Genomic DNA, 72,089 nt, shown 5'->3' on the forward strand with positions numbered 1-72,089 from the left:
CTTTTGTAACATGCTTTGATCTTGAGTACAATGTTTTGCAACTGTTTAATTCTTTGATAATGATTCCACCTCAAGGGAATCGCTTCATGATCACCTGCAAAAGCAGAATGAAGGAAATCGCACTTGTCTCACCTGTAACCTGTGTTCCCAGGACAAAGCGAGAGGCCACAATCGAGCACTGATTTGCATCCTGAACTCAGTTAATACCTCAGCAGTACTGCTGGGACTTCGAGAAGGCAGAAAATTACCTCAAGACATTCTGCCTGTCGTAATCATTCTCTAAAAATACCCAGCTAGCCAATCAGATATGGCAAATGCTTGCTTTGTAAAATGTATTTTTACTTGAACCATGCATGTTTAAACAGAAGCCCTATTTTTATTTACTTCTTTGAAGATTACAGTGCAGATTGGTGTTCATTTTGTTTGATATTTCCCTCACAAATTAACTCTCAGTGGTCTTAACATGAATTTAAAACGAAAAGCAATAGTCTCAATGTGAGTACTGCTGAGTAAATAATATTTAATTGAAAAACATATATATTCACAAATATATGTTTTATATTTACTTTCATCTCAAACTAATTCATGTGACTTTTCTTGTTACTTTGCTTTTCAAAATAACTCAAACATGTTTAGCTTTTGTCTAAAAATTATTATCTTAAATATTACCCCATTCGAGTCTGTACCAAGGCAAGTGGCAGACTAATTATTTTTCCAATTTTTTTCCCTCTTTCACCTGCTAAGTGTTGAGTACAGTTTTATACCAGAAACCTGCCACCATTCATTGTCTTATCGAATGGAATCTTTGTCCTTTGTGAGAATTGTTTTTTTAAACATTGCACATTATTTCGGGTACTTTTGGAGTATAGATGCTGGGATCATTATCTTTGCTGAAACCATTGGGATTGCTTCATACTAAAGTGCTATACAGTGAAAGGGAGAAGCTCTGTAGTTCAACAAAGGTAGGTACAAAGGTTTGCATTAAATTGTGTTGCAGTATCAATTTCCCAAGCTACATTCGAGCTAAAGGAAAAAGCTGCATATTTTTTAAATGTTGGAAAAAGAACAGGATCTGCAATGCACTAACGAGAGTGTGCCATTCCAAATTCCATTGTGGTTTTCAAAAGACAACTGAATGAAGTGTGAAGAGAGATGTTTCACAGGTCTACTGGAGAAAGAAGATAGGGATGGGACTACCTCGTTTTCTCTGAACTTTTGCTGAATAATCTCCTCTTGTGATTTTACTTATGATTCCAGCCAAGTGTGGCTGTTGCATTTGATGCTGTTGCTTTGGGATCTGGTAACAAATCACCACTACTAAGGTAGGTAAGTAGAGTTGCTTTGATGCTTTAAGGTTAAAGGATCACACACACACACAGACACACAAACACCCACACACACTCACTCATACCCACAAACAGACACACACACATAGACACACAGACACAAACACACAGACACACACATACAGACACACACAGACACAAACACAGACACAAACACACACAGACACACACATACACACACACAGACACATACCCACACACAGACACACACGTACAGATGCACACACAGACACACACACCAGAATAACCATTGCTAAGTATATATTTTATGTCTCTGTGCTTCATAAGACAACTCAAGAAAATTAGGGTTCAGTTTCATGTTTTGCTGAAAATTGTGATAGCTAAAAGAAAGGTGTTTTTCTTTCAAGAGCATTGCTATGTCACAATAAGATTGAGAAGAACTTCAGCATATCATAGTCTTCTTCATGGATGTCAAATCCACTGCATTAAAGAACTTTCAGGAACATTAAAGAACATGGGATTCAGGAGAACATTGCTGTCTGGATACAGAATTGGCTGGCCAACAGTAGACAGCGAGTGGTAGTAGAAGGAAAATATTCTGCCTGGAAGTCTGTGGTGAGTGGTGTTCCACAGGGCTCTGTCCTTGGGCCTCTATTGTTTGTAATTTTTATTAATGACTTGGATGAGGGGATTGAAGGATGGGTCAGCAAGTTTGCAGATGACACAAAGGTTGGAGGTGTCATTGACAGTATAGAAGGCTGTTGTAGGCTGCAGCGGGACATTGCAGCGGGATGCAGAGATTGGCTGAGAGGTGGCAGATGGAGTTCAACCAGGATAAATGCGCGGTGATGCATTTTGGAAAGTCGAACTTGAAAGCTGAGTACAGGATTAAGGATAGGATTCTTGGCAGTGTGGAGGAACAGAGGGATCTTGGGGTGCAGGTACATAGATCCCTTAAAATGGCCATCCAAGTGGACAGGGTTGTTAAGAAAGCATATGGTGTTTTGGCTTTCATTAACAGGGGGATTGAGTTTAAGAGTCGTGAGATCTTGTTGCAGCTCTATAAAACTTTGGTTAGACCGCACTTGGAATACTGCGTCCAGTTCTGGTCGCCCTATTATAGGAAAGATGTGGATGCTTTGGAGAGGGTTCAGAGGAGGTTTACCAGGATGCTGCCTGGACTTGAGGGCTTACCTTATGAGGAGAGGTTGACTGAGCTTGGACCTTTTTCATTGGAGAAAAGGAGGAGGAGAGGGGACCTAATTGAGGTATACAAGATAATGAGAGGCATAGATAGAGTCGATAGCCAGAGACTATTTCCCAGGGCAGAAATGACTAACACGAGGGGTCATAGTTTTAAGCTGGTTGGAGGAAAGTATAGAGGGGATGTCAGAGGCGGGTTCTTTACACAGAGAGTTGTGAGAGCATGGAATGCGTTGCCAGCAGCAGTTGTGGAGGCAGGGTCACTGGGGACATTTAAGAGACTCCTGGACATGCATATGGTCACAGAAATTTAAGGGTGCATACATGAGGATCAGTGGTCGGCACAACATCGTGGGCTGAAGGGCCTGTTCTGTGCTGTACTGTTCTATGTTCTATGTTCTATTCCATGAGATAGCTGCCTCTGGACAGAAAATAAAAAGCTGCATCTCCTGGTTTCAGAAATGAGCATCAAAGTATCCACGAGCTGAGAGCCACGTGGATAGCATAGTTCGATCTCTCCGCAGCTGGAGAGTGAGGAGGCAGAGAGAGAGTCGGGCAATCAACGAGGACAAGGCAGATAGGACAAGAATCCCCTGAGTCCATCTCACTTTCTAATTGGTATTCAGTTCTGAATAATGGCGTCACTCATAAATCATAGGAAACTAAGAATAGCCTTGGACAGGCTTCTCGAGAGTGAAGTGTTTAATTAAGAGACAAAGTTGACTATAACTATAGAGGGTGATTTTCAGATGTTTAGAAGTTAAATGGGGACACTCTTCTTAGTTGAGAATACAAGTTGCCTCCTGAAACAGTATTTAGTCAGTGTTGTTTCTAATTTGTTTGTTACAGTAAAAGCCTTAACACTTGAAATCTTACTGTGTGATCCTTCTAGTCAGTCACTGGAAATTCAAATATCTTTTTAAAAAGTTATTGGTTTCAATGGGGATCATAACATCAGATACTGAACCAATGCATGCCCACAAGGCTGCAAGTTCTGAAGATCATTCCAGCTCTGGCTGGTAAGTGGCAAGTAAAATTTATGACACATGGCTGCCATCTAACAATTAGAAAGAATCTACCCATCTCCCCTTGACATTCCATGGCATTACTATCACTAAACCTCCCCAACCATTAACACATTTCCGATTTACTGTTGACCAGAAACTTAACTGGATTGTTGTCATTCAGAGTGTGTTGCTGGAAAAGCACAGCAGGTCAGGCAGCATCCGAGGAGCAGGAGAGTCGACGTTTTGGGCATAAGCCCTTCATCGGGAATCCTGATAACGTTGATTCTCCTGTTCCTTAGATGTTGTGTGACCTGCTGTGCTTTTCCAGCACCACACTCTCAACTCTGATCTCCAGCATCTGCAGTCCTCACTTTCTCCTACTTAACTGGATTGGGCACATAAACACTGTGGCTATAAGAGAAGATTAGAGGCCAGAAATTCTGGAGCAAACTACTCACCTCCTGATACTCCAAAGATTGTCCATCGTCCACAAGGCACAAGTTAGCAAGTACTTGGCTGGATGGGTGCAGCAAAAACATTTATGAAGCTTGACACCATCCACAGCAGTATTCGACTCAGCGCACATGCACCCATCCTAAACATTCGCTTTCTCCATAGCCAGCACACAGTGACAGCCATGTATACCATCTACAAGATGCATTGCAGAAACCTCCCAATGCAATGTCAGCAGCACCTCTAACAGATGAATTCTACCACTGAAAATGACATGGTCAGCAAAAGCATGGAAACACTGCCACTTGCAAATATACAATCACATGCAAGATCCCCTCACGTCGTATCCCCTCTTTTACGGCCAGTGAGTGAAAGCCTTGAACTTTCTCACTAAAACCACTATCTTGTACGCAATTCAGTAATGCAAGAGGATAGCGAGCTACCCCTTTCTCAAACTCATTTCCTGATGGCAATAAATATTAGCTTCGTCAGTAATGTTCACATCAAATGAATACATTTTAAAAATGACAGAAGTTGAGTGTACAGGTCTGATGAGCTGAAGGCACAGATACAAACTAAAGTAAGATAACATACCTGATGGGCAACTTTGTTACACAAGAGGGTGGCATGTATATGGAACAAGCTGCCAGAGGATGTGGTTGAGGCAAGTACATCTATCACATTTAAAACATTTGGTCAGGTACATGAATAGGAAAGGTTGAGAGGGTTAAAGGCCAAATGCAGGCAAATGAGACTAGTTCAATTTAGAAACATAGTCAGCATAGATGAGTTGGATGGAAGGGCCTGTTTCTGTGTTGTATGACTCTCTAGCTCTACTGAACCATGGCTTAAAGTATGGATTGAAAGGGCAGCTCAACACTTGTGTTCACAGGGTTTTCACATAAAAGGGAGTTGTAAAAGGAACAGAATCATTAAAAAAACAAGCAAACAGCTCTAAGGAGGTATGATATGCTAGAGACAATATGGAATGAAATTTTAAAGTTGATAAAAACCAGCAGTCACACTGCTGGCAGTGTACAATAGGCACTTGAGCAGCCAGAGAGAGATAGAAGAACAAATATGAAAGGCAGTGGCTAAGAAGTGTACACACATTGGGCAGCAATAGTAACAGTTTCAATTACCCTCGTATAGACTGGGTTGTATGGGACTGAGGGGAAATCAATAAAGGTGGCACAAGCATAGTTACCCAATCGATTCATATGCTGGAACCTATAGGGTTATGACCAAGATCTGGTAGGTGGACTTAAATTGGTCCACTCTATTTTGACTGGTACAGACACGATGGACCAAGTGGACTATTTCCAGGTTGTAAATTTTCCACGTTTCTAAAACAATCTTTTTGTGTTGGCTGAAATGTGATAGTTTACATATTGTCCCCTTAGGATAATAAAACTCTGTTGGCTCACAAAATCATTCTTTTCTCTGTTATTTCTCATTTTTACAACCGCCTTTAGCTACTTAACTCTGCTGATTTTGTTTTTGGCAGTGTTTGGTGTGAGACAACATTTCTGCACTGAAGCTTTTTTTTATCTCAGTCCAAATCATAATGGGTCAGTTTGTTCCACTGTGTATAAAGGGTGCGTATAATGTCATGTGATTAAAATTTCTATTAATGGGAAGGCAACAGAGACCAACGATTGGTCAATATTTGGCAAATTAAAGTGATGAACCCCACGATGTCCCCACAGCTTTTGTGTTGAAACCATTGGTCTTCTCACCAAAGTGAAGTTATTCCAGACTCAGAGAAAAATCAGGCTATTGTCTATTACCCCAACATTTTGAAGAATTCAAAGCGTCTCACACAACAGTCCTCCCAAAATGTATACTTCTTTTAATATTGGAAGGAAGTTTACATGTACATTAACTATCCTCCTGAACTCTCTGAGAAACAGAGTGTACAATTTAAGCCAAATTATAATCATTTTAAAATCTGAAATTGCTCGGAGACAAGGTGAAATAGTTTTAATGCATTGTGCCTTGATGTTGAAGGCACGGATATTCCAACAAAAAAGACAATGTACAATCCTTTCATGTTCTTTCAAAGAGAACTTTTTTTTTCTCGTCAAAAGGCATCCAGCTGGAAACATATTATTTTAAGATTCACAGCCCAGGATTGAACTATATAGATATAGTAACCATCTTTGATTCAGTGTCATGTCAGGCAAAAATTAACTCCTTCCCATCTCTAATCACTTCAGCAAAATATTCATTTCACTCACTATGTAGATATCAGTACAGAAATAGGACCTTTGAAAAATTGTACTTGTACAACTCCAGCATTAAAACCATGGTAGACCCCTAGTTATTCAAGAATGTCTGAACTGTAAATGATCGGATTGTCTGGTGTAGTCCTTCTCATAACTGACAAGTCTGAGAAGGAATTGACACAGACATCCATGAAACTGAGAGGTCATGTTGTCATTGTTGGTCATTGAGGGTGCTTGCATTGTATCATCTCTGGCCTTCCTCTGGGCATATCGGGGGTAGCAGCTTTGGTGTAGATAGTCACTGAAACATTCTGAAACAAATTTCTCCATGTGAGCTAGTTAGCTGCAGTGTTATTCCAAGAAAGTTGATCTGCAAAACAGACTTTTAGAAAGTATCTTTGTAAGATGGTTTTCTATCATTTGTACTCACCACTGTTATGCTCTTTGCCCTGAGACTGTTCCTGATAGGAGATCTTTTTGGGAATTCTGTCATCATCCTTTGTGGGAAACATGCCCTAGCCAGGGTGGTGCCAATGCTGTTGAGTTCAGTCTAATGGAGAAGCTCGCTGTCTGTGGTTTTGTCCTGCCACTGGATTCTCAGATAGGACTTTGTGTGATTTTAGTGGAAGCATTCAGGTGTGGCACCAATAACAAAGCCAGGAATCTGTATCAGTCAGCAAGGTGGTAAGGGTAATGGTCTGTTAGAGTTTGATTTTAGTCTTCAGCTCAATGCTGTGGTTCTTCCAGACATAATCAGGAATTGATCCAAGGCAGTATTTACTAACTGATTGTGTGAATGGATAAGGGAGCAGTAAACAACTGTGGAGGCATCAAAGTATGGACAGTTTTAGAATATTGAGGAATAAATCTCTGCAAGTTCAACTGCCGCACCATTATGCCTGTGCTCCATGGCAAGCATTTTCATTGGAGTGATCATGCCCACCATAATATAAGATGGAATTATTTTCATAGTTTAAATAGAAACATAGCAATTAGGACCAGAAGTACCTCATTCAGCTCTTCAAGCCTGCTCTATCATTCGATGTGACCATAGCAGATCATCCAACTAAGTATCCTGTTCCCACTTTTTCACAATACCTTTTGATCCCTTTAACTCGAAGAACAATATCTCACCCCTCCTTGAAAATATCAATGTCTTGGCCTGAACCACTTTCTGTGGCAGAGAGTTCCACAGGCTCATCACTCTCTGGGTGAAGAAATCTCTCCTCATCTCAGCTCAAAATGGCCTACCCTGTATCCTTAGACTGCCACCCCTGAATGGGCTCCCTGATCATCAGAATATCCTTCTTGCATTTACCCTGTTTAGTTCTGTTAGAATTTTATAGGTTTCTATAAGATTGTCTGTCATCCTTCGAAACTCCAATGAATACAATTATAACGAATCCAGTCGCTCTCTATACGTCAGTTCTGCCATCCCAGAAGTCAAACTGGTTAACCTCTGATGCACTCCCTCTGTAGCCAGACATTCTTCCTCAGATAAGAAGACCAAAATTACACTAAAACTACTCTGGGGGTGATGTCACAAAGATCCTTAGTAAACATAAAGCATGTGTTTAATACTTAACCATGGATTTTTAAAAAAATCTTTCAATAAATTTCCTTACTTGGCAGCTAGTCAGATGGACAAGAAGGCATTCTGAGAGTAGCTGCTAGGTAAATCTGCCAAACCGGGAGCCAGAATTCAAGTATCGTAGAATGTTGATAACTACTAGTGTGATGTGTTGGACAGCACTGGGGTCTCAGACGTTATGAAGAGAGTTGGAGATAGGAAGCGCCAAAATGGTAAGTGAGGGATCTAGCATCACAATCATCGAATCCCTACAGTGTGAAAGCAGGCCATTTGGCCCATCAATTCCAGATTGACCCCTAGCCATTCCCTATCCTGTTCCTGTAACTCTGCATTTCCCTAATCCACCTAGCTTGTGCATCTTTGGATTGTGGGAGGAAACCGGAACACCTGGAAGAAGCCACGTAGACATGGGGAGTATGTGCAAACTCTACACAGCCAGTAACCTGTAACTGGAATCAAACCTGGGTCCGTAGCACTGAGAGACAGCAGTTTAGATTACTTACAGTGTGGAAACAGGCCCTTCGGCCCAACAAGTGCACACCAACCCTCCGAAGAGCAACCCACCCAGACCCATTCCCCTACATTTACCCCTGCACCTAACACTACGGGCAATTTAGCATGGCCAATTCACCTAACCTGCGGGAGGAAACCCACGCAGACACGGGGAGAATGTGCAAACTCCACACAGACAGTTGCCTGAGGTGGAAATTGAACCCGGGTCTCTGGCGCTGTGAGGCAGCAGTGCAAACCACTGAGCCACAATGCTGCCATGTTGGCATGGTAACCATGGTGGGTGGTTGACCAATGTTGAGGTTTGGGTGGGAATGGGGTGGGGGGGTGATATGTGTGGCTGGCAGTGATCATTTGTTGAGGTTTTATCTTATGGTTATAATTGAGCCTGGGGGCTGGGGATGGGGGTGGTGGGGGGGGGGGGGGGGGCAGTGTAAGGCAGTTTTTCCTTCAGGCCTAGAAGCAATAAGATAAATCTGATGGTTTTGGCCCTCTCCCCTATCTTTTACCCGTCAAATTCTTGAGCTCCAGGAATCCTGGCTTCCATGATTACAAATTTAAATGTGATTAAAATGGAAACACAAAGCTCCCCTGAAAGCCTTACTGGCTGACCTTGTGAAATCATATTCGTACCATCCCTACTTTTGCGAAACATTTGTGAAACATTTTACTGTAATTTTAAAGCCTTGCTATTGCTATTGACGTTATGTTCCTTCTCAATTTACAATCTATATTCTTGAGTCTACTATTTTAACTTTTATTTTAAGTATATTGCCATTAGCCATTTTCCCCATATTTTCCAGTTTAAATAAATTTCATACCAGGTTTCCTGTGTTGCTTCTATCTGCCATTCTGGAGCCAACTCTACAACACTTCACATTAACATCGATGTTGGTTGGCTAGGGACCAGCTTAAATGCTGTCTTCAGTCCAACAAGACTAGACATTTTAATTTCACTGAACCAAACTATGAAGTGAACTGGTCAACTTATTAAGGAAAAGTCAAGCCAGAATTCAGAACTCTCAATTCAAGTTGTCAGAACGCCCAATAATAAACACCACAAACAGTGGAACTGAAAAGAATACTCCAGAGGTTCGTTTTTTCCTAAAAATAATAAACTAATAATGTTGGATGCAATCAATGGCTCTTTTGTCATGGTGCTGCAGGCTAAGCCATCTTCATTTTATTAAAAAATGAAAATATTTTGCAAGACACAGCACCACCCTTTAAGCATCTGTGTTTGCTACAAATGCGTGCACAATAATTAAATTAATTACCAAATATGACTGTAAAACTGGCACCAACATTATACATGCTTACATTTCATATTGCGCAAAATTGTCTTCTTTAAGTGGATCATGGCTTTTAAGAAAACAACACTCTCTAAAATAGCAGAGCATGTTGGAAATGTACAACCGGCCAGTCAGAAACTTTAACAGAGAGTTTAATGCCTTTTGTATGAACAATTCATTCAAACTGAAGGCATTTCATGATTTTTACATATGCTATTTCACTTACTCAAAAGTACAAATAAAAGCATGGTAAACTTCGAACTTATCAGATTTGATTAGCTGAATGCGTGCTGTACACAACAAAAGAAGTTAAATCGATGCAGCAAAGTAGTTCACCAGTGAATGTGAAATTCAGCTTGGCCATCCGTGGAGAAGAGCAAGAGTATGGACTTGTGTGTGGGATCTCCTAACCATCCTCAATAACTTTGGGAAAAATCTACTGAGGATCCTGGAGAAAGAGTGGAACATGTGATTTCTGTGGCTCGTCTGAAGTTATAGCAGAGAACCTTATTCAATTCAATGGATCTAAAGAGGTGTTGAAGCAGCTGGGCTAATATTAGTAAATGTATTATTCTGGGATATTTCAGGAACAATATCATGTCAATTTTATCTGTTATATTTATTATTGTCTAGGCCAAGATTGAAGACTCTTTAGTGTCATTGTCAATGCATCCTCTCGCCTCTCCTGGCTTCTGCAGTCTGCAGTTACCTGCAGGAACTTGATTAGCTTCCATCAGGAATTTTCTGATTGAAGATGCCTGGAGGAAAATAACATCGTTGCTACATTGGTAAAACCTCACTGAATCACACAAAAGGGAAACTCCAGTCAACTCTATTATTACAGCTGGCTCAGAAGAAATTAAGCTGCTGGAAAAAGAAAGTCGATTTTCTCCGAATCCACAAGTAATTTGATGCCCCCTACGCAGGAGGCAATTTTGAGAGCAAATAATCTTAGGTTTTCTTAGTTACCGGGTTAGATCAAACAATTTCCCACGCACAAAAGTGTTTGATAAATCTATTTCATCCCTTGAATTCTCCATGCTTGAAGGGGAGGTGGTGATGTAGTGGTAATGACACTGGACTAGTCATTCAGAGGTGTAAGCTAACGCACTCGGAATGCAGATTCCCATCTACCACAGCTAAAACTATTGTGAGCTATCATTAAAAACATGTCTGCATTGTTATGGAAATCTGATGTCTTTACTTTGCTTAGACAACATGTGACTGCGGACCCAAAGCAATGTGCATCACTGTTAAATTGCCTAACAAACAAGATTTAGGATATAGAATGAAGAATGCTCCAATGTGGGGGTGTTCTCTCAGTTAGTACCATATCTCATCTGCAGAGAGAGAATGCCTTGGGGGATATGGAGAGACTCCATGAGATTTGGAATCAGGAGTTGGGGGAAGAAATCTCGTCGGAAATGTAAGGGGATATATGGGGGAATGTAAAGAAGATTTCAATATGCCATAAGGCACGAGCGATATAATTGAAGATCCTCCACAGGGCCCATATGGTGCCAGAGAGGTTAGCAAAGTTCAAGAAAGGATCTTCCCTAAATATCCCAAACGTAAAAACAGTATTGGCATCCTTACACATTGCTTTTGGTCCTGTTACAAGATCCGTGGATACTGAGGGGCTATAATGAATGAGCTGGAGAGGATCCTGGATCCTGGGAATGGAAGTTAGGGGGGATTTTGGTGCTACCGAATCTTCCCTCTTTGGGTGAGCACGGGAAGAGGTTGTTTAAAATCCTGACGCACTATGTGAGGAAGAACATTCTAATGAATTCGATATCAGAAAAGCCTCCAGGTCTTGCAGGGTGGCACAAACTTGTGATGAAGCATGTCCCTCAAGATTACCTGTCAAGTATGGTGCACTATGGAATGAAGCAATTTTATAAGACATGGCAGCCCTTTCTAAATTATATAGGAATGGATCTGTCATTAGTACTGATTAGGGGCTTTCTATAGCCACGAGGGCCGTATATGGCAGTCAGGGGACCCCCGGGGAGGGAGGCCTAGTAAATACGGGTATAATCATTGTTGCTCCCGCAGACGGGAGCCTTGATGGAGATGTGGCAAGTGGAGTAAAGTAATATAGCACAATGTAGTATAACTTAATTTCAGTGGATTGTAATTTAATTTAGTGTTATATCATTTAACTTGAGTTTGTGCTATTTGGTTTAAGTTAAGGAAATTTAAGACGACTGTATCTTAAAGAATAGTAGGCAGTTTATTATCAACGTTATTATAATACAATATAATAGCATGATATTATTTCTACTTTGCTGTACTTACGTACTTTTATAACTTCATTTTGGTTTATTTTTGGTAAAAGAGTGAAAAAAATTTTCAATAAATATATACATTAAAAAAGATTGCCTAGCTAGCCTCTCAATTAGATCAACATCTTCATAAATGTACAAATGGAGTAAAAACTGACACACCACATCACAGCAATCTAGGCACTGTGCATTAGCGACAGCAAACCAAGCCCTGGCAACTGTGCAAATCCTCCTTACAAACCTTGCGGGCCATGGAGCAAAATTGGGAGTGATGTCTCATAGACCAGTCAAGCAGCAGCCTGACATAATTTTACCCAAGAATCATACAGACTATATTCCAGATGCCACCATCACAACTCCTGGGGCTGTCCTGTGCAACCAGGAGAACAGTGGTGGCTGTACAGTGATAGATAGTCAGGAAGGAGTTGCCCTGGGAGTCCTCGACTTTGGCTGCAACCCCTTGACGTTTCACAAAGTTTCAAGTAAAGGAACTTCCTGCTGGTTACCAACTACCGCTCCCCTCAGCTGATAAGTCTGTGTTAAAAACCACTTGGAAGATGTAATGAGTGTGGCAAGGGTTTATTCTTAATTTCCTTCCTGTAGGTATTGCTTCTAGATTAAAGGTCACCAAGCCACATCAAGTAATTTTTTTTCATAATTCAAGAAGATTATAATTGGTCCCTTTACAAATCATGCAAACTCTTACAAGTCATTCTCAAATTTTCTGAAAACCAATTAGAGACTCCACAAAGATCCGATAGAAATTTAAAAATTTCCTTACTGTGATGCTTGCAGGTCAAAGGTCAAAGCACTTTTACTCCCCCTTCCTCCATTTAAAGTAAAGCTTATTGTTACAACAATGCTTGAAATACAGCAAGCCTTTAATATCCCAAACACTTTAACAATGTGCACGACATGATATACATGTTACAATATTATGCATTGTATGTCCAAAACAAGCTTCATTAAAAATGTTTGTTATTTTGTAATGTCATAAAACCAAATTGATTCAGTTGACTTTTCAACATTGTCAACAACATATGTTACAGATAGATTGCAGATTTGGGCAGAGAAATGGCAAGTGGAGTTTAATCCAGACAAATGTGAGGTGATGCATTTTGGAAGATCAAATTCAAGCGTGAATTATACAATAAATGGCAGAAGTCAGGAGTGTGGTGCTGGGAAAGCACAGCAGGTCAGGCAGCATCCCAGGAGTAGGGAAATTGATGTTTCGGTCAAAAGCTATTCATCAGGAAAGGCTTTTGTCCGAAATGTCAATTTTCCTGCTCCTCGGATGCTGCCTAACCTGTTGTGCTTTATCAGCACCACACTCTCGAATCTAGTCTCCAGCATCTGCAGTCCTCACTTTTGCCTAATACAGGTAAATGGCGGAACCCTTGGTAGCATTGACATAGAGAGGGGACCTGGGCATACAGGCCCACAGATCCCTGAAAGTGACAACACAGGTGGATAAAGGTGGTCAAGAAGGCATACAGCACTCTTACCTTTCGTAGCTGCGGCATCGAATATAAAAGTTAGCAAGTCATGTTACAGCTGTACTATAGTTAGGCCACTATTGGAATAGTAGGTGCAATTCTGGTTGCCACACCAGCAGAAGGACGTGGATGCTTTGGAGAGGGTGCAGAGAAGGTTTACCAGGTTGTTGCCTGGTATGGAGGGTTTTAGTTATGAAGAGAGGTTGGATAACGATGGATGGTTTTTACTGGAAAGACAGAAGCTGAGGGGTGACCTGATACAAAATTATGAGAAGCATCGATAGGGTGGATAGTCAGAGGTTTTTTTTTCTCCCAGGAGTGCACAGGTTAAAAGGAAGAGGGGGCAAGTTTAGCGAGAAGTGCAGGGGCAATTTTCACCCAGAGGGTGGTGGGTGTCTGGAGTGCACTGCCGGTGGAGGGGGTGGAACCAGGCACATAAACAATGTTTAAGGCAGAACTTGATAGACACATGAATGGGAGGTGAAAAGATGGGGCGATACCGCACATGGGCAATAAGTAGCAAGTTTAAATAAAGAATAGGAATCGGCACAGGCTTGGTGGGCTGAAAAGCCTATTTCTGTGCTTTATTGTATTCTATTCTTTGGTTCACGGTTTCAAACCTTTCAAGGAATACCAGGGTTGTGGTGTATATAAACTAATACATTGGCTTTGCACTCTTAATGTTACTTTTTAATAAAGTTCTATTTTAGCATTTGTACATTCAGGACACTGAATTGGAATTTGTGATGGGCCCCAAAAGTTTTAGAATTTTTTTTGTCTACTTGATTTTGTCAAGCAGAACATTTCTGATTACTTGCAAACCTTCTGACCTTAAGTATATTACTGCCTGTGAATTGGAATCTATAGAAAAATTCTCTACCATGCAGCTTTTTGCCCTCTGGTTTCTGATCCTTGTTTTTTACTTAAAGCCGAGCATTGAAATGATCAATAAGTTTTTTTCACTTTTAAAACAATAATGCTGTCCACGGATCTGCCACACTTCTGAGTTTTTCCAGCACTTTTAGTTTTTATTTCTGAACCACTCCTCAATTTTTCGTAAGTGTGATCTCCATTTTCTTCAGGATCATATTTATCTTTAAGACCTTGACCATGATTTAATCCTTCAGTTTCTTTTGAAAGCTTAGTACTGCCTCCTTTTGTGCAAGCATTTCATTTTTCTATCAAGTAACATTCTGTTTAGGTTTTTTCGAGAATTTCTCCCAAACATCTTGATAATTTTCCTTCAGTTCCTTGTCGTGTTTCTTTCTTCCACAGCATCTGACTTTGTCTAATGCTTTTTTCTTTATTTTAAAGTTTTAATTTACACTATGATAAAGGTTCATGAAACATTATTGCTACTTAGAAATTTGAATTAATAACATCAAAGAATCATGCACAACTTTAAGTTTGATTTGATTTTCTATGTCGTATGATAACAAGGAGAGACATGGTTTTAGTTTCATTTAAGACTTGTTCTGAGTGGTGTCAACATGTCTAAATTTTAACTTTTAGGGAGGGTTTATAGCTTTGGAGTTGAGCTCGAGGTGAACAGTTCAGTACATTATGAAGAAAGACGAGAAGAAAAGTAAAAAAAATACTATTACAGTTTACCAAATGAGCAAGGAACAGGGAGACAGTTCAGATAAGGGGACCCTTCACTCATGTTTGAGTATCTGTAAAATTATTCTCTAGGTTAAAAAGCTTGAATCTTTATTTCTGACATCTAAACTAAGACCATTTTATGTAGCCCTTGTACAGTGTAAAATAGTTTTCAATCTCCTTTTGTGTGAAATAAACTTTGATGTTCTTTTATTAAAAGTACATTGATACCTTCTTTCGCATATGTTCAGTGACTGAAAACCACAAAAAGAAAATAGCAAAAGTAAAATTTATGGTCTATCAAGCCAGGTTTCACTTTGGGATCTGGCCTGACCACTAGTATCATTGACTAGAGTCATGGCAACACTCAAGAAGATATAGACTTCCTCACAACTCTGTTGTGTCAGCAACGAACTCCAATATCCCACTCTCTTTCAAAGCATATTTTCCATCTTTATTGTTAATAATTTCCAATGTGCTGCATTGCCACATTTTGCACATACATTTTCTTCAGACAGCTTTACATTGTTTCAAACTGCCATTAACATTTCTCTTGCAGCCTGAATTTTCAATGTCATTTCAAATTCACCAGTTGGGTTTTTGATTCTGCGGACATATCTTTCATTCGAACATCAAATTAGTTTCAGCCTCGCAAAAGTTTGTTGGATCATTTGTGTCATCCAGCTATTTCTGTATAGTTTCAGTTTCAACAGATTCAATGAATTTTCCCAAAATTACTGGAGATGGCAATAAATTTTCCCCAGCCAAGTTGTTTCCTAACAAGAAATCAAAAGTTTCAATAGGCAAAGTAAAAGTGATGTGAACAGTCACAGGACAAGCACTAAGACAAATTTTAAACATAACTTTATGTGAAGGAAATAACTTCTGTTAATTGCCTGAATCAAGACCTTCTTATACAGTGAACATTTTGAAGAGAGTTTATATCCCTGCCAAACTCTGTGCTGATTCCATACCTCTACAAAGAATAATTGATTTGCCTACTTTGCCAGATGAACATGGGGACACTTTACCTTCAGCGAGTAATCTCTACAGCTTTCTACCCCTTGATTCATCTTCATGATGACTGTGGGAAAACTTACAACTTTTATCAGTGTGACCATTATCACCTAGCTGAAATTCCCTTAATTGCATAAATATAGCAGGTTTGTTTATCAACTTCCCACATTCAACATTAACACCCCCTTTAATGTAACCAATGAAGCAAGTTGGCCCTCCTGAACTAAACCTGGGTTCCAAACCTTCACTTCAGCTGCTCTGAGGAATGCCTGGGTCTTTAACCATTGCCAACCTAATCTCTGCTCATTGTTATCTTTCCTCTTTGGACGTTTCTAAAGTGGAGCTTGTTAGAAATATTTTTTATTCTCTGCCATTATTGAGGTCTAACTCATTTCATGAACTTGGTGAGATCGTAATTGCAATCTACCATTATTTTTATCAATTCTTCCACCAACATCACCACCCAAGGTTATCAAAGTCCTGTTCCACCTTCATATGACATGACATATTGACAGCATGTTTTTAGATCTGATCCACCTGGAACTAATGGGTGCACAAGCAGCGTGGCAATGAGTGAAGTGTATAATCAAATGCGATGAGACAGGAAGCCCCTGAGTGAACCTCACCCTCCAGCTGGTACTTATTTTTCAATACCAGTGAGAATGATATTCCCTAGCAAATAATGTTTGTGCCAAGTCTACTGCATCGGGGTTGCACAGGAGGACAAGAAAATTGGAAAACAGTAGTAAAAGAGCATTCAACTGTTTGGGGAGTAGAACATAACTCCAGCATGGTATGTTGCCTCCCTGGTGCCAGGTTCACAGTCAAGAAAGGAGAGGGTAGGAAATGCAAGATAATGGTCTGTATTGAAATGGCTTAGGTTTAAAAAAAAAGGATGTGCCTCTGCAAGCAATAGTTAAGAATGGTGCCACATGCCAGTGAGTATAAAAATAGAAGTACAATACAGCCAATGAATGAATAGTTGGAAATAGTGCAGGGAACTTAGTTTCTGAGGGCTTTGAGGCCAGTTCAACAGAGGATGGGGCTGAAACAGAGCAGATGGGTTGACCCTCAACAATGATGTGGGGTTTTCCTGTTATGGGATATATTAAGCGATCCTTATCTTAGCCCTGGTAACATAAGAAACTAATAGTGACTAATGTGGTACTGAAGAATTCAACAGATATTTATTGCAGCTGGCTATTAAATATACTTCGCGCATTCATAGCAATGTACAACCTGGGCTAGTCTTAGACATTCCCATTGCAACTGAAGACCATGCTTTTAGTCATGTTTCATGCTGCAAGTAATTGCAAATAAAACAACCTTTGTATTCAATATACCTCAGGCCATGTGCAATGATATAGTGATGACCTAGTGAGAATGTCTTTTAAAGATGTACTGACAGGCCAGGTTGAATCTTACTCTTTATTTCCCTGAATCTGCCAGCTGCCTGCTCTGACTTACTTGTCAAGTTTTCCTGACATCAAGCTTGTTTGGTCAGATGGTAGGATTGCTAAGATAATGATGTGAGTTGGACCGTTAACAAGGTGCTTAACAAGCTATAGCCCATGTGAATTTACAAATTGCTGCAGCCTATTGAGAATCACACCACATCACTTGTGAAAAGCATAAAAAATGGTGTGGGTTGCCCTCACTGCCAAAATGGACTTCATCATGCCCAATGCTGTCATAAATCTTGTCATTGATCACATCATTCAGTTCCCTATGAGATCCCACCCAAGGCTGACACACTGACCAACAGATGTCACACAGCAAACAGTGCAGGTATACACATCTGGGATTAAATTCCAGGGCAGCAAAGCGGCTCGGTGGTTAGCACTGCTGCCTGGGATTGGGGTTCAATTCCAACCTTGGGAGATTGTCTGTCTGGGGTTTGTACATTCTCCCCATGTGTGCGTGGGTTTCCTCTAGGTGCTCTAGTTCCTTCCCACAATCCGAAAATGTGCGGGTTAGGTGAATTTGCCATGCTAAATTGCCCGTAGTGATCAGGGATGTGTAGGCTAGGTGCATTAGTCAAGAGTAGATGTAGGGGAATGGGTCTGGGTGGGTTACCCTTTGGAGGGTCAGTGTGGGCTTGTTTGGCCAGCGTTGCCTTCTTCAAGGCAATCCATGTTTAACAAATGTAATTGTGTTTTTTATAATGGTGGTAGCAGAAAGTGAAAATAGGGGTGGTATAGTTGATGTGGTATATATGAATTTTGGAAAAGACATTTGAAAAAGTGCCACATAGCAAGCGAATCAACAAAGTTAAAGCACATGGAATCTGGTGCGTGCATGCTCAATATGGTACTGTAGTTTCAAGGAAGTGGTCATTATAACTGCTCAATCTGTGAGACATAAGCAACTGCAGGAGAGTAACAGAGGGGACAATGTGGCTGAAGATGGTTCAGAAACGCAAGCGATGTCCTCAGGCCCTGCATAAGAATTAACCGATCCTGCATTAACATCAAATGGGCCAGTTGCTACAAAAGTGTCAGCTTTCGATTTGTGCTTGTTTAGAAAATGATCAGGCACTTACCAATACTGCTGGCCTTGCAGCAGCACTCACTCCTAATTGGACCTCCTTCTCTCCTCGCTGTCAAGGTTCAGTACTGATGGGAAAACTGGCAATGTCGACACATGCACCTCCATTTACGTTGTTAGTTATCAAGGAGCTCGCCATTTTCAGTGAGTCCCCGGCCAACAAAAGAGGAGGAGCCAAGGAGGAGTAACATTAAATGACAAGAGAGCCCCATAGACCTCCCTTGCATGACCAGAATGCCATTGACCACAATTAACCTTTCACGGGCCCTGGTGTTTGTCTCTGTTGGACCCTACTTTTCTTGATATATGTTGAGCTAGGTTTGGATGTGCTGGTAGAATTTCAAAATTTTCAAATGATGCAAAACTTGAAATTCTTGTCAATTTTGAGGAGAATAGTGAAAGGCTAGGAATTTATAACATGGTGGCCTTCTCCTCTAGCAAGGGCAATCTTGGAATGATCCTAGCTCCTTTGACAATGCAGGCCCCGTCCTGCTCGCTGCATCCACAGTTCCGGGAGTAACACTTCGATAAAGGAGAACATACGGCAACCCAGAAGTTATCAACAAAGCAAAAGGCCAGCAGCTCCTCAGTCACAGCTATGCCACAGGGAGTCACTGTTGTAACTGCAACAGGCTGTGGATCAGCCACCAGAGAGCAGGCCTCGAGTGCAGCTTTGTGGACTCAGGGCTAGTGTGGGCAGTAAGATAGGCCCAGTGAGGTGGAACTGGGTTGGTTATCAATCACAAAGGGCAGGCTCCTCTTCTGGCTGGTGCTGCATTTGAAATTTGGGTCTCCTTCCAACAAAGTAAAATTGAGTTAAAAAAAGAGAGAAATAAGCAAGCAAGTAAAGAGGTGAAGGTAGAAGAAAATGCAAGGAAAAATGAATTGGAACGAGTTCCAAATATACTGACTTGAGTTGATGAGGAGAAATAAGACTGATTCAGACTCTTCTTCATTTTGATTTTGCAAATAACTTTCACCCAGCACATAAACTCACTGAGGAAATGTAAATGTACATAAACCTATTGAGGAGGAAATGTCGATGTACTCTGTGTCCCTCCAGAAAATAGTCAAGAATCAAAATTTAGGTAAAAGAAAAGTCAACTACAATCCCACAAAGTTTCTTGCTAAGCAAGGCTTCTGTAGATGTACCCATCTCTTTCACCCGAGCTATCATGTGATTAAAGGAAATAACAATTGCTGTACTCAGTGAGATAGTAAAGAAATTTAGAAATCAGGAAAGCAAACATACCAGACCAGTATAGAATTCACCTGGGAAGAAGCAATATATACTGTATACATGTGCATGGCTACTACCAAGATTTGTTTACCTCGGAGTTCTTGTTTTCTCTCTTGCGTACTTTTATTTACTGCTCCTGAGTTTCAGTTCTGAAGTATTTTACCGCAGAGTGATTGCATATAGAAATATACTATCCAGGTAGCTCTCTGCCTTGCAGATGTACTGCAATGATGCAACTGATGAAACCTGGAGCTCTAGCTCCTTCAGTTATTAACATTTATTGCATCAGCATGGTTGTCCAGGATATAAGTAGCAACATGATGTGCATTTTTATTTATTCATTCATGATATGTCCATCCACTGACTGGACCAGCGTTAATTTACTTTGAACTGAGGGACCAGGTAGTTGAAAGGGGCAGTTGAGAACCAACAATATTGGGGTTGGTCTGGAGTCACATGTAGGCCAGACCAGGAAAGGATGGCAAAGGGCATTAGTAAACTGATAGAGTATTTACAACAATGGTAAGATTGTTGCTATCAGATTAGCTGTTAACTGCCGCAGTGTTTTTTTAAAAAATTGAATTCAAATTGCAGCATCCGGTACAGTGGGACTCAAACCGTAATGGAAGTAGCTGGATAATAAGTTGAGTGACATTACTACTACACCATCACCATCCCAGCAAAACCTGACAGGATTGAGGTTTTCTGCTATATCACCATTTATTATACATTAACTAACTTATCAAAAATAAACATTATACATTTAAAACAAAATTTATGAATGAAACTTAAAACCTCGCTTTTAAAAACATTGGTATTAAAGGCTAATTTCCCATCCTGGATATTGATTTTGGTCCTCTGAGATTATGTAGCTCTTTCCTTGGTAAATTGACTCTTAGCATAACTGATCCTTTCAATTTCTTTCCATGTTCCTCTGGTGGCTGGCCTGCTCAGTTACTATACTCTTCCTTCCACTCTACTGTTGCACTGTCCAGAGAATAATGCTGTCGTCACAAACAGGTTTATAAGAGGCCTCAAAAAGACAAAGGTGAAGCAGAACATGGAGAGCTGCCATAGTGTCGTGCAGTCGCATCTGATGAAATCATAATTCAATGCTTTAGGGGAGGAGTTGCCAACATTTTGCATGGGCTGGGGTTGGGGGTGGGGGGGGAGAGGTGTGGGGGGAGAGGTGTAGGGGGAGCAAATCTTGAGTCTTCTCTTCGTGGTTAGGTTTCAGAAAAATAAGGATTCCCATATCAGTAAGCATGGGCCTCAACAAAAGAAAAATCAAAATTACAAAAATGATCAATAGAGTTGACCATTGAAAAGTGCCTCAGCAGAGTTCACAAGTAAGTGGGGATGGATGTGTATTGATTTTCAGCCTGGAGTTTTCTCCTCTCACAGCCTGCTTTGCCTGCCCCATCTCCCATTTCCCGCTCCCACACTCATGCCTCTCTCTTTTTCTCTTTTACCCCTTACTCTCCCGTTCTCACTCCCTTCACCCTTTCTCTTACCCTCACACTCCGTCTCTCTTACACTATCCCTTTAACATTGAGAACAAAATCCGTGAAGCATAGCACTTCAAACATTTTCCCCACTTCTACCACCTCAACGGCAAACGTTGAGACGTTTCATGTTGAAACAAAAGTGTTCCATCTTTATTTTCCAGGTGGATTTAAATGCCATTTGCTAAAAAGTTATTTTGATTGATTGATTTGATTTCTTTCCACATGCATCTAAAGACAGTGAAAAGCTTTGTTTCAAGCAGCACAGGGAGATCTTATTAAGCAAGGACATACAGATCATAGGGTGCTTGGACAGAGTGAGGCCCACAGGTTACACTGCATAGGAGGTGCAGGAAGCAAAACATTAAGAACACCAACATTATTTAAAGTTAGAGGGTCCATTCATCAGTCTAATAATGACAGGGAAGAAGCTGTTCTTGAACCAGTTGGGCATGTGTTCAAGCTTCTGTATCTTCTGCCTGACAGGAGAGCATTACCAGGATGTGATGGGTCATGGATGATGTTGGCAGCCTTTCTGCAGCAGTGAGCCATGTAAATAGAGTCCATGGATGGAAGGTTGGCTGTGCACACCAACTTACAGTATTGGGCAGAGCAGTTGCCTTCACAGGCCTTTATGTATCTACATAGCATGCTTCCTAAGGTGCATCCATAAATGTTGGCAAGTGTCCTTACGGACATACTAAATTTCCTCAACCACCTGAGGAAGAAGAAGCAATGTTGTGCCTTCTTGACTGTTGCATCTGCGTGGGAGGTCCAGGACAGATTGTCCAGTTAGCGTCACTCCAAGGAACTTGATACTCTCCACCCTCTCAACCTCCGCTCCATTGATGTAGATAGGAACATGTTTTCCTCCTTTCTTTCTGAAGTTAATCATCAGTTATTTTGTTTTGCTGACATTGAGAGAGAGCTTGTTATCATTGCACCATGACACCAAGCCCTCTATCTCCTTTCTGTATTCTGACTCATCGTTGCTTGATATCCAACTTACCATGGTGACGTCATCAACAAACTTGTAGATGGTGTCAGGCAAGTTTGTTTTATAAAAATGAAATGAAAGAAAACTTTCTTGGATCAACCTGGCAGCCTGACTATCATTCCCCACTCTTTATCATGGCCTATCTCATGGCTGCTCTCCACCATCTGACTCTGATCTCCTTCACTTCATCCTCAAAACCACCGCCTGTTCCCAGACCCAGCCTCCAGGCTCACTGCCTTGAGCTGCTCCTCCAATCACAGACTGGTCCTCTCCCACATTTGCAGCTGATAGGCTCACCAGTCAACCTGCAGAAGCACAGATAGGGCCTCTGGCTGCAGAAGCAACTCCTTGCAAATTCTTCCACTTATGATTACCTCTATTGAACACTCCATCTTCAAATAAAATATAAATAAACAATGAAAAAAAAATAAGCTTTCACTCTTCATGTTTTCTTCCTCTGGTCTGTGATCCATCTCATGTAAGGTCGTGTAATTAATAATTATGGGAGTTCAATAAATAAGCTATCATGTTGTCTATCAGTAAAGCTGCTGTGAAGTTGTATGAAACACTCTGCAGAGCCTATGTAGCCTGTTACTGGTAGGTTGGGCAGCCATACTTTAGGGCAACCATTTAATCCACACTGCTTAAATATTCACCAAAGGCCAACTGCATTAATAGTGTCCCCAGTCACCACTCTATTCATCCTACATTTTATCTATTTGAAATCAGGCAGACGACTTCTAACTCAATGACAAATTGACAAAGCAGACCCAAGACCAGAATACTAAAAGTGATGAAGAGTTAATATATCTGTACAAAACCAGTTTCTACAAATCATCAGTACCTCTCAACTGTCAACCCACACTGCCTACTTTAGAAGGAGGTTTACTCATGTACTGCAGCAAAGCTGGACACAAACTTGGGATCATGGTCAGTCATTCCAAAAGCTCAGGGTCACGATGGCACATCTGTAAACTTGTTCTTCGGCTGCCAACAGGGTTTCTGGCATCACGGTGGGTCACGGTTGAATGTGTATTGTGGGAACAGGTATACTGACAGCATGAGAGAGCATGACATTTTCCTGGAACTATCATCATTCCCTGAGCCTGCAGCTATCACTTCCCCTACTCTGAGAGGAAGCAGACTGAAAGTATTCTCTCCTTCACTGTCTTCAGGTTCTTGTGGGAATACAACTGGAACTTACTTGCTTTGGGCTTTCTAAAGAAGGCTGTTCTTTTAGGTGTGAGCATGCCCTGAGGCTCTGGCCTCTGTCTATTCTCAGAAAGCATCTCAGAATTGGGCAGTGGTGAGACACAAGAAATCTTCCTTCCCATTTTCCTCAGCATTTTCCAACACCAAACTGAATCAAATGGTGAACTTAATGCAGGAATTAAATTTAAACGATTGCAATCTCCTTTATTGAGAGTTACATTCTCTGTTTTAACAGGCTTTCTCAACAGTCACACCACGAATTGTGTAAAAAGATGGATTGTGAGCAAAGTAATCATAGTGTGATAAAATCAACCAAGCTTTATACTAATGGCATCATTCAAAACCAACACTTAGCTCATTTTCCCTACCTGCACATATGTTATTCTCTATTAAAACTTGTTGCATTTTTATCCATTGATAATACTGTCTCTTTAAACATTTTGGTACACACAGTCATATAATATTTAACCAGCAGTGCAATACTGAAAAAAGATCAAGATAAGAACTTGTTTAATAAAAGCTCTAAATTGATTATTTCCTTCCCTCTGTTTACTTACCATGCAAGTTTTAGGTTCACTTCCGAAATCAGCACTGCACAACGACCTTATTGTACAGGAGCCAATTACCAAAGTCCTCCAAGCTCTAGATTAGGCACGTAGTGGCTCATGTGCAACTGGGTAACATGACAATCATGATTTTTCTTTTTTTTTCTCTTACTGTTTTGCACAAGAAATGGCAACACATGTCTAAGACGAATATTAAGGTATAATGGGACACAAGATTAAACAAAACAGTGCCAAAAATGAAGCCGTGCTGTGCCAACTTCCAGATTATGTAAGTTTTCTTTTTTCAAAAGAACCCAAAGCATAGCTATTGAACGTATCTGGTAATAAGTAACCAATTGTTTGCATGAGACGATTCTGGGTTGCCGGTGTAGACATTTCATAAATCATTAACAAGGTGCTTATGCAACCAGCCATTGGTAGCTAATGTAGCCTGAATGTCAACTTGTTAGCTACAGTCTGCTGAACTTTTGAGCTAGAATGGCTTTTAAGTACTGCTGTGGAACTAATGGTGATTAAAAGTTGTAATTTGATTTGAATTGAATCACAATATGCAGTGATGTAAAGCAGCACTAGTGTTGAATGTGGATCTACCTAGTTCATGTTGATTTTAATGCTAATTTGACTGAACAGTGGAATTGCAGGAATTAATTGTAGGAGGCAGAAAGCAACCTCAGCTTCAAGCTCAATCACAAGGAAACATGTTTCCACTGTCACTTTTGAAAAATGAGATATAAGTTTATTATCTTGTTAGGAGACATGCTAAGTGCAAAGAATCACAATATTCCCCGTGTACGCACCTTTAACCTCAGTGCAATGTCTTTAACAGCACACAGCATCGATGAGAATGCACAATGATAATCAGCAGGACATGCATTTCATCCTGAAACACATTGTAATTCTCGAATCACAGATTAATTTGAAGTTCCTATCCACAGGCAAAACTCCATTTCCTGTGTTTTATTCTATTTAAACCACAAGTAGAATTGTACAAATATTAACAAACAGATTTGTGAATAGATAACATTTGACTGCATAAAATCAGAAATTATTACTCAGTGATTTGGGCTGTACTTACTTTAATCATCTCATTGCAAAAGATTATAAATAACCATGTCGACTTTCCAACAAATAGATCTGAAAGTCCCTGGCGTTCGACATTCTAATGCATGCACTGACATTATAAAGTCATTTGCCCCTGGTCCCTTTGCCTGTATCAGCAGTCTGAAACAATTATTGTCTTACTCCCATTTTCTTACTGTTTCCACATGATTATCTTTGTAACTGCAAACATGTATCCATTTCATTCATAGTTCATGATTGTTTCTACAGTCTGTGAGCAATAAAGGATTCACTCAATATTCATTCATGGAGTCATAGAGTCATACAGTGTGGAAACAGATCCTTGAGTCCAATTCATTCACGCCGACCAGACATCCCAACCTGACCCAGTCTCGTTTGCCAGCATTTGGTTCATATCCTTCTAAACTCTTCCTATTCATATGCCCATCCAGACGTCTTTTAAATATTATAATTGTACCAGCCTCCACCGCTTCCTCTAGCAGCTCGGCTCCATACTTGCACCATTGTCTGTATGCAAAAGTTACCCAGCAGCTCCTTTTTAAACCTTTCCCCTCTCACCTGAAACCTATATCCTCTAGTTCCCATCCTGGAAATAAAACCTTGGCTTTCTACCTTATCCATGTCCCTCATGATTTTATAAACCACTATAAGTTCACCTCTCAGCCTCTGACGCTCCAGGGAAAAAAGCCCAGCCCAGTCAGCCTCTTCCTGTAGCTCAAACTGATCAGTCCTGGTAACATCCTTGTAAATATTTTCTGCACCCTCTCAATTTTAACAACATCCTTCCTATAGAACGGTGACCAGAATTTACAAAGTAGTTCAAAAGTCACCTCCCCAATGTACTATACAGCCACAACATGACATCCTAACTCCTATACTCAATGAACTGACCAATGAAAGTAAGCATACCAAACATCTTCTTCACCATTCTGTCTACCTGCAAACCCACTTTCAAGGAACTATGCAACTGCACCTCTCGGTCTCTTTGTTCCACAACATGCACCAGGATCTGCCATTGATGTGTAGGTCCTGCCTTGGTGTGTGCTACCAAAATGCAATACCTCTACCGACAGGCCCATCTGATCAGGGTCCCATTGTACTCTGGGATAATCTTCTTCACTGTCCACTACACCACCTATTTTGGTATCATCTGCAAACTTACTAACCGTGTCCACATTCACATCCAAATCATTTATATAAATGACAAAAAGCGGTGGATCCATCACCGATCCTTGCAGTATACTGCTGGTCACAGGCCTTCAGTCTGAAACACAACCCTCTAACACCACCCTCTGTCTCCTACCAATTTTTATCCAATTGACTACCTCTAGCAATGATCTTCAAAAACACAGACTATGGATGCTGGAAATCCAGAAACAAGATTGGAATTGCTGGAACAAACTCAGCAGGTCAGACAGTATTGGTGGAGAGAAAGGAGAGTTAATGTTTTGAGTCTAGTGGCCCTTCTTCAGAATGTTCTGACTTCCGATAGCCAATTTATGTACTCCAATATATCCATTTACTGACACTGACCTTTAGAAATATTGTGGTGTATTTTCAACCTACTGAGTTGTTTAAATAGTGCATCATTCACCCATGAAAGTTCAGCTCAGTCCCAGAACTAAATATTTTGCCTGACTGTTAGTTACTGGTTACAGTATTTCCAAATCCTGTGAAGAGATGCAGAAAAGCTCTGTGGCAGCTGCAATTTTTGTTGATGCCCCTAGAACCACAACTGGAGGTCAAATTTACAAACAATAACTGTGAGTTGTGAACAGTAAGGAAAAATCATTGAACATAAAATAAGAACCAATTAAAATATTCAGTATAAAGACTGGAGCTAACAGAATCAATGGAACAGGGTAGTTTTGTATCATTAAGAAGTCCTAGAGCACATGTAAAAAACAACTTTGTTAAAGTTGCAATTGTTAGAGACAACAGTAAGAAAATCCCTTGACTACAGGCAACACCGATCAGATAGAATCCCTACAGGGTGGAAACAGGCCCTTTGGCCCAACAAGTCCACACTGACCCTCCGAAGAATAACCCCCCCAGAGCCATCCCCCTACCCTACACTTACCCCTGACTAATGCACTTAACCTGCACATCCCTGAACACTATGGGCAATTTAGCATAGCCAGTTCAACTAATCTCCACATCTTTGGATTTATTCAACAATAACTCTAAATTTCCTTGGGAAGAAAGATAGAGGAAAGATACTTCGACAATAACTAGAAGAAATATTTAGATAGAATTGACGAATAAACAAGCAAAGGTGCTTTTTCATGAGAGTGAAGGAAAAAGTTATTTTGTAAAACAGAACTAACTGAAAATAAAAGGGAAAATAGTTACCTGCTTCTAAGTTTTCTTAAGTGGTGAGTCAATTATATTAAAGATACATCAGTGCAGATCAGGTCTTTCCATTCCAGTGAAATGCGAAATAATTTATATTCAGCTTTATTTGGTCAGAATGTACTGACACAATGCCAGTGGGTTGAACTCATTTGCTGTTATTAGTGTGTTAAATTTATAGCAATTTGTGCTCAGAAAGAAATGATCTGTGGGTTTGCAACTTACCATAAATTGTTGAACAATTTCCTCTGCTCTATCTTTAGCCTTGCAAAAACTCACCTTCTTAAAAATGAGTAATAAATGCAGGCCCAGCCATTGACACCTACATTGCATGAAAGAATAAAAGAAATCTCCCAGTGAGTTTTAACACATGGCTACATTTGTGCTTTAAGAACCAATTAAACAGAGTGAGAGCACACGCATTTAACAGCTTAAGATTCTTCAATTATTTTGATTTATTTTCCTGTAGTGCCAACCAACATCTCTAGAAAAGGGACAATTGAAACCTGAATTCTCATTCTTACAGATGTTAAATTGTTTGTTATGTTTATTTGTTATATGTTTTTTTCTCAGTTATCAATTCTCTCTCATTTTTTTTCTTTCTCTGTTGCTTGGTGGTACAGAAGTTGAATATTATTGAAAAGAAAGATATGGTTCTGAAGTTTTCCATCTTGTATTTATCAGCACAAATGCAAGAATGCCAAATATCATTGCATCATTGAAAATTTATACTGCATGAAAAAATGAATTTGTTAGTAAGTCAACTCCAACTGAGAGAAGCAATGGGGAACTGAAGTTCTAAGGAAGAGATATACAGGGCTTGAAACATTAACTCTGCTGTTTTCTCCACAATTCTGTCAGACCCAATGAGTTTCTCCAACAATTTCCATGTAACCAATTTAAGATAATCACTTGAATTTGTAACATGACTCATATATACATGCTGGAAGTGACATACATTCATATACAAGGTTGGTTCTGTGAATGCGACCTACCCAGTATGTGGAATGCAAAGTATAATGGCTGAAGTGCACTAAACCAAATTGCTGTAACTGGAACTAGTGGATGTATACAATTGCCCTCAATGGGAAAATAAACCACATTTGTGAATCTTTTCTTGATAGGGTTTCCAATAAAGTATTGGCCTGAGGCAGTAGGAAAAATTTGTAACTCCAGCTCAGACTCAAGACAAACTGGTTAAGTGGGAAGTAAAACTCTTGCTGAGAGGCTCCAAGCAATGTGCTTGTCACAGGAATCTGCAGTGCTCACATCAACCCCTGACTCTCTTTCCAATAAAACACTAGCCTCTGGCTGCTTCTGCACAAAATAAACGGAGCACTAAAGACAGCAGAGCTGTGAAATTGAGGTTTCTGCAAATAGTTAATGATCTTCACTCTTTTTGGTTGATATTAATGGCTGCCTGCTTTAATATTGAAGCTTCAAGTGGCAGCAATTGTGTATTATATGTGCAATCTAGAATAATCAGCTTGATGGGCAAAACTTATTTATTTTGGGGTTACTGCAGTGTTTAAACTAACTGTGGGTCACAAGATGCTAATGCAAGTTGGAAGGGACCCCACACATGTTCAAGTCTGACGTCACATATGGGCAAGTTCCTACACTGTTCAACCATTTTATTCTTGAAGATTGAAATTCAATCTCTTGGTTTGTCAAAGAAGAAAGCAAAACTACTTCTTTCTTATGTGGTATTTATAATTTCAAATCCTCTCACTTTAATTTTACATTTGCTGTGAGGTATAATGTTCAAAGACAGAGGAGTACAGACATGCTCCAACCACATTTAACGTATTCCCTGTTGTTTTTTTTCATACCTAATAAATCAAGTTCATTTGCACATGATCGTTTTACAGTTTCTGTTTCATGTAACAAGATAAAGAGAAAACCTGCAGATAAAGGAATCAGGTAAGATCAATGACAGGTTGTACTTAATTGCTTGCCTCCTATCTCACTGCAGTCTGACTGATTTTTGTGTATCTTTCACATGAAGAAAAAGACGAAATGAAGACCTATACAGGAAAACTTGCTCAGCTTTTGGTGGTAAATACAGAACCTATTTAGATCAACCCACGTTTCCTGAAATATTCTGGACAATTTCATCAAGATCTGGATAGTCTTTCACCATAGTTGTCATATGCGTAGGCTTGTTCATATCAGAACATCGAAAATTATGCAATACAGCTATTGATGCAGCAGACATCTAGGAGGTTATTTTACAATCAGTCATTCATGGGATATGAGCATTGCTGACAAGACCAGCATTAATTATCCATTCCAAGTTAGCTCTCAGAAGTTGCTAATGAGTTGTATGCTGCGTGATTAATGTAGCAAAAGTGGGTACTGCAGATCCCGAAACATCGATTTTCCTGCTCCTTGGATGCTGCCTGACCTGCTGTGCTTTTCCAGTATTACTCTAATCTTGTGTGATTAATGTACTAAGGCAGAGTTGTTAGGTAAAGGGTTTCACAATTCTGATTTAGCAATGTTGAAGGATATTTCCAATTTATGTTTGGTAATTTGGAATGGAGCTTGGATGTTCTGGTATTCTGATGTTTGATACCTTATCACTACTTTTCAGAAATTCGAATATATGATTTCTACTGATTTCCTCTTGTCTATCCTGCTAGTTGCCTCCTCAAAGAACTCTTATAAATTTGCAAGATATGATTTCACCTTCATGAAGCCACGATGACTCTGCTTGATCTTATCCAATTCTGAATGCTCTAATATTGCATCCTTTATGATGGAGGTGAGAATTTTCCCAATGATGGGTGCTAAACTAAGTGGCCTATTGTTAACTTTATTTTTCGTCTTTCTTCCTTTTGTCCTCTGGGACTCTCCCAGAATCTTTACCTTCAGATTTTTTGTTAAATCTGCCTCATTACATATTATCAGATCTGAAATAGCTGGATCAGTGGTTGATTCCACAATATGTTATTGTTGGAAACTCCCAAATATACTTCATGAATGTTTCTTCATGTCTATCTTTGCTAATTTGATTTTCCCAATTTACAAGAAGTTTAAAGTCACTAATGACTAATGTGCTGGCTTTTTTTACATGTCCTTATTATCATCTAAATTATTACCTGTTCTGTGGAATAGCTAGCTGAAGGAGAATTGTAGACAACTCCCACCAGTGTCTTCTTCCTCTTCATATTTCTTAACCTGACACAAATGGATTCTACATATCTGATCCAAGATTATTTCTTGCTATCATACTTATTCCATCTCGTACTAATAAAACTGCATCACCGCCCTTCCTGTCTTCCTGCCTGTCATTTTGAAAAGGGACATGCCCATAAATATTTAGTTACAGCTTTGATCCCCTTGTAACTTCATCTGTGTAATGGCTATAAGACCATACTCATTAACCTCTATCTATGCCAGTAATTCATTTAGTTCCTTCCGAATACTGTGCACGTTTAAGTATAAAGCTGTTAATTTTACTTTCTCTTTATCACTATTTCTCTCCCTTCGACCATATTTGCATTTTTATTTCATGCTTATGCACTCTGCTTTTTCCTGTTTTACTCTGGGTATCATCAAAACAGTTGCCCTGCAATGTCACCATAAGCTTCTGCTTTGTAAATTGGGGTCACCCCTCGTGAATTCCTCTCCCCCAAAATTAATTTAAAGCCCTCTCTACAGCCCTAGTTATTTGGCTTGCTGGAACATTGGTCCGAGCAGGGTTCAAGTGAAGCCTATTACACCAAACATCTTATTTTTATCCCAGCGCTGGTGGTGAGCTGAACCTCATTTCTGCACTCTACTCTTTAAGCCATGCACTAAACTCCTTGACTTTATTTACCTTGTGCTCATTTTCCCAGGCTTACATAGTAAACAAGAAATTATTCTTTCGGAGGTTCTGATTTATAGTTTAGCTCCTCAGTGTTCAAACTCTTTCAGCAGAACCTCCTTTCAAATCCTATTAATTCAAATTGGTTCAAATGCAACTGGATTCCTGCCCTTTCTACTCCAAACTGCTCTCTAGCACGAAGGACGTGTCCTTAATTGTGGTCAACGGCAGGTCACACAGCCTTCATGACTCATGTTCATGGCTGAGAGGACAGTATCCATCCCCCTAATTATCCTGTTCCCTTCCACTTCTACGTTCCTACTTACTCATTCTACTCAATGGTCCCCTGTACAGCAGCATCATGGTCAGGTCACTTATCCTTCCTTCAGTCCCTGCCTTGTCCATGCAGCTGAAAAGAACTGTGTCACTGTTGGACAAATGCAGGAACAGAGGCACCTTGACACCTGGCCTTTCGTTTCCCAAATTTGCTTCCCTTACAATGACATCCTTCTGTCCTGATCACAGTACAAGTTTGAATTACCTATTCAAGGATATGACAGCCTCCTGAGCAAAGTATCTGGGCACTTTCCCCCCATCCCTGATGTAGTGCAATGCTCACACCTCTCCATCTCTTCAAATCAGATCCATAGTTGCTCAAGGTGTAAATACTCATTCTCTGTGGATCACCTTAGAGCCCAGCAGCTCCCACATGCTGCAGCTGGAACACATCACCCGACCTGTTGGCTCTATCGTATTTCACTTACTAATTAAATCACCATTCTGAGCACTCTATATTTTCTCATTTTCTTCTTTAGATAGCAATATCAATCTTGGACCAAATAAGCTACTTTTAAGAAAAGAGGTTAAAAAGACTAGAGACCTAAACACAAACTAAATACGTTACCTTTAGTTTACTTGCCAAACCTGCTCACAAATCAGCAGCTTAGTTTAGGCAAAAGCACATTTCTTCTTCCTTCACTTAATTTTTTGAGACTCAACTCTGGTACTCACACTGGTGCGCATTGCACCAAGGTTGATTGGAATGAATGGTTATGATTGTGGATAAACTGCCATGAGTGGCATGGTAGCTCAGTGGTTAGCACAGCTGCCTCACAGTGCCAGGGATCCAGGTTCAATTCCAGCCTCAGGCGACTGTCTGCGTGGAGTTTGCACATTCTCCCTGTGTCTGTGTGGGTTTCCTCCCTCAGTCCAAAGATGTGCAGGTCAGGTGAATTGGTCATGCTAAATTGTCCATCGTGTTAGGTGCATCATTCAAGGGGAAATGGTCTGGGTGGGTTGCTCCTCGGAGGGTTGGTTGGGCCGAAGGGCCTGTTTCCACACTGTGGGGAATCTAATCAAATCTGAAAGGGGCTTTCTAAGTGGCTAAAGTCATTGCTTTTGTCGATCAAGATGCAACTACAGTAGTTGACTTAGAATGCCTTTTTAAACACCATCAGTGCGATTGAACAGAAATGGTTGATGTTCAAAGATGTACCAGGATGTTGCCTGGAATGGAGAGTAGGTCGTACGAGGATAGGTTGAGAGTTCTCAGCCTTTTCTCGTTGGAACGGCGAAGGATGAGGGGTGACTTGATAGAGGTTTATAAGATGATCAGAGGAATAGATAGAGTAGACAGTCAGAAACTTTTTCCCCGGGTACAACAGAGTGTTACAAGGGGACATAAATTTAAGGTGAAGGGTGGAAGGTATAGGGGAGATGTCAGGGGTGGGTTCTTTGCCCAGAGAGTGGTGGGGGCATGGAATGCACTGCCCGTGGGAGTGGTAGAGTCAGATTCATTGGTGACCTTTAAGCGGCATTTGGATAGGTACATGGATGGGTGCTTAATCTAGGATAGAAGTTCAGCACAACATCATGGGCCGAAGGGCCTGTTCTGTGCTGTATTGTTCTATGTTCTATGTTCTATGTTCTCTGTACTTAGAAAATGTAATTATCTTAAGTTCATAAATATGACATATAATTGTAGCAATGACAGAAGTTGGAACTGGCAACTAATGTCGAATGTGGAGATGGAGAAATTGTGCTCTCTTGCCGGACATAATATTGAGATTAAAATTGCCAATTTTAAAATATAACATCCTGCATCTAATCTGTCACATCAGCACCACCATGTTGATAAAAGTTGCTTTCCAGGTATTCTGGAAACGATGTTAAGCAGGAACTAACCACATGAATAAATACTAATACCTATGTAATGACCACTTCAAATAATTGGAAATACAGGGCAAAGCAGATGTCAGATCCCAGTAAAGATCACTCGGTCTGCAGGTAGCCAAACCAGCAAATAGGCCATTGGAACCAAGTAACAAAACATAGGAATCTTTCTCTCACTTTATTTCCTGTGGAGCCTGGAGGAACATAGTTGCACTGCACTCCAACTGACCACTGTCTGTGCATGCTAGCCTTCTTCCCATGTTACACCAGCCTTTTCTAAGATTTCTCTGAAGGCCATAGTCAGTGCAGTGGTTGGCTTAATATGGACTGGATCAGAGTTGCCAAGTACCGTGAGCGGACAATAAGCATCAGCAACTCAGCTCAGTTATTAAAATGACTAAGGCCCATCATCCAACGTTAGGGGAACTTCAGATCTCCAGCTTCTGGTATACGAAACAACTGAACACAAAATAAGCCTGAGCAGATGTATAAGCCCATCTCTTCTTCATGCCATTCATTGAAGAAGATCATTTGGAAGACCAGGGAAGGCTTCCTACTCCTTCAATTATTGGATCTTCTATGTTCAACTGAGCTGACAGATGAAGCTTGAGCTTAACATCACATCAAAATATGGGCAGTTCCAACAAGGTAGCACTAAAACATCAACCTAGAGTATGGCACATGGTAGTCAATGCTGTGTGATCTGAGGGATTAGTTGGTATCTAAGAATTGGGAATACTAGTTGACTATACAGTTCCTCAAACATGCTCCATTATTCAATGCAATTATGGCTTAACTTTTTTTTGATTAGATTCCCTAGAGTGTGGAAACAGGCCCTTGGACCCAACAAGTCCACACCGACCCTCTGAAGAGTAACCCCAACCAAACCCATTTCCCTCTGACTAAAGCACTTAACACTCTGGGCAATTTAGCATGGCCAATTCACCTGACCTGCACATCTTTGGACTGTGGGAGGAAACAGGAGCGCTCGGAGGAAACCCAAGCAGACACGGGGAGGACGTGCAAACTCCACACAGTCGCCCGAGGCTGGAATCAAACCTGGGACTCTAGTGAGGCAGCAGTGCTAACCACTGAGCCACTGTGCTGCCCAGAAAGCATCCCACTCAGACCCACGCCCCTACCCTATAACTCTGCATTTCCCATGACCCCATTTTACAATGACCCAGCTCTCCCATATCCCTTTGTTTCCTTCATGTCCATAAACTTATCACTCTCAGTCTCTGTTCTAAATAACCCAACATCAAAAGCCCGCTACAGTAGAGAATTGCAATATTCATTAAATTTCAAGTGAAGATATTTCTCCTCATCTTAGTCTGAAATGGCTGATCCTTTAAAGGGAGACAATTAACCCGAGACTCTTAGTCAGTGGAATCAACTCTCCACATATACCTGTTAAGGCCTTTAAAAATATTCTCATTCTGCTCCAGAGAATTTGGGCTCATTCTACTGGATATTTATCATAGAAATCAATCTAATGAACACCGTCCAGGCCAAGCATGTAGTTTTCAGATGTTCTAAGTTTGGCTAAGTGAGTGTGTTTACTCTTGACAATAATGCTCTTTGCTAGATTAAACTTAGGTATGGATTCAGAGAAAAATGGAAAGTGTTGGAAGCCAAAAGCTGAAGTGTAAGACAGACATTTTAAAACCTGGTGTACAAAGTCTGCTACACACATAGAAATTAGAGCAATTTCTGCTTAGGGCTGGGATAGAAATAGTATAGCAAATACCCTTCCATGGGGAAGGAGACCAAACTGTATTTTGTCACTATAATCTCACTCAAAACAATTCTTGTGTCCTCCTACCCTTTTCAAAACAAAAAGCTCAACATACTTTTTCTTATTTAATTGCTTCATATGCTGGAATTCCCAATTTCCTCTGAATGCCAATAATTACTAGTGTTACAACCAGGTAAGGAGGGATCATACCTATCTCCTTTTCCACCTATCCACTCCACCCTCTCCTCACTGACCTATCACCTTCATCCCCTCCCCCACTCACCTATTGTACTCTATGCTACTTTCTCCCCACCCCCACCCTCCTCTAGCTTATCTCTCCACGCTTCAGGCTCACTGCCTTTATTCCTGATGAAGGGCTTTTGCCCGAAACGTCGATTTCGAAGCTCCTTGGATTCTGCCTGAACTGCTGTGCTCTTCCAGCACCACTAAGCCAGAAGGAGGGATCATAACTCCTCTGTTCTTTGAACCTCTCTTAATCGGTTGAAAAAATTTTCTTTATTTCTTTTTTAACATGTAGCTATCACATTTTAATTAAACTTCATTAACTAGATCAAAAATGAAGGAGAGTTTAATTACGAGAAACAACGATAAAAAAGTACCAACAAAAGCACTTACAAAACACAGGTCATGACCTTATAAAGAAAGGTGGGGTAATAGTATCTGGTAAAAATGGGAAAGTAAAGACAGTTGCTGTTTACAATTTTTGTTAAGAGTCTCGGAGTTGCAAGGGTGAAACCTAAGTCCTGACTGCTTTGCTGTTAGCCTGGTAGCTCAGGAGTCGTGACATTTGAAGAATGCCCCTGATTTCTCAGTCCACAGAGATTTCCCAAGCTTTTTTCTACCTTGGTGCTTGTTTGCTGAGCATGAGTGTAAGAGGAAGGAAATATTGGTTTCCTTACTGTGTCCCAGTCCATGTTGCTTTCTCTCTGCTGTGTTAGTCAAAGTGACTTACTGAAACAATCTAATTCTATTATCTTTTTCAAATCGATCAGTCCATAGGCAACCTTTCACTTCCATTTTGCAAACTTATCCTCCCAGTGTGAGTAAACCAAACTGTGTAAATTTCTTGAAACCTGATGGAGTTTCAGTGCCTCTTCATTAAAATTATAATTCTAAGTTGTGTAAATTCCACTTATTTCATGTTTAGGCATGTCAGGTGATCACAACAACCATTCAATATAAGCAGTTGGATTTTGTAATTTTTTTAAAACGTCAGGTATCAAAATTAAATGAGGAATGTTGACTATTGTTAGCCCATTTTCACGACTATACATTCACATTATAAAAGAAAATTCCTCTTGCCAAAGTGGATAATTGTATGTTTGCCTCCAGCCCCTTCTCATCCAGTGTTAATATTTACCGATGTTATACTTTACTGATTAATTTAACAAATATTACCAGTAGTGATTTTAATTGAAGCGATTAGTAACATCCAATGTGCCATCCAGCAGTGATTTTAATTGCAATGACACTCTGGCTGCAACATAGGATAATGGTCAAAATTGTCCACTGGAATGATAATGATGTTGTGGGAGGGAGGGGACAGAGTGGGCAATGAGGGTGGAAGGAGGGAATGAATGTGCAGAGAGAGAGAGAGAGAGGGAAGAGGGAGGGAAGCAGTGTTAGCAAGCTTTGAGAAGATTTGTGTGGAAGCAGTGAGTGGAATGCTGTGCTGAGTGAGCGAGGAGAGTGGGGTTTGTGGAGGGATTCTGATGGAGAACTCGGAACCGCCTTCAGAAAGTGCAATGATTGTCACAAACAATAAAGCATTCCAAGCACTGGGAGGTTGCTGACACCCAGCAGGAGGCTGAGATCTGCAGTCTTAGAATCGTGTATGTTATCTGCCCTTCTAACCCATGCCTCCAGGTGGGGATTGTGGAAATTGGGCTAATGCAGGGTGGCCAAGCGTCAGTTCCTAAACCCAAACTAACTTGTTATCTCTGTTAAAAATCACACAACACCAGGTTATAGTCCAACAGATTTAATTGGAAGCACACTAGCTTTCGGAGCGACGCTCCTTCATCAGGTGATCAATCACCTGATGAAGGAGCATCGCTCCGAAAGCTACTGTGCTTCCAATTAAACCTGTTGGACTATAACCTGGTGTTGTGTGATTTTTAACTTTGTACACCCCAGTCCAACACCGGCATCTCCAAATCATTGTTACCTCTGAGTCACATGGTTTCACAGAGACATTGTGGAGTTGTGAGTGTCCTGCACAAAGCTCAATGGCATGGCTGACCCTAAGAGTTGGGTGAAAATGGAGTGGATAGAAAGAAAAAAGATTCAACATTTCATGTCTGTAAACCAGCCCCTGAGCCACGGTGGTAATCTGAGTGAATGCAAGACATTGTGGACAGTTGATGCTGTTGAGACGCTATCATTGCTATACCTGTGGCTTGGGAAGATTTCTTAGCTTTAGGTTTGTACAGTGTGGTCCTTCATCACTCGGTGAAGATGCAGCAATAATCTCTGCTTCCCTCTGGAAGGTCCGTGATGAGACATCTCTTCCACTGCCAGCAATTAGTTGGTCAACTGTTCCTGGAAGTACTCGCCCGTCTTTTCATTGACATCTCCACTCATATTTCCACCCGTTTCCTGCCTCACAGCAACACTTCCTTGCAGAACTTTCTTTTATACTGTACTCAAGATGTGTTCTCCACTTAGAGGCCACATCTGAACTGTTTCCAAAGCTAATGGGCCGTACTCTATCCCACATCCACCTCCCAGAGTGAAAATACAGCCTTTAGGGGAAATTCCCTGAAAAGTCAGGAAATTTCCCAACTCTGAGCATCAGCGTCAGAAGCAAAAATCTGACTCGTATCCCACTGGGTGGGGATTCAGAAATGGCCAGCCTGCAAGTCCCCAACCCTTCGGTGCCCTTTGTCTTGTTTAACGTGAGCAAAGTCTCTACCTCCTACAAAACACAATTGGAATTATCAGGGAAGGCTGGGCCTTGCTGTATTTACTCCAGAACCAAGGCAGCAGTGTACTAGAAAGGCACTTTTTCCCTCCATGAGGTTTCAAATGCTAATAATTTAAAGAGCACTGGCATGCCGATAGATGAGTTAAATCAGATTGGTACTAGCCCAGCTTCCATCCTGATTAACCAGCTCCATCAAAATTCAGAGTTTGTTCACTCAACGTTAGAATGTTCAAATCAGAAATAGTGTGAAGCCATTGGGTGCTATTTGAAGCCAATGTATACTCTAAAGAAATCAGGTATTCTAATATTTTGGAGTTGGTGAGAACATAAACGAGGATGTATTGTAGCAGCTTCTTTTTAATAAGGTCAAAGTGGAAGGAAAAATGGCGATCGGTGGCAGAGTTTACCTCAAATAATGAATCACTTATAAAGCAGCAAGTACTTCTTCAGAAAAACTAGCTTTTTAGAATGTCTCTCTGAAGCCCTCATGTTTAGTGAAATCCATTGTGCACACAACAAAGCTGGGGGAAAACATATTATTAAAAGTAATTTAATAGACAATGAAATAACATTGAACTGGCAATATTAAACAGCTCATCTCTTCAAAGACAAGTCTCGGTAAAGCAAAATGGTATTGCTTTTACCACATGAGTGAAACTTCCTCCATACACCTGGGATGTTAAAGGCGGTTTATTTCCTGAGCCAGTGAAACAGGTTTTGTAAGAACCTTCCTCAGTGCAAGTTAATGTATGGCTTTGGACACCTGCACTGACCACATCCTGGAAGAAAGTTTATAGCTGGAAGTCAGTAGACTTCACTGCATTGCCTGAAGGTGTTCTGTGATCAGCTTGTTGTATGCAATGAAACAGTTGCTCAATCCGTCCACATAATAAATCTTAAGCAAATGATTGCTTTAACCAGCCCCCTGCATCAGTGATTTAATACAGGTGGCCTGGTTTTCCCTTGTCAGCAGAACAGATTTCAGCTCAGTCATAATTCATTCTGGGTTAAATATTAAAGATTATCACAATTTGTTTTGCAACAGCATTATCAGTCAACCTTCGCTTGTACTCTGTTGTGATTTGAGAACAATCTATCTTCCTTCAGCCTCACGCGATATCCTGCCATACTGAAGCGAATGACTGAAAGTTAATCAGCTGCTAAAGTGTCCCTATGCAGCAAGTCCATCAACATGCAGCACAATCCTGGTAAATACTGACTTACGATGCCAAGAAATTGAAGCTTTTGATTCGAACAACATTTGGCTCAGATTCCTGTCTATATACGAGTGACCCATCAGCATTTCCAATTTGAATCAGAACCTTTTTAAATTCGAATATGTTCACAGAACACTTAACTAAACATGAAAAAAAACTCTCAGGCTGCCTTTTATATATTTAGTTCAATACCCCTCCCATTGCACAACACTTAAAACTGCATAATGGAATTATTGTACAACATATTGGCTTGAAAGTGGGAGACAGAGGGTGGGAGATAGTTGCTTTTAGTAGTGGAGCCCTGTGACCAGCAGTGTAGCACAAGAATTGGTGCTGAGTCCACTGCCTTTGATCATTTCACACAATCCCTACTGTATGCAAGCAGGCTATTTGGCCCATCGAGTCCACATCAACCCTGCAAAGGGCATACCACCAGACCCACCGCCCTACTGTATCGCTGTAACCCTGGAATTCCCATGGCTATCGCATGATTCAGATAAATCAATGAACAATGGATAATATAAGGCCCCAGCTGAAATGCTGGAGAAGCATGAATAGGACAGGAAGTCAACGCATTCACTTCTACCTCCATTACCTCCCCAGGTCCATTACATAGAGGGGATTAATATCAATCCTTAGGTGTGTATGTGGAAAAGTAGATCTAAGTTGCCCAAATTGGTCATTGAATAGCATGCAGAGAGCAAAAAAATACAATAATTTGTTTCTATTGCTTTCAGTTGTTCCAAGAAATGAACATTGTATTGTGCCTAAGTCAATACTTGACAACAGTCTGCATTTATATCATTATTTAGTCTCATGAGTTGAGTTGGCAGCATACAGGATACAATTTTTCATTTACATGTTGGTATCAGGAAATCTTGTTCTCAATATGATCTCTACTGGTCACTGGAGAAGGCCATACCTTGGAAAACAAACAAAGAGGTGAACAACACTACGGTTGGATTTTTGAAAGTTAGGTAATTTATGCGAGCATATTATCTATATTACCAAGATGACACCAGTCTGCTAAGTTAAAAAGACAGAGCAGATAAACGGGTTGAAAACTGTGTGCAGTTCATCACCATTTAACATCTGTAAAATCTAATCCTGACCACCAGACCTCAGAGAAAGTCCATTTCCCTGAGCAAAAAAAAAGTACTGACATTCAGATAAGTAAACCAACCTTGAAGTGACCACTTTGTGCCATTATTTATTGACCACAACATTATAGAATCTTTTATCTGGTACAAAGTTATATTTAAAATGCATCTGGCTGGTAAAGCCCAACTGAAGACCAAGCATCAACAAAGTCCCTCCAGCTGACCTTCCACCTGTTTCCAGTAAGATGGCTACGGCAGGCACAAGAAAACATTTACAACGTGAGGCCTGACCACATTGTAGGTTACTGGAAGAGGGTTTCAGGATTATCTCAATTGCCTACTCATAGCCCGCCAACAAAGAATCAAAATAAAAACCTCTTTGAGCCTGTTCCAATATTAATTCTTCTGCTGTCCTTAATTTGATTTGATAGGCTTATAAAATTAAAATTAGATCCAAATGCTATCACTAGTCCCAGACCTATCCTTTTAAAGATGATTATAGTGAGTTTTGAGAAGATTTGTACCTCAGGTTGAGGTTTTGGATGTAGGTTTGCTCGCTGAGCTGGAAGGTTCATTTCCAGATGTTTTGTCACCCTACTAGGTAACATTTTCATTGGGCCTCCGGGGGAAGCACTGCTGATAATTCCTGCTTTCTATTTATATGTTTGGGGTACTTTGGGTTGGTGATGTCATTTCCTGTGGTGATGTCATTTCCTGTTCTTTTTCTCAGGGGGTGGTAGATGGGGTCTAACTTGATGTGTTTGTTGATAGAGTTCTGGTTGGAATGACATGCTTCTTGGAATTCTGGTGCATGTCTCTGTTTGGCTTGTCCTTGGATGGATGTGCTGTCCCAGTCAGAAGTTGTATGCAAGGAGACTAGTGAGGGAGGGTCATGTCTATTAATGGCTAGTTGGTGTTCATGTATCCTGGTGGCTAGTTTTCTGCCTGTTTGTCCAATGTAGTGTTTGTTACAGTTCTTGCACAGTATTTTGTAAATGACATTAGTTTTCCTTGTTGTCTATATAAGGTCTTTCAAGTTCGTTAACTGCTGTTTTAGTGTGTTGGTGGGTTTGTGGGCTACCATGATGCCAAGGGGTCTGAGTAGTCTGGCAGTCATTCCAGAGATGTCTTTGATGTAGGCGAGAGTGGCTGGAGTTTCTGGATGTGTCTGCTTGTTTGGGTTTGTTGCTGAGAAATCGGCAGACTGTGTTCATTGGGTACCCATTCTTTTTGAATACCCAGTATAGGTGATTTTCCTCTGCTCTGCGTAGTTCCTCTGTGCTGCAGTGTGTGTTGGCTGGTTGAAATAATGTCCTGTGGCAGATTCATTTGTGGAAGTTGGGATGATTGCTTCTGTAATTCAATATTTGGTCCGTGTGTGTTGTTTTCCTGTAGCCGCTGGTTTGAAGTTCCCCATTGGCTGTTCGCTCTACAGTGACATCTAGGAATTGTTGTTATTGTTTGTTGTTATTTTCCTCCTCTTTAGTGAATTTTATGCCAGTAAGGGTATTATTGATGGTCTTGAAGGTTTCCTCTAATTTGTTTCGTTTCGTAATGACAAAGGTGTCATCCACGTAAAGGACCTAAAGTTTGGGTTGGATGGTTGGCAGAGCTGTTTATTCGAGATAGGGAAGGACACCACTTTGACTGGGACAACACATCCATCCTAGGACAAGCCAAACAGAGGCATGCACATTAATTCCTAGAAGCATGGCATTCCAACCAGACCTCTGTCAAAAAGTGCATCGAGTTATGCGCCTACTAGCACCCCCGGAAGAAAATAACAGGAAATGACATCACTACAGAAATGATGTCACCACAGGAAATGACATCACCAACCCAAAGAAACCCAAACATATAAGTAGAAAGCGGGAATTATCAGCAGTGCTTCGCCTGGAGGCCTACTGAAGATGTTACCTAGTAGGGTGACGAAACATCTGGAAATGAACCTTCCAGCAAACCTACATCAGGAAAGATGATTAGCAATATCTTTGGTGAGTTGGCATTTGTTATGACTCCCATCTGCACTGAAACCTTTTTTTAAAAATCAGACTTCCACTTAATAACTGTGTCATACTCAGAAGGCATGAACTGAGACCTTAAATTGATTCTTTTAAAGAATTCTCATGTTGAATTTTTAAATTGGTGCTTCTGAATTTAGGATGTCTGCTGGCAACAATAGAATGTGCTCTAAAACTGGATCCATTGAACAAAAGCAATGCAGCATCCCTTTGGAATCAGTGAATACTTGTGCTGCAGTGGTAGTGTCCCTACCTCTCAACCAGGGACCTGGAATCAAACCCAAGCTACTCCGGAGGTGTGTCATAGCATTTTGAGCAAGTTAATTCAGGAAAGTAAATCCCCATGGAATATCACACCTTTGCAGTGCATAGACATTTAAGGCAAATCTTCAGCAAAGTAACTTTGGAGAATGTGGCTCCATTTCCAGGTTAGCTTGAAAGAAAGCCATCAAAGCCCATTACATTGATGATTTTTGTTAAAATGCCAAGTGCCATATAACCAGGTTTGCAAATGACACATAGCTGGGGGTGTGCTGTGAGGAAAATGCAGAAAAAATTCAGTATGATTTGGACAAGTTAAGTAAATGGGCAAATATATGGTAGATGCAGTTTAATGTGGAGAAGAGTGAGATTATACACTTTGGTAGCAAAATCAGATTTTATGTGAATGGCGATAGTTTGGGAAATGGGAAGGTGCAATGAAATATATGCTTATATAACCATACATTGAAATTTAGCATGTAGGTGCAGCAGGCAGCGAAGAAGGTAAATGATATTTTGGCTTTCATTGTGAGAAGATTTGAGTACAGGAGCAGGAATGTCTTGCTGCAATTATATAGCACCTTGGTGAGACCACACTTGGAATAATGTGTACACTTTGGTAATCTTTATCTGAGGAAGAATGTTCTTGTTACAGGGGGAGTGCAAAGAAAGTTTACCTGAATAAGACCCTTTCAACCATCTCCAACACTCACCCTCCACTAGACCACTCTCACTGACCTTTCATCTGCACTCGACCTGTTCATTGAGAACTGTCGATGTGATATTGGTCCCCTCAATTTCTCTGTCCCCCTTACCCATTCCGACATATCTGCCCTTGAACTGAGTGCACTCTGTGCTCTGAGATCCAACCCTTAGTTTGTCATCAAGCCTGCCTTGCTGAGGTTGTCTGGTGGACTGAGACTGAGTGCCAGCTCTCAGATACCTCCTCCTATCTCACCCAGATCATAATCCCACCATGTATCATCAGGCTACCATGTTCACAATAGTCTCTGACCTCATTTCGTCTGGTGATTTCCCCTTTACTGCCTGTAAACTCATAGTCCCCCAAGCCTCCACAGCTCCCTTCTACCTCCTTCCCCAAATCCACAAACGCGACTGTGGATGCAGACCCATTGTTTTTGCCTTCTCCTGCCCCACGCAATTCATTTCTTCCTACCTCGACTCAGGTTTTCTCTCCCCTTGTCCAGTCCCTTCACACATATTTCCACGATTCCTCAGATACTTATGTCACTTACAGAGCTTCTCCCCAAATTGCAGGTTCCAGCTGTATCTTCTTTACTGGCAATGTGCAATCTTTTTACACCTCCATCCCTGAACAGGATGGTCTTAGGGCTCTCTGCTTCGTCCTGGAACAAAAGCCTGAACCATCGCCGTCCACTACCACCCTCTTCTGCCCGGCCTAACCTGAAGAACTTCTCTTTTAACTCGTCTCACTTTCTTCAGGTCAAAGGGTTGTCCATGTGTGTCTGCATGGGCCCTAGCTCTGCCTGTCACTTTGTGGGTTCATGGAACATTCCTTGTTCCAGTCCGACCCCAGCCTCCACCCATTATTCTTTCTCTGTAATATCGCTGATATCGTTGGCACTGCTTCCTAGTTTCATTCGGAATTGGAAACGTTTATCAATTTCATTTCTAATTTCCCCAACCATCACCTGATCTGACTCCTCCCTTCCCTTCCTTAACATCTCTGTTTCCATTTCTAGGGATAGGCTGACCATCAATATCCACTACAAACCCACTGATTCCCACAGTTAACTTGACTATACATCCTTACACCCTGATTTCTGTCAAGATTCTATTCCATTTGCCCGTTTTCTCTGAGTCTATCACATCTGTTTTGATGATGCCAACTTCAACAAGGGGACCTCCAAAATGTCCACCTACTCCCTCAACTAAGGATTCCCCAGCATGTAGCTGGTTAGGCCTGACCCATCTCCCACACATCAGCCCTCAATCCCTCTCTTCCCTCCCACAACAGCGATGGAGTCCCCCTGTCCTCACCTACCATTCCACCAGAATCTACATCCAGAGGGCCATTAGCCACCATTTCTGCTAACTCCAAGGGTCTGCCACAAACAGACACATATTCCACCCCCCCCCCTCCCCCCCACTTCCAAAGTCAGCCTTTTGCAAGGACCATTCCCTCTGGGACATCTTTATCCACTCCTCCTTTACTTCTACCGCCACCCACAGCCCCACGGCACCTTCCCCTGCAACTGCAAAGAATATAATACCTGCCCATTTATGTCCTTTCTTTTCTGTATGCAAGGTCCCAGACAAACCGCGGCAAATCAGCGCATTACCTGTACTTCACTCAATCTGGTCTTCTGCATTTGCTGTTCACAATGTAGTCTTCTCGGCATTGGGGAAACCAAGTGCAGACAGGGTGGCCACTTCATAATACACTTATGTACTGTTCCCTTCCACTTCAACACCCCACTGTGTTTGCTGGCCAATACCTCTGTCTCAGGCTTGCTGCAGTGCTCCAGCGAAGCTCATTGCAAGCTGGAAGAACATCACCTCATCTTCCACTTGGGAACTCTACATGCTTTTGGTCTCAATATCAAATTCAACAATTTTAAGGCTTCCGGGCCTTCTCCCATGTTCGTACCCTAACATCCAAACATCAGGCCTTGTTATCACAAGGTCTGCTATGACACACAACCCATTGTTAGCCAGGAATAGTCCCCATTAGCGGCTATTCATTCTCTTAGGCTGACTGTTATGCACTCATTTGTTGGTCCAACGGTCCTTCTCTCTCTTTGGGCTCTATCTCCACTTATCATCCCTGCAACATCCTGGTAAATCGCTTTTGAACCCTCTCCAGCTTAATATATCCTTCCTATAACTGGGTGACCCGAACTAGACATAGTATTCCAGAAGAGGCCTCACCAATGTCCTGTACAACCTCAGCATGACTTCCCAACTCCTATATTGAAAGGACTGAGCGATGACGGCAGGTGTGCCGAGCGCCTTTTTAACCATCATGTCCATATGTGACGCAAACTTCCAAGAATTATGGACCTGCGCTCCCTAGGTCCCCCTGTTCTACAACACTACCCAAGACCCTCCCATTAACTGTGTAAGCACTACCCTTGTTTGTTGTATCAAAATGCAATACATCGCAATTATCCAGAGCAAACTCCTTCTGCAATTTTTCAGCCCATTAACCGATTTGATCAAGATTCCTTTGTAATCTTAGAAAACCTTCTTCACTGTCTACAATGCCAATAATTTTGGTGTAATCAGGAAACTTACTAAACATGCCTTCTGTAAATCTCAAATAGCAGACAATTGTTTGCGACCAGAAGCAACAGCGCCATTTCATTTACTATACAGAGGCACTCTGGAATCCCAGTCATGTGACTCAAACTGCAGATTTTTGAATAGCTTTAAACATATAGCCAAGCAACTTTTTCACCAATCAGCTGTTTACATTGGTACATAAAACAACAAAGCAGCTTCAGGCTTAACTAGAGTCTGCTTCTTATCTCAAAATTGCTAAAAGTCTGATTTCCAGGAAATCATCCAAATTTTACCAGAGATGTAAACATATCCCCTGACTATAGGAATAATATTGATGTGCTTTCAACTGAATGTAAACTGCATGTGAGATCCTACAAAAATGAGTTCTGAAAAGGATGCCAAGAATGTTATATACAAGAAAATAACTAAATTTAAACAGAGTCCACATCCATACTTGTAGTGAAACCTTTATTTCAGATAAGCATACTTGTTAAAAAAACTCACAGTCCACTGATTACTAGTTCTCCATACTCATAAATCTAATTCACACCTAATTAACCCTTAATTAATATATCCATAACAGTTGACTCATTCCATTAGATCTCAGGCAAGTATTCCTTTACACAATCTTAAATGATCACAATGACAAGACTTCACATCTTAGTGCTTTTACTGCAATAAAACAGACTAAAAGCACCATTGATGAAACAATAATTTAGTATGTAATTTAAATTGTGAATTGTTGTGGTTCTGTTCGCCGAGCTGGGAATTTGTGTTGCAGACGTTTCGTCCCCTGTCTAGGTGACATCCTCAGTGCTTGGGAGCCTCCTGTGAAGCATTGAGGATGTCACCGAGACAGGGGACGAAATGTCTGCAACACAAATTCCCAGCTCGGCGAACAGAACCACAACAACGAGCACCTGAGCTACAAATCTTCTCACAAACTTTTATATTGTGAATCATGGTACAGAAAACAACTTACTTTTAAAACAATGGAAGAACACACTTACCACATGGACATTGCACCATTCTTTAGTTGACATTCAATTTTCTCAGAACCAGTCCAAGGTGACTCTTAGTTCCCAAGGGTTTCTATCTGTCTGGTGGATTAACTTTGACCGTGATATTCAGTGCAATTTGAGAAACTCTTCTGTTCTGCAAGCTCATCTTCATGGTGAGATGAATCACGTGGTCCATGTATGCAGTTATAAATGCTGATTATGTACCCTGGAGACTCAATTCCATTTTCATCTTGTACATTAATGGGCAGTTTCAAGCATAACCATATATAACCCGACATTCTCAACACCTTCCTAAGGCGCTGGAGACTAATAGTCAAACACTGTGTACGGATGTTGTGGCTATTGTTTCCAAATGCAAGCACCTTACACTTTCTTTCCAGCAAAGTAATCTTGGCCTTTCTTTAATACTTAGCAGGCACCTCACCCAGGCTTGTCATCAGGAAGGCATCAGAACAGGAACCGTTTCATTTTACCTTAAAATAAAAACACTTCCCCAAAAACAAGACAAACTTATATTAAAAAAAAACCTCTTGATGTATAAAAGAAAACTATGCTACCTTCAGAGAGCATTTTAAAATGTGTAGGTTATAGGTACCTTTCCATTGGTAGGTAACCTGCAAATTTCAATTATACACACCCAGGTCCCACTGAGTTAACCAGACCTCTTGCCCACTGTAAACAGACCCAACAAAATTTCTAGCCTTGCAAACCTACAGTGAAGTGTAACTGAATTCCCAAGAGAAATACCTATGGACATGGTAACTAATAACTGATACGACAACTTTCATGACATTAACACAGGAATTCCAACTAAGCCAATTTTCTTTGATTCTGAATTTGTAAGAACAAAAATGATATTTTGCAGGTCTCACTCTTAGTCAAAGCACAGGTCTTATTTCAAAGGATTATATCAAAGCCTGTACTGAGCATATCTTGTAATGATCTCTATACTGTTATATATTTACTTTGTTCAGATTAAAAAAAAGGAACAATTCAGAATGTCTTCCACCTTGAAGGAAAGTACAACGTTATGGGGAGTCAACAGTTAGAAGTGTCTGAAAATTATAAAGGTTTCCCTCAGAATTAGACTGGTGTATTAATAGAGGAATTCCCCAACAATGAGGTTTTTTTTTGGCAAAATTACTTGCTGTAAATATGTTTCAGCATGTAAGGCTTCTAAAATAGAGCAAATAAGGGTGTATTTTATGAATTAGTGCTCTCTGACAGGGAACTCAATGCTGACCTCTGCTTATAGATTCCTGAAACGTGCTCTCAGAAGGTACAGCGGTTTACAAAATATGTCCCACAGTCTGAAAATCCACACAACGTAGGAATAAAAGAGACCTAGGGGGCAACTTTTTCACACAGAGAGTGGTACGTGTATGGAATGAGCTGCCAGAGGAAGTGGTGGAGGCTGGTACAATTGCAACATTTAAGAGGCATTTGGATGGGTATATGAATAGGAAGGGTTTGGAGGGATATGGGCCAGGTGCTGGCAGGTGGGACTAGATTGGGTTGGGACATCTGGTCGGCATGGATGGGTTGGACCGAAGGGTCTGTTTCCGTGCTGTACATCTCTATGACTCTATGACTGTATAGCTGACTATCATTTCCAGAGCTCTTTAAGTCACTATTCACAGCACTTTTCAAAGAAGGACAAATTTCAGGAGAATGTAAGTTTCAACTAGCATTGTCTCTGTCCTTTTATGAATCTACTATATACATTTTTGTCTTCAAGAAAGAATATATTCTTCATTACTCCTTCTGTTCAGCGTTTTCATGAACTTTTCCATTACTCAATTATAATCAGTCAATGAGCACACTCACTCTGTTTGTTAAGGTGTATTACATAATGCTATTATAATTGGCAAAGAGTCCTTGATGTGGATATCTAATGTCTTTGTGTATAATTAACCTAAAGTGGAAAGCTGTAACTTTTGGTGTCTAATCAAGTCAATGTCTTCTTTGCAGGCAAGACAATCATGTGTTGATGTTGAGCGGAATCATGCCAGGGTCTGAATGACATGGAGTTTGGAGAGACATCTGACAGAATTGGGCTGGTGAGACCCAGCTTGACATCAAAGAAGAGTACAGCAAAGGAACATGTCCTTCAGCCCAACAATCCTGCGCTGACACATGAAGCCTTTCTTATATGTATGCGCACGTGCATGTGGGGGAGAGAGAGAGAGTGTAAACGTGTGTGTGTACATGCTTCATAGAGTGTGTACATAAGTGTGATGGAGTACATGCCTGTGAAAGGGTGTGCATGTGAATGTGAGTGTAGGTGTGTGTCTGAGAAAGAGTGTGTGTATAAGACAGGGTTTACTTGCATGTGTGAGTGTGTTAAACCTGTATGTGTGTGTGTGTATTTGTACGTGTGTGTGTGCGTGTGTGTGTGAGAGCATTTAGTGTGGTGGGGGTCACATGTTGTGTCACCTGTACTGTGGGCGCTCTGAACACTTGCACTTCGAAATAAACCTGTCGGTCCATAATCTGGTGTTTAACTTTGTCCACCCCATTACAACACCAGCACTATGGCTTCAATGGTCAGTGAACTGAGTATAGGAGTTGAGAGGTCATATTGTGGTTGTACAGAATATTAGTTGGCCAATTTTGGAAAACTGCATTCAATTCTGGTCTCCCTGCTATTAGGAAGGATGTTATAAGACTTGAAAAGGTTGAGAAAAGTTTTACAAGAATGTTGCCAGGGTTGGAGATTCTGAGCTATAGGGACAGGCTGAATACTCTGGGGCTGTTTTCCCTGGAGTGTCAGAGGCTGTGAGGTGACCTTATAGAGGTTTATAAAATCATGAGAAGCATGGATAGGGTGAATAGATAAGGTCTTTTCCCCGGGGGGCTCCAGAACTAGAGAACATAGGTTTAAGGTGAGAGAAGAAACATTTAAAGGGGATCTAAGGGGCAACTTTTACCATGCAAAGTGTGGTATGTGTATGGAATGAGCTGTCAGCGGAAGTGGTGGAGGCTGGTACAACTACAACATTTAAAAGGCATCTGAATGGGTTTATGAATAGGAAGGGTTTAGAGGGATATGGACCAAATGCTGGCAAATAGGACTAGATTAACTAGGATATCTGGTTGGCATGGACAAGTTTTATTGAAGGGTCTGTTCCCATACTGTACAATCTATGATTCTATGACTCTACAAAGCTATCACCCTGGTAGCACAACAGTACCAAGTGGTACCTTAGGCCAAGATTTCAAACTGAAATCTTTTTGAGGTCTGGAAAAATGGTCTTTGGGGTGGCAACAAAAATGAACAAATTAAAGTTGCTATTTGAAACTTGTTTAAATGCATTTAAGTATTTTCTGTTCTTGTCTTATTGTCCTTCAGCCATTCACATTCTATGAAGAATCACTTAAGGTTTTGGACATTCTTTGCATGGCTCATTATGGATTCGGCCTATTGAGGTAAAACTAAGATTGTGCCCCAAATACAGTTTACACTCAAAGACAAGCATATATTTCAGAACCGAAATACCTTTCCAACTTCATTCAACAACTGACTTTCAATCACAAGTTCAAAGTAACAATATGTCTGATCCATTGATGTCATTTGAATACAATCTCCTTCATCTGATTACAGGGAAAGCAATTGTGGAGTAAGTTTTGAATGTTGCCACATTGAGTAACAGTTTGGGAAGAAATCTCAGATCATGTTGCTAAGAAACTTGCTCAAACATAACATTGTACATTATGCAGAATGGATAATAAAGGATGGACAATACTGAAAGACTGTTTTGCTTTTGTAAACATCATTATCTGTACAGATAACCCATCAATAATTAAGGATATTATTTGAGCTGAAAGAGTTAAATATCTCCCAGAGAATCAGCAAATCGGTGCTTTGAGTTGTGCTTCAGGGCATCTCTGCCAATTTCTTTTGCCTTTTCTCATTCTCTTTACAAGGTTGAAAGGGTGGATTTGTTTTCAGTAAGTCAAGGATCAAAGAGTTTATTAAAAAAACGCATGATCTATACATACTTGGCTTTTTTTGATAATGTGATTGATAACTATGTCTAAAAAGTAATTTTACTCATCATATTCCAGCTGTAATTTTATTCTTAAATAATAAGTTTAATAAAAGAGAGTTGTAGATATTTTAAAGCAGTTAACATTGCTGGTTTTAAGAAAAAGCTCCATATCTGGTGAGGAATAGTATTCAGATCGCAACAATAGAGGTAAAGAAAATCTAAGTAAAAATAGGCAGCTTCTGAATTTTCTAGGGAGGCAACTTTCCTTAGTTCTATGATGCAGGATGTATGATTTCATGGGTATTCTGATGGTTTGCTTCTTTAACTAGATTGAAAGGTGCAGAGAAGAAGTTAGGGGAGAAGGGGTTGGGGACAAGCTAAGCTGTCTACCCTCCTTAATAACTTATTCTCAGGTTAGTTGAATGAGGTAAAGGCCATGATGAATGTTACAAGGACCTGCGCCAGCCAAATTACTTTCACTTCTTGTAATTCTATATCAAGTGCATCATAGGTTCTCAGCATTAAAATCCATTGCCCTGCAGCAATCTGGTTGGATACAAGTGGTAAGAAATAAGACAAGCAGTTAAGAGCAGTAGTGGCAAATCGATAATCTAGATCTCATGCCATGGTATTTAACACCTTGTAGATTGCACAAAGGGGGTTCAACTCCCATTCTTCAGGATAGCAATGATATAAATGACATCAATTTCCAGTAATCTGAGGAATAACCCTCAGACTGATTAACTGGAATCTTTAATAGCGGTGTCTGCTTGTAACTTTATTTCTGATGAGTTGATGGCAAAATGTTAAACAGTACAGATTAAAATTGGCTGCTTCTACTGGCACAAGCCAATAGGTTTTTTGTATTTATTTATTGGATATAGGCAAGGTCAGAATTTATTGTCTATCCCTAATTGCCCTAGAAATGATAACAGGTAAGCCTTCTTACCTGTTGCAATGCTTGGGTTGGAAGTAAACCCAATGTGCTGTTGTCAAGCGGGTTCCAGGATTTTTGACTCAGTGACAGTGAAGGAACAATGACACAGTTCCAAGCCACAATGTGCAGCTCAGAGGGTAGCTTGCAGGTCGATGTGTTCCAATATACCTGCTGACCTTCTCCTCCTAGACAGTAAGGGTACTGGGCTTGTAAGTGAGTGAAGAGGCAGAGGATGGGTGGGTGAAGAACTATAAATTCTGTCATTTCAACCATACTGTTTATTCACTTGTTACAGGAAATGTTTTAAAACATGAAACATTGACATATTTTTCTTTTAGTTGTCGACTAAAAGTTTATTGAAAGTCTTTATTGAAATTGTGACACATCAAACATTTTTGTCTCCAATTAGAGTCATAGAGACATACAGCACAGAGATAAAATCTTCATTCCAACTCGTCCATGCCAACCAGATATGCTAATCTAATCTAGTCCCATTTGCCAGCACCCAGCCCATATCCCTCTAAACCCTTCCGATTCATATCCCCATCCAGGTGCCTCTTAAATACTGTAATTTTACTAGCCTTCACCACTTTCTCTGGCAGCTCATTCCATACACATACCACCCTCTGCGTGAAAAAGTTGTCCCTTAGGTCCCTTTTATATCTTTCCCCTCTCACCCTAAACCTATGCCCTCTAGTTCTGAACTCTCCCATCCCAGGGAAAAGACTTTGTCTATTTATCCTATCCATGCCCCTCATAATTTTATAAACCTCTATAAGATCACCCCTCAGCCTCCAATGCTCCAGGGAAAACAGCCCCAGCCTATTCAACCTCTCCCTATAGCTCAAAACCTCAAACTCTGGCAATGTCATTGTAAATCTTTTCTGAATCCTTTCAAGTTTCACAACATCCTTCTGATAAGAAGGAGACCAGAATTGCACGCAATATTCCAAAAGTGGCCTAACCAATGTCCTGTACAGCCACAACATGACCTCCCAATTCCTATACTCAATGCTCTGACCAATAAAGGACAGCATACCAAACACATTCTTCACTACCTGTGACTCTACTTTCAAGGAACTATGAACCTGCACTCCAAGGTCTCTTTGTTCAGCAACACTCCCCAGGACCTTACCATTAAGTGTATAAGTCCTGCTAAGATTTGCTTTCCCAAAATGCAGCACCTCGCTTTTATCTAAATTAAACTCCATCTGCCACTTCTCAGCCCATTGGCCCATCTGATCAAACTCCTGTTGTGATCTGAGGTAACCTTCTTCTCTGTCCACTACACCTCCAATTTTGGTGTCATCTGCAAACTTACTAACTGTACCTCCTATGTTCATAACCAAATCATTTATATAAATGACAAAAAGTAGTGGACCCAGCACCGATCCTTGTGGCACTCCACTGGTCACAGGCCTCCAGTTTGAAAAACAACCCTCCACTACCACCCTCTGTCTTCTACCTTTGAGCCAATTCTGTATCCAAATGGCTAGCATCTAATGCCAAATGGCAAATAATTCTCTAATCCTCTTCATGAATTCTTTAAAACCCACCACTCCCTCTAATCAATCTATACTTGACTCAGTAACAATTATTCTGATGCCTTTATGGTGTACCTCAGAACTTTCCCTATATTAGTTCAATATAAATGCAAAATGAATAGATTTTTTGTAGTTTAGGATTTCAATATCATTTATGTTGAAATTGTTTACTTGAGTGACTCTGTTTTATTGTTAGGTTTCTTTTCGAATTATCTCCCTTCTGTGAGTGCCTGAAGGAGGTAATCATTTGGTTTATGAGCCATATTTTGCCAATTCTCTGTTTTGGTTATTTTCTGGCCCTCAACACCTCTCAGCATCTCACTGAATAAAGCAGTAAAATGATCTTTTACTGTGTTTTACACTTTCAGCTGTCAAGTGGTGAGGGGAGAAAGGAGGAACTGGTTTGGGTGATCAGCTATTATCATAGTAAATGGCGGAGCAGACTTGTCGGGCCAAAAGGCTGACTCCTATTTGCTTTTCTTTTGTTTCTATGTTTGGTTTCCATTTGCCCAATGACAACACTTTTCTCTGAGTGGAGATGAATTTAAAAGTCGAGGGAAACATGTTGCAAGAGATTACTCTACAGGGCTTTTCCTCCTTATTTCACTCCTAATCAAAAAGTTAATCCATTTGAGTCCATTCTTATTTAGTCAACATCTGTTAATATTTATCCTGCATTACACCATGTGATGTTTCCTCAAGTGACACAAATGATAAGGAAAAGAGACAACGGAGGCAATTTTTGATTATAAAGGTGATTGATCAAACTAATCAAATTTAATCAACAACTCATCATGACGAAGGATTCAAAATCTCAGAGAAGACAAGTTAAGAATTTAAACAGAAAAACAAGAAAGCAGTGACCTTGATTTTAGCATCTCAGCAATAGCAGGCATGAGGGGTCAAACAAAATTTTAAAATTGTAGAAACCTCTGACCCATTCCCAAACCATGATCCCATTGGTCATGACATTAATGCCAATGAGTACTAAAGCTGAAAGGTTTCTCAATATGGAGAAACGGAACCTGCATGAATTAATATAAAAATTCAGTTCCAATCTCATAATTAGGATCTCAACATTCTGTTGGTAAAGCATAGGAAACAAGGAGGCCGGAACATCATTAATGAAATACAGACAGAAATTGCTGGAAAAACTCAGCAGGTCTGACTGCATCTGTGGGGAGAAAGCAGAGCTAACCCTTTCAGATCCAGCGACCTTTGTCCTGAAGAATATAAGTCTGAAACATTAACTCTGCTTTCTCTCCACAGGTACTGCCAAACCTGCTGAGTTTTTCCAGCAATTTCTGTTTGTGTGTTCTGATTTCCAGCATTCACAGTTCTTTGGTTTTACTTATCATTTATGGAAACCTGGTGCAACTGGGTAGTATTCACTTTTCCTTTGATGCTCCACCATCAAGGGACATAACTGATTCCATCACATGGTATGCAACCAACCTGGAGATCCCAATTCGGACAAGCTAGTGAGGAAGCAGGCAGGCACACGCAGCCCCTTACATGACTTAGATTGGAGACCTGGCTGAGTACAACCTTCCCTGAAGAGTCATTGCTGCTTTTAAAAAAGGTCAGGAATCCCAGCAGAGATTGTGCATGTTGATGGGCTGGGGACTGGTAGATATGTCTCTTCACTGAGAAACCCGTAAGTGCAATTTTGTCATTATGAGCCTGGCTTCCATGTATCTTAAAGCTTTGGACAATGAACATACTTCTTTGATTAACACCCACTGTTTCTACTCACCACTTAAAACTGGGATTTCCAGGGACTCTAGTAGGAAAATATGCTATTAGACAGGACCATAGGAGAACAAAAAGAAAGATACATTCAAGAGATAACTGTTTGTATTTTGGGAGAGACATGTGATTGCAGAGTATGGCAATCCTTCGAGTAGGTAAGCCAAAATGTGTGGGATTTTTGTATTCTTAGAGTCTTATCTCACAACTAGTGACTTTGATCAATGCCTTCAGGAACTGTGCAATTGCTGGAGGAATCAAAATTCCAATGGCCTGAGTATTTGGCGGGCTGTGCTGGCATATTTCATTGAGAGTGGCTTTTATGTTATTTGGGCCTTAATACTTCTTTTTGTCACTGGGTCATATTCGGATAGTTTGACATTATGCACTTGGTCAATCACTGAGTGATTATTCAGTATAGGAATGTGACCTTCCTTTACCAGAACGGTGACATTAAGTAAAACACAGTTGCTGGGAGGATTAGAATCTAGTGTTGTTTGTCTTGTACTACTCATATGTGTTGCACTGGTATTTCCTGAACTACTAATGATGCCAACCGTAAAACCAGACGTTCTCAGTTGTTTACATTTGTTCCTAATCCTATTTTGAATCTTAGATTTGCTGCTATGTCAGCCCAAACTTTAGAAAGCATTCACTACATTGTTGTCAAATAACAAGCCATCTGTTTCTAGTAAATTTAAAGTAATGTTTTCTTCCTTCATTGAAAGACCCCCCAAGACAGTAAAGGCCCTCCCTCCTTGTTAAGGATAAGCTGCTTTGTGTAATCAAGGAAGGCAAATGGGATGCTGGCCCTTATTATAAATGTAGGGAAGTCTTGCATACAGTTATATTGGGGGTTGGTGAGATAGAATAAAATACTGTTTCCAGCTTTATTTAAGGAGGAATATACTGTACTTGCATTGGAAATAGTTCAGAGAAGGATCACTAGGTTGTTTCACAGGGTGAAGGCCTACCTTATGAGGTAAAGTTAAAGAGGATAGGCCTGTACTCACTGAGAGGGTGGTCTTTATAAAACATTTTCAACTTTTTCAGGGACTTAACGGGTTAAACGTTTTGGGAATATTTTTTCTCATGGTGGAGTCCATAACTAGAGGAATCCTAGTCATGATAGAAATGGCAGAGCAGACCAAATGGATCACATGGCCTACTTCTACTCCGATGACCTTTGGTCTTATAAGAGGAATTCCTTCACTCACTGGGTCTTGAGCTTTGCTATTCTTTATCCCAAAAGGCTGTATAGTCTAAGCTGTTGAATATATTCAAGGCTAAGATAGACTTCTGAACGATAGGAGAGTCAAGGGTTATGAGGAACTGGCGGGAAAGTAGAAGTGAGGTCAGGGCAACAACAGCGAGATCTTCTTGACAGGTGAAGCAAACTCAAAGGGTCACATAGACTAATCCATTTCTACTGCTAAGACAATTCACCTTATGAGGTTTCCCACATTGTTATGGTTCCAGACAGGATACTCCAAACTGTGAAGATCTTGAATGAGGAGGGTTGAACAGGCTCCCCTTCTATATTCAGCCACCAGGCTTCCCCCACATTTGATTGGACCAAGGCTAAACTAAAAATATTATCTTACTTTGTAAATACCTTTCTTCCAAACTCAAAGAACATTTGTCTTTTAAATGTCTTTTCACCAAGCCCTCTTGAATTAACAAAAAGAGTCAGTTTATTAATTACTAAACATGGGGAAAATGTACAATGTAACACCTACATACAAAGTATAAATAAGAATTGAGTTCAAATCGAAAAAGGTTAAAAATACAAATTTGGGATCAGTCTCTTAATTGCTCGTGATGAGCAGATAGTTTAAGTTTGTAGCCATTGCATTGGTTGAGATCTCTAGTGTTTTAATTCCTTTTGGCTATGACTTAATTCCAGCAGGCAGTGTGAGAGAATCTTTATATCATCTGATTTTTTTCTCAATGTTTGCAGCACTTAAAGGGGTAACTAAAGGAGAGTTCTTTGTCTATAACTGTTACACTATGAACCCTGGCTGCTGCACACTTGTTCAGTCCCACTAGTTCACTTCTGTAGAGTTGAATCTGGATTTTAAAACCTTGTCCATGTGTATTCTTTACAGGAAAAAGAAACAAAATGTCTCTGCAGTTTGGGACAGAATTTGCTGGTGTTGCTGTTGTCGATCAAAGACTCACCAGCACCCCCCCCCCCCCCCCCCATTATCTTTGCAGCCACAATAGATCACTGTCCAGTTTGTTTGAAATTTCTTCAGCATTTTTAGCAATTGCATCCTGTTGCACCACACAGCCACACAGATTTTTTCGCATCTGTAGCAGTCCTCATTTGAAAACCAGGTTTTCAAATATATGGCTAAAAATGCCTAAAGTATTTTAGGATTCTGACTTGTTATCGTAACATTTCTTGCGTCAGATGAATACAATGAGATCCATCCTCATTTCCTCACAAGTTTTGAAAAGGAATTGAATGCATGCAACAGCAAACACAAAATTGCACCTACATTCATTCTCTGAGTCTCGGTCAATATTATCTCTTCAATATTAAGCAGGTGTCTAAGTTTTAGGCAGGTGAAATACCCAATCAGGATTTAATGTTATTACTGGAGATTGCTGATCACGTTCCTGAAGAACAATGTGCTCACTGGAAACAATTTGTAGTACCTGGCAATTTCTGAAGTATTGTTATTGCAACAACGTACAAAAGAACATTTGTCTTTTAAATGTCTTTTCACCAAGCCCTCTTGAATTAACAAAAAGAGTCAGTTTATTAATTACTAAACATGGGGAAAATGTACAATGTAACACCTACATACAAAGTATAAATAAGAGTTGAGTTCAAATGGAGCCATAGAGTCCCACCAGCAGGTGGGTCCATCATGTGCAATTGTGTAGGATAGGACAAGAGATAAGAGGAGTTTTTTTTTTAGATTACTACAGTGTGGAAACAGGCCCTTCAGCCCAACAAGTCCACACCAACCCGCCGAAGCGCAACCCACCCAGACCCATTCCCCTACATTTACCCCTTCACTACGGGCAATTTAGCATGACCAATTCACCTGACCCGCACATCTTTGGACTGTGGGAGGAAACCAGAGCACCTGGAGGAAACCCGCACAGACATGGGGAGAATGTGCAAACTCCACACAGTCAGTCGCCTGAGGCGGGAATTGAACCCGGGTCTCTGGCGCTGTGAGGCAACAATGCTAACCACTGTGCCGCCATGCTGTGTGGACAATTAGCAAGATGGGCCCAGGAAATAAATCAATTAACAGTGCAATACAAGTTACAAGTCAATTCCATGACTGGAAGGGAAGGGAGAGAGGTCTTTAAAAGCTGCCTTGGCCATTTTGGACTCCAAACAGGTATACACAGGTATTGACTTACACGGGTATAGCCCAATTTTGAGTTACAAAGACAGAGGTTTCTCTTTAGCAGCCAGTACACCTTGAGAAAATCTACCTTGGTAACATAGGCTGTTTTACCTCCTCTATCGATGTAAGCTGTTTTACCTACTCTATCAATGTGGACTGTTTTACCTCCTCTATCAATGTACACTGTTTTACCTACTCTATTGATGCAGACTTCCAGCTGGGATATTGGTTAAGAGTCAGCTCTGGTACCTGTACTCAGCTAAATTTCAATTATGCAAGGATTGATAAAGTCATACATCATGGAAATAGATCCTTTGATCAACTTAACCAGGTATGCTAAAGTGTTCAAGTCCCATTTGCCAGGAATTGGCCTATATCCCTTGCAACCTTTCCTATTCAAGTCCCCATCCAGATTCCTTTTAAATGTTGTAATTGTACCAGCCTCCAACATTTCTTCTGGCAGCTTATTCCAGGTACGCACTATCCCCTGTGTGAAAAAGTTGGCCCTCAAGTCTCTTTTAAATGTTTCTCATCATACCTTTAACCTATGCCTGCTAGTTTGGACTCCCCTACCCTGGGAAAAGTGTTTGGCTATTAACCTTATTTCCAACTGAACACTTTTCAAACGTCATGAGAGTCCAAATTCCGTAGAGACGCCTTGAGATTGAGCAGGGAGTCTTCACAGGAAGTCACACCTGTCTGTTTTTAGGCTCCTTGATACCTTTAGGTATTACATCCCATTGGTCCCAGTCAGAACTTTTTACACCCGCAATATTTTACCTCCGTAGCAGTCCTCCTTAAAAAAAAACACATGTTGGAATGGAATCCTAAAAATGTCCACACTATTTTAGGTTTCCAACTGCTGGCAAATGGGACTTGATTACAATAGGATATCTAGTCGGCATGGAATAGTTAGACTGAAGGCTTTGTTTCCATGGTGTACATCTCTCTGACTCTATGACTCGATGATTGGTGATTGTCATAATTTCTAATGCTGTTCTGGTCAACTCAAGCATCAAAAAGATGCAGGAAGGAGGAAGCCTGAAACTACATGGATATTTATGTAAATAAGACTGTACCTGGAAATTCACATGCTGAGATGGAATATAGTGAGAGTGGATTTCAAAAAATCTAACAACGCAATAGTTACAGAGTCAGACCCCCTCTCAATGCAGTTAATGACTTTATGTGATCAATAATGGTTTGTGGGATGACTGTAGATTCCCATTAAGTGTACATGTCAGTCAGTAGACCTACATTTATCTTAAAATCGCAAACTCCAGGGTTTGAATGATAATGTGGGTGCATTCTATAATACAAGCATTCCTTACTACCTTATCACCTTCACTGCGCATGCACTCTGTAAAAGGAATAATGAGAATGATCAAACATAGAAACCTATGAGTAACAATGACAATCATTCTTTGCCATGCAAGGAATGAGTTCACACATTTCCCAAGGACAGACCAGAGGAGAGTCAACCTTACTCAGCCAATGTTTCATAGGATGGAATTTTGGGAAAACCAACACCACAGGTAACAGGTGTCAGCCAGCCAACTGTTAATGGTGAGATAAGAAATCGTGTCACTTTTTGTGTCTTAATTCTAAGGAGAGCTCTGCATGAACTTAATTTGAAGAAAAATTGAAATCCATTCATTCTTTATTCACCCTCTATGCAAAAAAAATTGAAAACAAAAAATATAGTATAAAGGGAAAGCTGAGAATATAAGCTATTTGAGATTCTATGGCTTTCCCTTTACACTAGATTATGTACCATTTCAACAGCTCATCCTTTGCCTTCCATTTGACTTAAAAATCTCCCTGTATCAGTTCTTCAAGACCTGCATCAACCAGTTTGGTTTGATACTTATGAATGGTAATATTGCATAATCGTCCTGACCAAAGATTTTTAAGTGGTCAGACTCTGGATTTTGAGCTTTGAAACAATGGTGTCAAAGATCCTCTCATGAAAAGTCGATTGCAAGAGTACAGGACATGAAAGTATTCATCAGAATATTCACCAGAAAAAAATAAGCTTGTAAAAGAAGCAGAAGAAATACAAATTAATGTATCCCAACTGTTTGTGAAGAACCTCCAAAGAATCTCTGATCATTTGCAGAGTTCAGAGTTTCCCTGGATTACAGAGCATCCTGTCATGAGTACTTTCCAGATAAATTTCCACATTATCTCTTTGTTAAATTGCGGATGAATCTTTTGGATCGTATAACCTTCAGACTCATGTGAGAGCATTTGGAGTTCAAGTAATTCCACTTAAGAATGTGGTTTCCTGAACTGTCTGCTGGTCCTTCTTCTCTTCCTGTTCAACAAATAATTATGAAGTTAGGAATGTATGTGGTTAAAAGTATTGTCCAAACCAAGCTAGGAGCTTGTAATATAAACAGGAGAAAAGCAAATTAATTCATCTCAACTATATTTGATAAATCTGTCATGAAGTTGAAGGCATGTACTATACCTTTAAGTGAGAGTGAAAGCTGTTTTGCACTGAGACCTTACAGGTACCTGTCAAGTGACTAACTAGCAGTATCAGAGGGTACTGGAAAATTGAAAATATATAATATTTGGCTGTGAAACAAATATCTGAGTTTTGGTTGCTATTGTGAGAACAATTCAAAATTAATCAATCAGTTTAAATTATGCCCCAAGATGATAAAACCCAATTGATTTTGAATTTAATGTTTTGACAACACCAAACCAATGAGACGATCCGACAGTTGGGATATAAAGAAGCAGACATTTTGAGAGTCAGCCAGTGAGACCAACTGCCATCACCAGAGTAACTGCCAGCAAGACAGTTACTGGTGACAACAGCTGCTGTGTGGTATGAAATTAAGTTGATGTAATTTTAATATGGGTGGTTATTGGAACCGTACATTGTTATGGAGTTGGAGGCAGATAACAAGCAGTTAGGAGAACAGAGGCTTAGAGTTGTAAATAGTTGGTGTTTTAGTGTTCACTTCTGGAGTTTAAGAATAAATTGATTTTTTTTTCTTTAAATAGTGGAATTTGGGAGTTTTCTATCCCTCAAACTTTAACAGATCATGAGGCGAAGTGAGTTTTTCTGGGTGTTTAATAAACAGAAGAGTTTGCCACCATGTCGTAACAAGTCTGTACTTAATAGCACAATGAAACAAGGTGAATCATTGTTCACATCAACTCAGAGGTGGAAGCTGTTTTCTTTATATCACATACTGTACATCACACCATTATCAATATTCACTCTGTGCTGTGCACCACAAATCATGTCACATGCACAACTTTTCCAGGTTGAATTAGTTTCTTCAAATTCATTTTGGAGACATGAGCCACGCTAGCTGATTGCCCACCTATAAACATCCTTGACAAAGTGGTGGGTGAGCTGCTGTCTTGAATAACTGCAGTCCGCCTGGTGTAGGTATACTCACAGTGATGTTATAGGGAAGGAGTGTCAGGATTTTGATCCAGGATAGTGAATGAGCAGTGACATATTTCAAATCCGGGCGACTGTGTGGCTTTATGGGAATATGACTCAAACTGCAAAAAGGAGACCATGTGACATGCTCATTTTCTTGATCAGTGCTTACATCACTTATGGTTAAATGCTTGAATTGGGCAAGTCTGATCTTCAGAGACCCTTCATTGCTTAAAAGGCTGGTGCATATTAGGTAGAAGAATTGATTTGCTACTTACCATTGAAGGAAAGAGAGATCAAGCATCAAAGATCTTTAATGCTGCAATGGAGGCTTTAGGCTGAGAAGTGGTGAGGAATAAATATCCAGTAATCTTCCAGGGAGCAGAAAGTTCACAGTCTGATGATGAGGCAATGGGAAACTATTGAAATAGTAAATACTAAGATTATTGCTCCAACATCATGGAAGCATTGCCATAAGAAGTTTCATGATCTAATTTATGTTGCCATGGTAAGAACGCTGTTCAAATGCCTTGTCATCACAGACGTAGCATCCCAGCCTCACTAATTGCAACACTAACATTAATCTCTGTCCATCACTATATATTCTGCTTGAATTCATACAATTTCTTTCACTTAACAATCTTCATTTCATCCACACAACCAGGGCTATTAAAAACATGACAACTGCAACTCACATCTCGCACACAATTACAGCTATTCACCATAAAAGTCATGTTCTCCAGTCGTCTCAGAAGATTCTCACTGCCACACAATCTCTTTTTATGCAGAATAAGATGCTACACAACACCAGGCAGTGAACTGCTCCTCTGAAGCTCAGTGCATTGACATACCCATGTCCCCATTAAAAAGACTGCACTGATAGCCATGAGATACTGGAGATTCTTCAACCACTCACATTTCTACCACTGGCAAAACCTCACAATGTCGCATTTACCTTTGCCCTGTCAATAAATGTGGAGATGGAAGCATTGTTCTTGGGGTGGAGAGTATTACTGAGTTTGTTGATACATCAATACTGTGAGCTGTGAAGAGTTACTCCTCTCGTCTGTTACTCACTTTATCTGTTGTAACTTGAAAGGAGGCGTTTTCATTTCAGATTTCCAGCATCAGGGTCTTGTGTGTGAGTTCACATGCAAGGACTGCCTGCAGTTTTTATATATCACTAGCAAGAGAGCTTCATGTGAGTTAGTGCCACGTTGTGCTGAGTAAGGCCAGCACATGGTAAAGTTGTGGCTGTTTAAACCAGTGAACACTAAGCAGAAGACCCTAACTTACATAATTTTCTAAGTGTTTTAAACTTTCATGGCATACGCTTCTGAGGTGGGCACCAAAAGGCAGACTGTGCAATGAAATTGTCTGCTCTTTTGGGTCTTTATGTTACCACATAACGACTGAAATATGGTTGCAGTGTTTCTCGGTTCCTCTATTAATTTTGAAGTTGGATATTATTTCATTCAGCTTTCCAAGCAGATGTCAGCATGGTAAATTGACTTTATCTTTATTTTTCTGCTTTTCACCTAAGATTTTATACTTAGGTATCTTGTACCGAAGGTGGCACTGTGAATGGCAACATTGTCTCACTGTGTTCCTGTATCCCTGTACTTGAGTACACATGGCGATAAAATTTAATTCGAATTCTAAGTTAACTTTTAAAGTCTAAAGGTAATTATAGGGAAATAAAATTAAAACATGGATCTATAACCTATCCGTACAGATGGACAGAATTCATCGGATTGTCTTCATCTAGATATAACTTAAATCATAAGTTAAAGGTGGAATACAAGATAAAGTGAATTGCAATTAAAGTTTGCTACAGACTGAGTTAATCAAAGTTGAAGTTAAGTCAATTATGCTTTGTAAGGGTGACCTGACTTCATTTCACTAGAAACATCTGAGGAACTACAATGTGAAAACCGATATGTTTATTGTATGTATAAAATCTGAATGTACATTCTTTGAATATGTCAATTTTCAAACTAACCTCACACCAGGAAATCATCTAAAATGTAGAGTCCATGCAGGAATAGATACCCATCTGGACGGCTGCTGGAAGAAGGCATCAGCCTGTTTATTTCCAGATCTAGAACATTGAATTCAATAGGAGCATTATCAAGCAGTTATCTCTGACTGTTCGAGAGGTATTGCTACTTGGTAAAAAGTACAACAATGCAGTCCCACTAAGTGTACAAATAGAAACACTTGAACCTGATCTGATGACACCATGAAGATTTTGAATAGCAAATTGCTTTCGCTAGTTTGAAATCATAACTAAAACATTTTTGAACATTGTAAACCTATCCAAAGGAAATATTTGCAAAATGTTCAGAATAGACCCAGGAGCTCTCAATGGATGAAAGTAAGCCTTTAATAGGCTGGCCAGCAATTCACCCTGAAAGAACAGAAAGATATTATGCTTCTCAGAAATAATCGAAACAGTCCTAGAAATAGGACTGGGCCCTGAAGCAAACTTTCAGTGGTGTCACAGAGTTGCACGTCACTCAGTATAAACGGCACACAGTGAATGGGGTTAGAACACTTTGGAAGAGCATCACCATATAACATGTATCTAGACCGGAAGATTCAATTAGCATATGGACATGAAAACATCAAAAAGAAAGATCAGTTCTGATCTAGTATCTGTATGATCGTTATGTGTCACAGCACTTAATATTAAAATAATTAATGGTGTTACTTTGAAGTCTAATTCTGAAATCAATTTTTGACTTTGCGTTCTCCTTGACCAGTCTGTCTTATACCCAAACACAATGTGCTGCATCAAACTACACAACAAAACAGCCCTTAGCCTTAAACTTCCAAACATACATGTTCCTCCCATGCACAATGAACAAAAATATCAGCTTCAATGTACAGATGTGGGCAACATACAAGCAGATATTAGTTTTGTCTACTTATAAAAGAGGAATAGAGAAAGTAGTTTCTCTCAATCAGTGCTCAAGACTGCATGGTATGAAAATGTCCATTTCCTTCAAATGTGATTTGGTCATGTATCAAATACATGGTGTACTTTGAGACAGACAGTAACTATCACATTTCACATTTCCTTCTTAATACCATTGCTCTTAATCCCCATAAACCCATCCACTATACAAAGTCCTTTTCATAATTTAAGTAATTATTTCACCCAAAATATAAAAGTGAATGCGTATCTTTCGCAAAGTTGCCTCATTTATGTCATTGTATGAAAGCAAGTTTTGTGAACATTATTGGAAATTATTTAACACCAGTTGTAATTAAGTAAATTACAATCTCACAATCGCATTAATGTTATAGTCAGGAAGAAAGTTGCTCATCCTATCATGTCGGCACTGGCTCTTCAAATGAGCATCATTACCTAACAAATTCCAGCTTTTTCCCCACACCCTTGCAGATTATCTTTTTCCAAATAGTCATCTAATACCATTTTAAATACCTCAACTGAACCTGCCTCCCCATACTTCCAGGCAGTCATTCCACACCTGAACTAATCACTGAACAAAAATGTTTTATTTTATCACATCACATTTACCCTTTTCGCAAATCACTTTAAACCTGTGCTCTCTGGTTCTTGGTTTTTTTTTTGCAAGCAGGATTTACACATTTCTCCCAATCTAGTTTATCTAATCTGTGAATGATTTTCAAAACCTCTATCAAATCTTCTTTTAGCCTCCTTGCCTCCAAGGACAACAGTCCCAGCTTCTTCACTCTATCCTCATACCTGAAATTTCTCATCTCTGGAAGTATTCTTGCCAAAGAGTCATAAAGGTGTACAGCATGGAAACAGACCTTTCAGTCCTATTTGTCCATGCCAACCTAGATAACTGATAGCATTTGGCCCATATTCCTCTAATTCCTTTCTATTCATTTACCCATCCCGATGCCTTTTAAATTTCCTAATTGTACCAGTCTCCACTACCTCTTCTGACAGCTCATTCTATACATGCGCCACTCTCTATGTGAAAGAATTGTAAATCACTTCTCTTCAATTCATTCACATCCTTCCTGCAATGTGTTACCCAGAACTGTACACAATACTCCAGCTGAGGTCTAATGACTTGTACAAGTTTAACTTTACTTCCCTATTGGCTGGCACAGTGGCTCAGTGGTTAACACTGCTGCTTCACACAACCAGGAACCCGGATCAGCAAGATATAGGAAGAATAGTCAATTGGAATTGGCAATGGTGAGCTGAGGGGCAGGTAGAAATGTCAGAAGGAAGAGAAAGAAGCAACTATTGGGAGAAAAGCAGAAATAGGGGTACAGTGTTGGATGATCAGCCATGATCAATTTGAAAAGTGAAGCCAAATGGCCTACTATTGTTTCTATAAATCACCCATAATTGGTATCCAAATACTGTGGCTAGAAGAGGTCAAAAGCTATGACATCTGGAGTGAGTAACTAACCTCCTGACTCCCTAAAGTCTGTCTCGAAGTCAGGAGAGTGATGAAATACTCCAACACTCCCCCTCCCCTCAACCACTGCAAAGTGGCAACATATATGATTACAAGATGCATTGTGGTAACTCACTAACGTTCCTGCAAAAGCACACTGCAAACCCACAACCCCTACCATCCGGATATAAGAGGTACAAGGGAGTGCAACTATGTGTAAGCTCACTTCAAAGCCACAAGCCATTCTGACTTGGAACTATACCTGTCAATGGATCAAAATCTTGGAACGCCCTCCATAACCAGTACTGTGAGGGCTTCTACAAACTATTAAGTTAAATGGTTCAAGAAGGTGGCTAACCACCCCCTCCCCGAGAGCAATTAGGCATGGACAATAAATGCTGGCCTGTTTGTGACGCTCCCATTACGTGAATAACTGAAATGAGAGGTTACATAAATTTGCAAATGACTTTAGACTGACATGTAGAGGCAATTGCTCACAGACTCAGAATCCTCCAAAAAAATTCAATGCCACTCATCTTTACTCATAGAATTAATCGGTACATCGTTTCCGTCATGCTGTGTATCCTCTATTTTATGAGTCTCATTAAACATGAAGCTAAATAATTTGAGTGAGTTAGTAATGGCCTTTAAAGAAACTTGAGGCTATATTCTATAAATGTTACTCATTCTCTGGATATGTATTTGAAAAGGAAGATGTAGAGCTTACCAGGCAAGATGTTCCTGAAATTCTTTGAAGAGGTTGATATTATCTTCTGTTTCTATATCCCTAATTTCTAGTGTAATTATAGTATTTGTGTAATACTATCAGACAATTTAGGCCTTGCTAGACTTCTCTTAATCTCTTTTGTGAATCTCAGTTGACTGGCTAAAGGGTTATTATTACATCACATGAAGCTTTTAATTTGACAGATTACTGTTCGTCAAGCACAACAGCATTACTTTACATATCACGCAAATGCTGAAACCATCAGTTTTCTCAATGGAAGGTAATGCCTGTTCATCCTGTATATTGCATCAGTCTTCAACCAGGAGGATAATAAGAGACTAATTTCCTTTACTTCTGCCAAACATATTCTGGAGAAGTCACTTGGAAAGACTTCAAGTTCTTCTATCCTTCCCTCCCACTCTCTCCCTTTCTGTCTGGCCGAGGTGTTTGACAGCTCTTCCCATGTGGTGCATCCAATCTTCTCTTTTCAAAGTCAATCTGCTCCTCTTAACAAAATCAACACAGAATTATCTGCTGCACAATATAATTGGGCTATGGAATGGCAGTGCAGAAAGTGATCTCCAGAATGCGGCAGGTCTTGGTGGTGCAGGTAAAATAAGGAAAGTCAAATCCTAATGACTGGTCTCAAGGACCTGACTGCGTCGTCACAAGAATTCTGAGCTTATGGAGACGATCAAGATTTATTGTTTGATATGTTTCTAGGAACTGCTCCACCAGCCTCATAAGAAGCTCAATCTGGCACACAGCAATCACTCACTCATCATAATTGCTTGGCAAAGAGGATTCATGTATAATGTCCAGGTATTCAAGCTCACTCTCATTTACCGATATTGCCAATATCACATTCACCCTTGTTGCCTCCAGATTTGATCAAACTGTTCAGTTGTGGTAGAAACTTGACCCAAACACAGTGCTGCACAATCATTGATATTCTTTGCTGAAGGCTAGGTGGAGACATGGAACAAAACAGAAACCCCTGCGTCACCGAAGCACTACAGAGGAAATGGTTCTTGGTGTTGGCTATGGTAGAGTCCAAGGTATTCAGTATCACTGACGACTTAAGAACATACAAACTAGAAGCAGGAGTAGGCCATCTGGCCCATCGAGCCTGCTCCACCATCCCATAAGTATCACGGCTGATCTTTTTGTGGATTCAGCTCCAATTACCCGCCCACTCATCATAACTCTGTTTTGAAAATCAATCCATCTCTGCCTTAAAAATATTCAATGAGGTAGCCCCAACTGCTTCACTGAGTAGGGAATTCCACAGATTCACAACCCCTTTGGGTGAAGAAATTCTTCCTCAACTCAGTCCTAAATCTGCTCCCTTTTATTCTCAGGCTATACCACCTCGTTCTAATTTCAACAGCCAGTGGAATCAACCTCCCTGGTTCTATCTTATCTATTCCCTTCATATCTTTATGTGCTTCCATAAGATCCCACCTTGTTTTTCTAAATTCCAACGAGTATATTCCCAGTCTACTCAATCACTCCTCATAAGCCAACTCTCTCTCAACTCCAGAATCAACCTAGAACAGTCAGAGTGATGATATGACAATACAAGTAAGTTAACTTTAATGAAGACCATGAAGCCACTGTCAATTATCATTGAAAACCCATCCGATTCACTATTATCCTTTAGGAAAGGGATATCTGCCATCCTCACCTGGTCTGGCCACTATGTGACTCCAGACCCACAACCATGTGGCTGACTCTGAGATGCTTGTGGAAATAAACTAGTAAGTCACTCAAAAATAGAAATTGCTGGAAAAGCTCAGCAGGTCTGGCAGCATCTGTGGAGAGAAATCAGAGTTAATCTTTCGGATCGATGTGACCCTTCCTCAGAACAGTAAGTCACTCATTGTAACAAACCATGACAAAGTATGATTTTACGACATGACACAAGATAAACCATCTGACATTGACCAAAGCACTGGAAACAACAGCACGTACTGTCTTGTTGACCCCGGATAGTCCTCCCTGCTAGCATCTAGGGATTGGTGTCAAAATAGGGAGTGCTGTCCCACAGCCCAGTCAAACATCAGCTGAAAGTAATTATTCTCAGAGAATCATGCCTTACACTGTCTCAGTCACCATGGTGATCAACTCTGAGTATGTCCTGTCCTGATAGGACAGACCTAAAAGAGCTGACAATGCAGTTGAGAAGGAGTTTCCCTGGAGGTCCCCAGTACTGATTAGGGACTTCATGGTGTCTTATGGCATCAGGTCAAACATTTTCAAAGGAGGCTCCTGCAGACTCCTGCTCCCACAGCCCTGTCACCTCCTCCCACACACATTTAAGCTGATGTACTCCGTTATGTTGAACACCATTTGAAAGGCAACAAGAGCACAGAATGTACTCAGGGTGGGGTACCTAAATGTTCAGCATACACCTTGGTTGCACCTCTACTGGTTGGGTTGGGCAAGTGCTCAAGGAAACAAGCCGTGAGGAAATTAGTAAGAAAAAATATATACTTGACTGCATCCTCACTGATTTACCTGCAGCAGATGCATATAACCTTCACGGTAACAATAGGTGTGACCATTGTACAATTCTAGCATCAACATTAGGCCAGCACAGTGGCTCAGTGGTTAGCACCTGCTGCCTCACATTTTGAAGGTTGTGCCTGAAGAATCTGCAGAAGTATTTTGTCTGGGAGGAAGGTATCACCTCCCACAGCACCATCTCCCGGAGCACAATGGGGCCAAATTTTACACCCTCTGTCTTTAAATTCTAAATCAGAAATGATCTTATATTTGCATCTCAATACTTAATTGATTTCAGTCAGATTTGATGCCCATAGCGTCACTCTCTGCTTCTCATTCTCTTGTCACCTGCCCTTTCGAGATGTTTCTGGCTCTGTATTACAGTTTGATATTTGTCCCATACATGGTATCCATGTCTGCACAGTCTTTGTTCTATACATTGTATCCATGCCTGTGCAATGTTTGTCCTATATGCTGTATCCATGTCTGTACAGTATTTGTCCTATATGTTATATCCATGCCTGTGCAGTCTTTGTCCTATATACTGTATCCATGTCTGCACAGTCTTTGTTCTATACATTGTATCCATGCCTGTGCAATGTTTGTCCTCTATGCTGTATCCATGTCTGTACAGTATTTGTCCTATATGTTATATCCATGCCTGTGCAGTCTTTGTCCTATATGTTGTATCCATGTCTGTACAGTGTTTGTCCTATATGTTATATCCATGCCCGTACAGTGTTTGTCCTATACGTTATATCCATGCCTGTGCAGTCTTTGTCCTATATACTGTATCCATGTCTGCACAGTCTTTGTCCTATACATTGTATCCATGCCTGCGCAGTGTTTGTCTTATATGCTGTATCCATGTCTGTACAGTATTTGTCCTATATGTTATATCCATGCCTGTGCAGTCTTTGTCCTAAATGCTGTATCTATGTCTGTACAGTGTTTGTCCTATATGTTATATCCATGCCTGTGCAGTCTTTGTCCTATATGCTGTATCCATGTCTGTACAGTGTTTGTCCTATATGTTATATCCATGCCTGTGCAGTCTTTGTCCTATATACTGTATCCATGTCTGTACAGTGTTTGTCCTATATGTTGTATCCATGCCTGTGCAGTCTTTGTCCTATATGCTGTATCCATGCCTGCACATTCTTTGTCCTATATGTTAAATCCATGCCTGTACAGTCTTTGTCCTATATGTCAAATCCGTGTCTGTACAGTGTTTGTCCTATATGTTGTATCCGTTCTGTACAGTCTTTGTTCTATATTTTGTATCCATGTCTGTACAGTCTTTGTCCTATATGTTATATCCATTCCTGCACAGTCTTTGTCCTATATGCTGTATCCATGTCTGTACAGGCTTTATCCTTTATGTTGTATCCATGCCTATACAGTGTCTGTCCTATACGTTGTATCCATGCCTGTACTGTGTTTGTCCTATATGTTATATCCATGCCTGTGCAGTTTTTGTCCTATATGTTGTATCCATGCCTGTACAGTCTTTGTCCTATATGTTGTCTCCATGCCTGTACAGGCATTGTCCTATATGTTGTCTCCATGCCTGTACAGGCATTGTCCTATATGCAGGTATCCATGCCTGCACATTCTTGTCCTATGCGTTGTATCCATGCCTGCACAGTCTTTGTCCTATATGTTGTATCCATGCCTGTACAGTGTTTGTCCTATATGTTGTATCCATGCCTATACAGTCTTTGTCCTATATGTTATATCCATGCTTGCACAGTCTTTGTCCTGCATGTTGTATCCATGCCTGTCCAGTCTTTGTCTGACACGTTATATCCATGCCTGTACAGTCTTTGTCCTATACGTTGTATCCATGCCTGTACAGTCTTTGTCCTATATGTTATATCCATGCCTGTACAGTCTTTGTCCTATACGTTGTATCCATGCCTTTACAGTCTTTGTCCTATATGTTGCATCCATGCTTGTACAGTGTCTGTCCTATATGTTGTATCTGTGTCTGTACAGTCTTTGTGCTATATGCTGTATCTATGCCTGTATATTATTTGTCCTATCTGTTATATCCGTGTCTGTACAGTCTTTGTCCTATATGTTGTACCCATGCCTGCACAGTCTTTGTCCTATACGTTGTATCCATGCCTATCCAGTATTTGTCCTATATGTTGTACCCATGCCTGCACAGTCTTTGTCCTATACGTTGTATCCATGCCTATCCAGTATTTTTCCTATATGTTATATCCATGCCTGTGCAGTCTTTGTCCGATATGCTGTATCCATGTCTGTGCTGTGTTTGTCCTATATGTTGTATCCATGCCTGTGCAGTCTTTATCCTATACCTTGTATCCATGCCTGTGCAGTCTTTGTCCTATATGCTGTATCCATGTCTGTACAGTCTTTGTC

General features: G+C 40.4%; 1 long non-coding RNA gene across 1 annotated transcript; it reads left to right on the plus strand.

Moving 5' to 3' along the window:
- The first annotated feature begins 24,191 nt into the window (after nt 1-24,191).
- LOC140485478 (uncharacterized) lies at nt 24,192-50,770 on the plus strand. Its single transcript, XR_011962343.1, has 3 exons — nt 24,192-24,326; nt 49,021-49,109; nt 50,402-50,770. It is a non-coding gene; the product is annotated as an uncharacterized lncRNA (long non-coding RNA).
- The last annotated feature ends 21,319 nt before the right edge of the window (nt 50,771-72,089 follow it).

This window comes from Chiloscyllium punctatum, chromosome 14 (assembly GCF_047496795.1).
Source record: "Chiloscyllium punctatum isolate Juve2018m chromosome 14, sChiPun1.3, whole genome shotgun sequence".
Taxonomy (NCBI): domain Eukaryota; kingdom Metazoa; phylum Chordata; class Chondrichthyes; order Orectolobiformes; family Hemiscylliidae; genus Chiloscyllium; species Chiloscyllium punctatum.